The sequence below is a fragment of the Lissotriton vulgaris genome, chromosome 6, assembly GCF_964263255.1.
Source record: "Lissotriton vulgaris chromosome 6, aLisVul1.2, whole genome shotgun sequence".
In the NCBI taxonomy this organism is placed as follows: domain Eukaryota; kingdom Metazoa; phylum Chordata; class Amphibia; order Caudata; family Salamandridae; genus Lissotriton; species Lissotriton vulgaris.
In genome coordinates this window covers 750,121,383-750,193,471 of record NC_141694.1, presented here as the reverse complement: position 1 = coordinate 750,193,471, position 72,089 = coordinate 750,121,383, and positions in this window count along the sequence as shown.

Sequence of the window (72,089 nt, the reverse complement as noted above, 5' to 3'; positions counted from 1 at the left end):
CGGCTTTAATCCCGGGAGAGCTGGGACCCGGAGTGCTCGTAGTGACGCTGTGCAATGAAGCGAAGCACCGTCACGTTCTCGATCGCTCTTTTTATAGCTTCTGTGTAGTGGCGGTTCTCCTAATTTGCATGCGCTTCACGTAGAAGCCAAGATGCAGTTTTACGGTTGTTCCGTGTGAGGATTTCACGCGGAGGATGATTCCTGAATCTACTTGCCAAAGAAAAAAGCATTGCTACATGCACATGCTATATTACTGAATTCGACCTTTCAAGTGTTACATATTGCCAATAACCATTAATTTAAAGGAATTACAATACACATGCCCTCAGTTTACCAAAAAAATTACCTTAGTTGTGTATGTTGAGACAATTGTATATAGGTATATAGGATTTTAACAGGCAACAGCATATGATCCTTTAACACCATGGACCCCATCCCGCTTTATCTATTTTTATTAATTAGGGGGAGGGGATGTGCAGGCACCCATCCCTGAGTCACTACAGGCTATGGGAACCTCCATCTCCTTGGTCCTTTCTTTTTTTTTAAGGGTTGGAAAGTGCACATTCCCCTTCCCCAAGGCTTTATTGCCCTAGAGACCCCATGCCCCATGATCTTTATTTTTCTAAGGGGAGGGGACCATGCTCCCCCTCCCTGGCTCTCTTGAGGCCCTGGGGCAATTTTTTTTATATGGGAGGGCGACATACAGCCCCCCTCTCTAGGTCTTTACAGCCCGGGAACCCCATCCCCCTGGCCTTCCCTTTATTAATAAGGGGAGTGGGTGCGGGGGTGCTCAGCCCCCGTCCCCAAGCCTAAAGTGGCCCCAGGGACCCCACCCCCAGGCCTGATGTGCCTCTGAATGGGTACCCCCGTGTCCACCCCAATATGTTGGGGCTTTGGTGGAAGCTCGAGGGGCCCCTAGGCCCTTACTAGGCTCCCCAGCCAACACAATACTGGGTGCTTGTGGGAGCCGGCATCTGTCCTTTTATTTATTTTTTATTTATTTTTAGAGTTTTATATAGCGCGAACTTGTACCGATTAGGTTATCAGAGCGCTTTACATAGCACCAGTTCCGTTACATGTTATCAAAGCACTTTACATAGAATCAGTTACGTTACATAAGGAACACATTTCTTTTTGTTCTAGTGAATAGGGTTATCTCTTCACACGGGGGAAGGGATACACCTGGCTATACTCCAACAGTCACACAGGCGACTAGTCGTTAAAGCTATATCTCTAAACACAGGGAGGGGATACACATGGATACAATCTAAAAATCACATAGGATACTAGTCAATAGAGTTATCTTCTATCTACACAGGAGGGATATGACTGGAAATACTCTAAGGGTCACATAGGAGTGGTAGAGAGTACAAAGGTCCACTGCAAACACTAGTGATAAGAGTCAACTACATACACATAGGAAGGGAAATGACTGGTTAAACTCTAAGAGACGCATAGGGGTGGTATATGGTGTAAGGACTTCAGCGAATACCAAAGCTTAGCATTACTGCAATAGGTCAAAGATGCAGTCACAGCATAGAGGAAGGGTGGGTGGGATGCAAGGTATGGAGGGAAGGGCTAGAGTCCAGCGAAAACTGTCCGAAAACAGCAGCAAAGTGTCATTCAGGATAGCACGCAAGTCGAGAAGTCCAGGAGAGAAGGTGGGAGCCCAGGAGGCGCATCGCCATCTTGGAGAGCTTGCAATCATCAGAGTTCACCAGAGGCACTGTCCTCACAGCGTACCGGACACAGCCACAGGCAGCAGAAGGTGGTGGATCGGTTCGGGAGACCTGTGCCCAGCAGAAGCAGTCGCTGGCGCTGCGGGTCGCGAGGGCCAGGGTCCCCTCGAGCAAGGCCCCCCCTCGGAAGTTGCTTTACCGAACGCTGTTCGGGGCTGGAGTCGGGTATTGCTGGGCCCAGTCGGCAAAGTTGATGGAGCAAGGACCCACCCTGGGGGACAGCCTGGAATCAGGCGGAGAGATCGGGGCTAGACCAGAGGCCGGGGAGAGGCAGGGGTGAGCCAGAGGAAGCGGCGATCGACATTCTAAAGTCGCCGCCGGCCGCCATCTTAGAGTCAGGCAGGCACTGGGATGATTCCCCCGGTGAGTGTCGCCGTCGCGGTAGGGCTAGATGGTGCCATCTCCCATCAGCAGCCGCCGCTACAGTCCTCTCCTCTGGCCAGGCCGGGGGAGCGCAGGTCTCAATCCTACCTCCCAGCGGCGGCCGCAGTCGGCGGAGTCGAAGGCGAGGTGCCGCCCGCCATCTTGAGTGCCAACGTCCTCTCCTCACACTCATCCGGAGATCGGACCTGTCCGCCTATCTAGGGGCAATCGCCGATGCTCTACAGAAGCCCCACTCGCTCCGCTTCACGTGGGGAAAAAAGGTGCGCACAGAAGAAGGGCCGTAGCAGCCCAGAGCCGGGGTTGAGTAGCTCGTGACCCGGGAGCCGAGAGGATCCACGTCCGCTCGGCTCCCGGCAGCATTTTTCTACTGTTTCCGCATTGCGGGAGGAAAATGTAGTTCCCTGCCTGAGAGAGTCTTGGCAGGGTAGGCCTGCAGTCTTCTGGGCAGCGAAGCACAGAGTCCAAGGGGTGGGCTCCCAAGGACACTGTTAATTATTGTGCTCCGATGGATGGGGTCCTGGTGCTGATATCAGCACAGAAAGGGTGTCGCACAAGCCCCCCCTTCCCTTTTTGGCCTGAGGAGATGGGGAGGGGGTCAGCATGCCCCCTTCCCTTTTTTATCCAATCGGACCAGGGGATGGGATCTCTGGGCACATTTGTGGCTTGGGGGGCCAGATGCCTTCGCCTCTTCAAATTAAACTTGGCCAGGGGGATAGAGTCCTCTGGGCTCGGCATGGCTCAGTGTGGGGGCCCACTCATACCCCCTCATATATATTCAAATTTATAAAATTAAAAGCATCAGAGGGTGTTTTCTTTTTTTTTTAATGTGAAAATCCCGCAGGAATCCTCTGTGATCGCAATCAAAACAATACCCTTGCAGGCATAGAGTGACACATAAATTAATGCCAAAAATGAAGCAGAGAACTCTGGGTGGTTCCCAAGTTTAGGTGGAAGGCAGCTCCTGTATAGATCAACACCAGCGACATTTTAAATTTGCTCACCTCAAATTCCTGATTTTCTTTCTATCAAAGTTTACAAGCACATTGTTTTTCGTTAGGCATGGATTTATAGGAGTTATTTTTATCATTATTGTAATGGGTCTTAATTAACTTGAACAGTAAATTACCTGCCTACTCTGTTTTTCTGCCAATTGACTTTACAGCCCGAGGCCACTGGGGAATGCTCATTGTGTGTTTGTGAAGCGCTTCCAGTTCCTGCTGCATCGGACACTCACACCTGTGCAAACATTTGTAATTGGTTTGTACACACCTACTGAACTGCATGGTGAAAAAACCTACAGGCGGGAACCTGTAATGGCCGAGTTCTCGGTTGTTGCCACGCCTGAACTTTCGAATAACTTGTAAATCCGTGCAGTGGAAACAGTGACGAATTCGTAGTTCAGGGGATTTCGCAATTGACCCGCCCTTTGTATGTAAAGAGAAGAACATATTTCCTTGTATGAATGCCACGTTGTCTGACCTGCGGGCTTCTCACACCTGCATTTGGCTGAATTTGTTTTTTTAAAGTGTGGGTGTGCACTGCATGAGCAAAAGGAACGGTACAATGTGTTAGCAGTTAAGTAAGCCTGTCTGAATAAGGGACCAGTTTGACCTTGAAAACTAGTAGCAAAACATATGATTTAGCATAACAAAATGTACATCTCTGCTGGATTGGGTTTTTGACATTTTCCTGCTTGGAATAAACGAACGAACAACTGTACATTTTGTATGATCATCATCTAACATGTGCCAAGTTTTGTTCGTTTCATGATATCACTATACACGTGATTGGGTGCTTACTGGGAGGCAGATATGGCAACCCTTACGAGAGTGGCTACACAAATTATAACATAAATCCATCAATCAGGTAAGAAAAGCTCAGTTGGTTCGGACACCTGCTGCAGATCTCTGTGCAACGTGCAGATCACAGCCTAGAATCCCTACGCGGTGAACTCAGCCATTTACTTTCTAAGTATTATTAAATGTATACCACCGAGAAGGGTCGAGGCAATCCCTAATATGTAAGCATCGAGAAAAAATGCAGTTTATGTGATACACTGTTGAGATGGACAACATTATTGCCAGTAGCATAGCAAGGATGCCATGGGCAATTGTGCAGGCAAGGAAGATGGCACATTTGACTGCCAAAGTAAATGAAGCAATAAACAGGGTTCAGTTGGGCCCCGTACCACTGCACCTCCTGCACCAATGATGGGAGTAGATGTGGCCTAACGGCTAGGGTGGTCGACCTCAAATCTGGGGAACCGGGTTTGAGTCTCGGCAATGACGCTCAACATCCTGTGATTCTGGGCAATCACGTAATCTTTCCCTGTCTAACAAAAAAAAAACTGAATGTGTCATTGTGTAACGCAACTGGTGCTCATGTAAAGAGCTCTTAATACCTTCGAGTCAAGTTTGTGCTATATAAAACACCGGATTTGTTTTCGTAGCTACGCACCTTATTATTGCGACTTCTGGGGCTAAATGATATGATCCAATAATGTTTGGATATGTAAATAGGAGCATGCCGGGCCATCAAAAAAGGTTGATGGGCTGGGGCAAAGCCAGCCTACAGCCCTGTTTGAATCAGTGACTTTCGGGTTGCAGGTAGATTTCTTTATCTACCATAATTATAATTTCTAGTTGTAAAGTGCAAACATATCAGCCCCGTAAGAGTTTCAAGGCACGGGGGGATGGCGGGGAGATTAACCTCTTAGCCGTGGCGGTAATTCCGCCGCGGCGCTGGTGGGGAGGTGGGGCCGCGCAGCGCCGCCATGATTGTGATGAACCACTCCGTCACAAGCCACAGGCACGCTGTGCTTGTGACGGAGTGGTTCAGTCACGGCCCCGCCCGCTCAATAAAACTACTGCGCAGGCGCGGAATTCCTGCAGCATGGGCGGGGCGGCAGCGCCGTGACGGAACCACTCAGTCACCAGCACAGCGTGTCCGTGGCTCGTGACGGAGTGGTTCCGTCACATGCACAGAAGGGGTTAAGTGAGATATTGCCTAGAGTCACATGATGCTGAGCTAAGCTGAGCTGCCACTGGTGATCGAACCGTGAGCCCCAAGCGCTGCAGGCAGCCACTCTGGTCACTGTGCCACACCTCTCCTATCAACCATCATACCAAACGCACATTAAGACTTTAAGCTATCATGCTAGTTTCCAATTCCGTGTTGCAGGGACGTAAGGCAGGGTCCTGTAGGGCAGAGGGGCCCCAACCCTTTAGGCACCCTCCAACCCTTCAGGGGACCATATTCTGCTCAAGGCCAATGATATCTGTGAGATATGGGAGACTCCAGACCGCTGTTCACATTTTGCAGAGGGAGGGGGGCATCATTTTAAGTTATGCCACTGCTGCATTGGCCTCTTCTTTACAGTAGCGGAGCCAGTGTTTCATGGGCTCTAATGAAAGGAGAGAAATAGGTCCCCTGGATGCTGTTTGAATGATAAAATGCAACAATAATCAGAGTTTAGTGGCCCCCTCTGGCGTCTAGGTTTAGGTGCCACCGCCTCTGCTGCACCAGTGGAAGCTACTCACTGCTTCTTTAGGCACCTGAGGTCAGGTCAGGAATAGGGTAGTGACTTTTTTGTAAGTGACACAAAACCTAGAGTCAAGGGGGCATATTAGCAAGAACCTCCTTAAAATTATTGCCGTTTTAGCTGCAGTTTCCTGCAGCCACGGTCGGTAGTGGAAGTACCTGCCGGGCGGTGACGTAGGAAGGGGGAGGGGCAGGGTGGGTGTAGTAATCCGTCGTGTGTGTCAGCCCGGGCTGGCACTGGGCTGGCACGTCTTTGCGGGCTGGCGAGCATCTAATTGCAGCCGCACCCGAGTACTTAACAGGTCTTTAAAAGACCATTAATTGTAAATGAGGCTTTTGTTGTGTTCACCCATTCTTACAGCCACTCTGTCTGTGGTTGGAAGAATTAGCCCCCCCCCCCCCCCCCCCCCGAAATATTTTTCAGCCCCTCCCGAAATGTGCCTCTAGTTGCCCGCCTGCCTCCACCTTCCACAAATCACAGGGGTCTGAAGACAACAAAGCAGCAGTCGATCCTGTACCTGTTTCATACTCTATCCCAGAATGCGCCATTGATATTTTTGTAGGTGGCCAGGCCCTGCGCCCTCTGTCAGCACGTTAGAAGAGACGTACACGTCGTGCATTGTTTATAAGAAAACCCTACGGTGCTTCTTGAGCCACGCATGACAGGATAGCGCGCTGGACACTGTTGATATGCACGTCAGGTATTCACTTGTGTCATCGCTGGACCGTGCATGTTTACTCACTTGTCTTTCATCAGCCTCAGAGCCCGAGGCGACGGAGCCTCAAGTAGTAAACAGAGAAGCCGAAGCAGCAGCTGGGAGCAGTAAGTCACGCAGTCACTGATGAACCTGTTGCGGACAGCAGACCTGGGATATAATCATGTTTCTCTACTTGTTTTACGTGTTTGGCGACGTGGCGTTTCTAACTCCGCAAGAACAAAGGGGCTTACTTACATGCCCCTTGCGCTGCCAGTACGTCACTTTTTCCCATACTAAATAAGCCCCAAAATATTTAGTACAGGTGTGGAGTGGGAACTAGGAAATGGATGCTTCACATTTTGCCCCTACTTTCAAAGACAGCGTCATGCTGCATCTCTTACGGGTGTCAAAATGGTGTCCTGATATTCTTGAACGCGTTTTAATGTTGCCTCTTTGTGATTGTCTCTTTTTATCTGAATTAAATATTCCCCTTGACATGGCGCATTTCCTAGCAAGTACCATTTACCTCCAATCGAAGAGCGTAGCTTTTTCAAACAAGGGCCCAGATTTACTAACAATTTGCATCAGGTTTGCATCACAACACTGACACACACCCGGTGCAAAGTGCTGTGGTGGGATTTACTTCCCAATGCAAATTATTATTTGCGCTTGGGGGCGACCCTGCAGCGAGGGCCAAGTCCAACTCATGTGTCTATTAGAAATATGCCTTTACCTTCCAGCACCTACTTACTTAAAAAAAATGATTTTGGCAAAGAAAGTTCTGGCAATGTATTAGTTATTATATGTGTAAACACTGACAGTTTAAATAATGCAAGTTAGGATTAAACCAGGAGTAAATCACCCCTACTCACAGAAAACCAACATTTTAAATCACCTTGACAAGATGAACGCTCAGCCCGATGCAGGCCAAGAAGCAGTCATACATAAGCCACATAGGAAGTCGTTGACAGATAAAAGCAAACGCTGCAGCCTTGATTGTCCATTCTTGCTTTAGGTTGTTCTATTTTAGCCTTCAGTACAGGCTTTAGCGCAGCAAAGCTGTGTTTGAAGTGGATGCTGATTTACCATTCTAACTCCAACAATCCAGTATATATTTGGGGCACTCCTAGTAAGGCTACGTGACTTCTTTTACACCATTTCACTCTGGAGATAATTCTAAGGTGCTCAGGTCTGGGCAGTGCGACGTAGGCACGAGGTTCCCTTTGTACATTGACCACCTGTGCAGTCGGTACGCTCTCCCTATCGTGCCGTATTGCTGTGCCTGCACCATAAACCAGTGGCGGAAGGCATGACTCATGCAGGGGGGAGGGGGGAGGGGGGGTGCTGTGGCGTTTGGGGTTGCACAGTACAAAAAAATATGTAATAAAATATACACTTACCTTTCTGCCGGGTCCTGCGTCTCTGCTCCTGCTCTCCTTGTGGGACTCGAGGAACAGGAAGTCAGGGAGAAAAGCCAGGCTCCCCTAACCAATCACAATGCTGCAATGCAGCATTGTGATTGGTTTTGAGCGTCTTGGTTTGGCGCTCAACCAGGAAATGAGGGCCTGAGCACATTCTGCATGCAGGCTTTAATACAGCCTGCATGGAGAACGGGGACAGTGCGCAGGACTGGTTTGGGCGGCGCAAGAGGGCCGACCAAACAGTTATTGCACACTTAGGAGTGGGCAAACCACTCCTCCCCTGCTCCGCAGCCCTGCCCACCCACCCGCCTGAAAAGGAAACATAAAATGATAACAACTCAAACGTATTATCATTTTATATTTCGTTTACTTTGCACTGCTCAAAAGCAGTGGGGCGACGCTCCTCCGCCATAGCAGAGTTGCCGCCACTGCCATAAACTGCTCTCCCCCTGCACCCTACGCTACCTCTGCACATTGTTGTCCCGTCTGCACTCTGCAAGCTGCGTAGTACTCTGTATTCTCCACTTGCTCCCTGTACTCCCCTTTGCTCTCTCTCTTTCTACGTCATGTACCGCTTTATCCCTGCACACATTCCTGGTCTTGCTCTGCTCCCTTTGCTGCTCTCCCTTGCAAACTCCCATTGCATTCCGTCCTGCACATTTTGCTCTCACATGCACCTACCCATTTCCCCCTACACTGTGGGTCCTCCAGCATCTTGCACATTGCTCACCTGCATACCACGATTCACTTCTCTTGGACCGTGCTCTGCCTACACCGTTCTCTGTGCTTCCCTTGTATACAACTCTGTGGTACCCCAGCACTTGAGGCTGGTCAATTCTTGCACCATGTAAGAATTCCCTCCTGCACCTTATGCTGCACTCATTCTGCTTCATGCCGTGTGCTCCTTGTACACCCTGCATTCCCCTCTTGCTTCTCACACTGAACACAGCACTGCATTTCACCTGCTTCTTGCTCTGTGCTTCAAGGCGTGCTGATATATCTGACCAGTCTTCCACTCTGTGCTCCCACACACCGTTTGCAACCCATGCATCCTATGCTTCTGTCCCTATGCATCCTACACTGCTCTCCCTGCACAACTCTCTTATTAAACCTGCACTGTGTTCCCCTTGTAGCCAGTCCTCATCTTCCTCTTGTACTGATCTACCCCTTGTTGCTTTCCCCTTTGCACCCTACAATCCAGTGGCTTAATGCAAAATGATGGTACTCTCTTGCAGAAAGCCACGAAGAACCCCAGCGTCTCAAGACTAATGAATAGACATTCATTAGTCTTGGCCTCAATGGGGCCCCCTGAAGGGTTGAGGCCCCCCCTACACCGCAGGGACATGCATTATGCCCCTGCCATGGACATTTGGGCATGGAGTACCGTTTGCTTGAACCTCTGTCTGCCAGCAAAATTATTCAAGTGTTGCTTTTCTTTTTCTTTCTTCTCGGGAGAGCAAAGTGGCTTTCCCGGGCGTATAAATGTTGCTTATTCCGTGCCATTGTACGCATTCTGCCAGGAATTTAACGGCATGACTTAAGGGATGAGGGGCAGGACCAGACTGGCCGTAGCGGTCATCGGGCATTTGCACGGGAGGCTGGAGGCCGGTTTTCCAGCTGTGGGGGCCGGTTTTGTTCCTGGGGGGCGAATTTGAAGTGATGCTGCATATTGCCCCCCAGTAACAAACACAGCAGTGCTGGGGGTTCGTTTTGTTAAGCAGCAGTCTTTCACGCTTGCCCAGTCCCTGGGGGTGGGGGCCGGCCTACAAAATTGCCAGGGCTGGTTTGGGTTCCCAGTCCAGCCCTGATGAGGGGGCCCGCACCCCAGGGGCTGTGGGGTCCTCCATATATACCCTTGCTGTGAACTACTATGGAACCTGCTCTCCCCAGCAAATTGTGATACTCTACCCATGAACCATTCACTGCTTTCACCCTGCTTTGTTTTCACCTGCACATTGCTCTCTTCTCCTGCAACCTACACGTTGTCCTTTACTTTGCCATCTCCATGTTCAAAACAATTTTTCCTCATGCTTTTTCCTTGTGCACTAACTTCTGATTCCCTGCACACTGTAAGGCCACATGGGGAAATATCTACCACAAAAATATCATGGTACAAAAATATTGTGGTAAAACTATTGAATGTTTACACTTATAATGCACAATACAAAAATGTCGTTGTCCAAAATATTGACATAATAATGGAATATATATATATATATATATATATATATATATATATATATATATATATATATATATATATATATATATATATATATATATATATATATATATATATATATATATATATATATATATATATATATATGTAATTGTATTTAAAATAATTATGTAAATTAAAAATATTTCATAAAGTTCATAAATACATTTTTATATGTCTATATATATATATATATATATATATATATATATATATATATATATATATATATATATATATATATATATATATATATATATATATATATATTACCTACTGGCGGTCGCCAGTAGGTATATATAGTTAGGATTTTTTCCCTATGGGATTTCTGAAAATTCTATGCCTAATAACTTTTGCGTTTGTGGACGGAATTGGGGCGGTTGGACTCACTTTTAGCCCAAACGGCTGAATGGATTTTCACGAAACTTGGCAAAATTGTAGGGACTGTTAGCCCGATGTGCCTTTGCTAGGTCTCAATATATGTGCTTCAGTGGATTTTGAGAAATTAACGTTTAAATCAAGATATATATCTGTAACAGCGCTCCGGGCAGCGATCCGGTTAGCGAACCTTTCGCGTATTGGAACTTTGCGATGCGAAGCTGATTGGCCCTCCGGTGTCTGTCAACATTCTAAACAGTCCGGAGCGGCCGCCATCTTGTCTCTCGGTAGGATCGAGAGACAAGAGGAGGCCAAAACAAAGGGGGAAATTACCATAAGGGGGCATAGTAGATCCTCGTTGACCCCCTAGGTTTTATGTGGAGGTTTTAAAAGGGCCTAGGAGGGTCCAAAAAAAAAAATGAAAAATTTTTTTTTTTGCGTGGTAAGCGCCAAGTTCGCGAACCGGAAAGCGTTCTGGGCAGCGAACTTTATGGATAAAAGAATGAAAGACTTTTCTAATACTGTATGTTAATTGTTTGTTGTTTTTCTTGTTTTTTTTGTTTTCTTTTTTTAAAGTGTTTTTTTTATTTTGATTCTTTTTCATAATTTATTAAACTTTCTAACATTTCAGTGTCTGAAATGTTATTATTTTCTTGAAATATTGTTTGCAATCGGTGAGGTTGCAAAATGTCCTCATTTGCAAGGAGGACATCTACTGCTTGGACACATTGCAGCAGTTCATTATCCAAGCTTTCATCCATAAATTCCAGGTCAATTTGTTCATTTAATTCCTGGCTGCTCTCTTGCAGGTCCATCTCAAAAGAAACTTGCTGCTCGCCTTCCATTTTGCCTGAAATTTGGATTAAAAAAAATATATATTAGTAGAGATAGGGCACTGTTGGGATTAATTTTAGATAGGCAGTTTTTATCAGTGAATTTATCTTTTGGCAGTGTATAGTATGAGAGTGGAAATAGGACTATAAAAAAGTGTATGTGATTTAACCAAGACAAGCCTTACTCCATTCATAACTATAACAGAGAAGTCTATCTAAATACATTACTACTACAGAGGGATAGTGTATATTTAGCAGAAAAAGCCTACTATATTAAGTTATACTGCACAATATATTAAATTATAACTTACCTTCACAAAGAAGTTGAAGTTTTTTGAAGCTATTGAAATAGGAGGTACAACAAGAAGTAGTAGTCAAAATGGCTGTGTTTCCTTCTCTCCCTTTATATATATACAGGTATATAACCAATCAAATGTCAGGTAATAAAAGTAGAAAATGAAAGTAACATTTTCATTGGTTGTCAATTCCAACAATTCAGATGTGTTTTGTGAAGTAATTTACCTCACGGTACTTGGAGAGGTCTACAGGCTAAATGGCTAAATGAAATTTCAATGAAATTTGTGAGAATGGAAGGGATTGTTATGTAGTATGAGCTAATCTATATTTGGTGAGAGTGTCTCTAGTCGTTTTTCTGTAAATTACTTTCCCACCTTTTTTTTGGACCGCTTTCCGGGAAGCGGCCCGGTTAGCGAACCTTAAGCGTCACGGGAGTCCACCATTTTGTGTTTCGGTCGCATTAAGATACAAGATGGAGGGCAAATAATGTTTAGAATGGGTAGAAGGGGTCATGGTAGACTTATCTTGACCCCCTAGGTTTTCTGAGCGTGGCTGAGGAGGCTTATATGTGCGGAAAAAAAAACTTTTTTTTAAAAAATTCCGCGAGGTTAGCGAACCTTAAGCGTCACAGGAGTCCACCATTTTGTGTTTCGGTCACATTAAGATACAAGATGGAGGGCAAATAATGTTTAGAATGGGTAGAAGGGGTCATGGTAGACTTATCTTGACCCCCTAGGTTTTCTGAGCGTGGCTGAGGAGGCTTATATGTGCGGAAAAAAAAACTTTTTTTTAAAAAATTCCGCGAGGTTAGCTTTCGGTTAGCGAACCGGGTAGCGCTCCGGGGAGCGAATTTTGTGGAAAATTAGTGAAAAAAGTTAGAGAAAAATAATAATTGTGAGTGATCAGATGTAGGGTAGCTCTGAGAAGAGCTTTTGGGTTTATGGTACATTTAGGTACTTATAAGTAGGTACCAATGCACAGTCTTAAATTCAGAATGAAAATTCTGTTGCCCTCATCTGAGAAGTGAACTCCATCTCCTCTGTAGATATCTTGCATGTAGTAACGCAAGTTATTGTTGTACAGAGAGCCCATTCCATGGTCTCTCATGTAAGCTGAAACAGATTTGTTTACATGCTTCCTCGCTTTCTCAATTTGTGGACAAAATTGGTTGGACCACCTCCATTTCTGTCTTTGGCATATATTGGAATATACCAAGGCAGTTTGAGGAAAAAGTGCCATTAATTGCTCAAAGGTGTCCTTTAAAAGCATTTCCAGACCTACCCCTGTCAAAGTGCCCAAATCATTACCTCCACAGTGCACTATTAACAGGTCAGGTTTTGGCAAATGCATAAAGGTTTTCACCAATGGTATCAATTGGTGACATTTTAATCCTCTTTGGCCCAACCACTTAATTTCCACATCTTGTAAATTGAGGTTAGGTAAATTTCTGCTCTCAGCATACCTTTGAGCCCAGTGGATGTAACTATGTCCAACAATCCAGACCTTAAACATGGTGGGAGAAGGTTGTTCTGCAGTCAGATGAAGTGTGGTAATGAAAGGGCAGTTGAAACAGTAGGAGTTTCTAAAGAAAAAAAACTGTGGATTTCCAATGCTAATGATTCATTAGCAGTGATTGGTGCATTTCCATTTCTGAAAACAGAAAGTTAGGGTGCATGGATGTGTTCTTTGAAAGATGCAATTTGAATGGTCAAGAAAGAAACATTTAATGAAAGATTGCACTGGATACGCAGGTGCACTGAGAGTTCAGAGTTCAATTGAAACATTGTTGTGTGAATTTGCAAACATGAGAGGTCTTCCAGGAGGTGGTTGCTATGGAAAAAAGGCAGACAGGGCAGAGGGGGGAAGGGTTTAGATTTGAAAAAAGTGAGGGAAGAGGTATGATTGGCTAATATGAGAGATATGTGAAAAGAATATCTGTATTTCTGTGCTTTCAATAGCTGCAGCCTTTGGAGTGCATCCTTTTTCTTCTGCTGAAGACAATTTGGTGTATTTCTTAGACTGTTTTCAAAACTCAAAAAAGATTTGCTAAGGTGAGAAAAGATTTATTTAATTTAGATACAGAATAGTATGATTTAAGGAGAAAATGATGAAGAAAGCTGTGTTTTAAAAACGATTTAAGAAATCAATTTCATTTCTGGATATGTACTGCTAGAGCTTCATAGGTTGTTTTGAGCCATATTTATAAGGTATTTGAGTGTCTAAGATGTTATGTTTTCCTTTTAAAATGTAAAGTGTTCCTCATGGGGCAAGTGTCTTGTAAATATGCTCCCACTTGTGCTTGGCAAATTTAGAGTTTGATTATGGGAGTTACCTAGCCATGTTAATAGTGTCCCAAAAATGGTGCTAGGGAATTGCAGAAAACACTTTCATGTGTCTCGAGGACATTTTTAGTCATTTCTTCATGAATGCAGGTATACAATTGATTTATATGCTGTGTTTAAAAATGAATTTTGAAATTAATTACATTTCAGGATATGTAGTGTTAGAGCTTCATAGGTTGTTTAGGGTCATATTTAGAAGGCATTTTAGTGTCTTTGATGTTATTTTTCCCTTTTTAAATGGAAAGCGTTCCTCATGGGGCCCTTAGCAGTTCTTAGCCATGTTATTTAATAGGAAGTGGATAACATGGCTAAGAGCATTTGCTGGAAAGTGCATGAATATTGCTGACTTTTCTGCGATGTTATTTTTCCCTTTTTAAATGGAAAGTGTTCCTCTTGGGGCAAGTGTCTTGTAAATACGCTCCCACTTGCGCTTGGCAAATTAAGATTTTGATTATGGGAGTTACGTAGCCATGTTAATAGTGTCCCAAAAATGGTGCTAGGGCATTCCAGAAAACACTTTCATGTGTCTCAAGGACATTTCCAGTCATTTCTCCATGAATGCAGGTATACAATTGATTTATATGCTGTGTTTAAAAACGAATTTTGAAATCAATTACATTTCAGGATATGTACTGTTAGAGCTTCATAGGTTGTTTGGGGTCATATTTAGAAGGCATTTTAGTGTCTTTGATGTTATTTTTCCCTTTTTAAATGGAAAGCGTTCCTCATGGGGCCCTGAGCAGTTCTTAGCCATGTTATTTAATAGGAAGTGGATAACATGGCTAAGAGCATGTGCTGGAAAATGCATGAATATCGCTGACTTTTCTGCGATATTCATGCATTGCGGCCGTTTTTTTTCACATTTGCAAGCACTTCTTAGACATGTTATCCAATGGGAGGTGGATAACATGGCTAAGAGCATTTGCTTCAAAGGTTGTTTGGGGTTATACACCATTTTTGGGAAATTATTAACATGCCTATCTAACTCCCATAATCAAATTCTAAATTTGCCAACCGCAGGTGGGAGCATATTTACAATAAATTTGCACCAGGAAGAACGTAAAATAGCATACTAGATACTCAAATGCCTTATAAATATGACCCAAAACATCTTATGAAGCACTAGTAGTGCATATTTCCAGAAATGTATTGGTTTTCATTTAATGATTTACTTCATTGGTAGGCCTTCACATGTTTTTTTATTTTGGTATTTTTCAGTGAAAATCTTATCTGCAACCATGTGTTGGCCTCACCTCAAATAAACAAAACAGGTGATGGACTGAATGTGGATGAATGACAAACATTTACCCCAGTCTAAAGATCAGGGCCTAAACAAATCTTTAGATAGGCTACATCTTATCGTCATCCATACTTAATGATTTAAAATATTAGGGATTGATTTATGAGTGTTGTATGCCTTTTTTGTACCATTGAGTGTCATTTTTGTGATGCAGTGCTGGTGGAAAACATTTGCTATGTTAAATAATTAGTACGGCATTAAGTTTTAGATGACTGTTATTTATTTACTGTTTGCTAATAGTGGTTAATAACATTTTATATTATATTTTTCCACAGATTCAACTGCAGATTCTTTCATAGTTTGGAAAATGCCTTCCAAATGTCGAATACGAAAGGCTAGAAAACGTCAAAGACAGCAGGATGATGTTTTATTGCAGCAGTCCTCTTCCCCAAATACTTCTCAAAACACCAAGAAAGGTCCGGGTAAGAGCACGAAATCATTCTTAAGAAATATTTGTAGTAAAAAAAGTTTTGCTCAAAAAAATGTTTTAGTTCACAAAAAGAAAAGTAATTTAAATGGAAAGGAGAGACCCATCACAAATGTTACTGGTAGAGGAAGAGATAACTCTGTGCATGATAGTAGAAGGAAACAACAGTTTAGGGACATTCGAAGTCGAATGTTCCGTAATAGGATATTAGTTAATTTATTGAAAAGTATTAAAAAGAAAGGCCAACAGAAAGCGGCATTTTATAAGAAGAAGAAAAATGTAGAGAAAATTATTGATCATGCTTTTGAAATTAAGCGAAAGTTGTTTATTTTGGTAATCAATAGAATTAGGAAACTAAGCAAGGTAATTTCTGATTTCAAAACAAAAAGTAGATGGAAGAGAGTAGTAAATCGTACTAACTTTTGTGAAGTTTTTTCCGGAGAATGGATGCATAGTTCAAGTTCTGAGGCATTTTTTAATGAGGAGACTTATTTTCAGGATAATGATTTGGTGCATGCAGTTGACATCAGTGGTCGAGCTTATGAAGTGAAGGATGGTTGTCCAGTTGAAAAAGAACAACTTGTGACAACAGAGACAGAAGAGGCGCTAAGTGATGAGGTTTTAGGAAGACGTCCTAAGGGTCCTGTGTACATTTGGAAGTGTAGTTCTATTTGCAGTGTGCGACAGGTTTCCATCAATTTGCTTTGTGATTTTATACGGACATTTAATAAGAAAAGTTTGAAGCAGAAAATGAAGTTGTTGCAAGATTTAGATCCTTGCAGAGTGAGACAAATGACAGGTTTGCGTGGTCATTCACTGGCTTGTCTTTCCAGGAGAGTATGCCAGAGTGTTTTTCATCATTTCAGGATGCTAGCAGTGCATCATAATAAAGTGAGAAAATTAGTGAGAATGTTGTATTATGCTAAGAGTCCAGCAATTATGCTTAAACAATTATGTGCTGCTCTTTTGCATGGTTCTGAAATAGATGTCAAGAATATTTGTGAAGAAATTGAGTTTTGTTACTTTGGTAGTAAAGATGAGAATGTTCAATGTTGACCCAGAAGTAGAAGGTAATGTTGAAGATAATGTACAGGTTTCCAGTACAGATAATTTTCAGAAGGAAATTGCCACGTTTCAGATGAAATCAAGTGAGAGGCCTAATTTCACTTGTGTATGTTGTCGACGCACTTATTATAAGAATCAGACTAAGTTAGTGGATTTATATGCAAAAACTGAAAGGGAAAATAATAGTGAATGGAAGGATTTTGCCACATACTTGATGGTAGAAAATTGTTTTGATTTGGGAGTGGACCAACGTGTGTGTACTTATTGTTGTAACAAATTAAACCAAAACCAGATGCCTGCTAGGGCAGTTCATAATAATCTGGAATTGGTTGAGATTCCTTCTGAATTGAAGGATTTAAATACTTATGAATCTATTTTGATTCAAAGTATCCATCCCTTTCAGGCTATTGTAAGAATGGAGCCTAAGACAGGGAAGTTGCCTCCAGCAGATTTACAGAGAGGATTAAAGGGAAGAGTTGTTTATTTGCCTCTAGATTTGAAGAAAAACATTAACACAATTGGAATAGAAAAAGTGGAAGAGGAACCTCTGGTTATCTTGGTTAACGGGGTTCCGACAAAGAATAAGAAAATATGGCAAGATTTAGTGGATGTTAGGAAAGTCAAAAAGGCAACAGTGTATTTGAAGAAAAATAATAAGTACTATAAGAATGTATATGTTGCAGAAGAGGAAGTAAGTGATGAAGAGGATAGCGATTTGTGTGCTGGCCAAATTGAGAAAGTAGAGGCCTCTAAAAGTGAAGAAATATATGAACATTATAGTGTTCATCCTTTGCATTCCAAGGAAGTCATGGGGAATGCTATTGAGTTGTTTCAAATGAAACAAGCCAAAGGGAGTCCCATTAGTGTTTGGGAGGAAAGTTTGGAAGCTCGGTGTTTCCCACAGCTATTTCCCACAGGTCAAGGAGGAAGATATGATGAGCGACCTCATCAAATCCCTGCGTCTGAATACCGGACTTTACGATTGTATGCAGAAGATGCTAGGTTTCGGCAATGCATTCCCTATTTGTTTCATCTCCTGTTTGAAAGCGATCTGTCTGGACTGTCATATGCAGTGAACCACATCTTAAAAAGTGGTATACAGATGCAAAACATCTCGGCAAGTGACTTTATGCATAAAGTCAATGTCCAAGACAGTATTTTGGATTCTCACTTAATTAATCTCATGGCGTGTCAGCGTGGTACTAATGAGTACTGGTACCGTCGTCATGGTGATTTAAAATGTATGCTGAGGAACTTAGGAACTCCAACATGGTTCCTCACTCTGAGCTGTGCCGAGTATGGCTGGGAAGACTTACTTGAATTTCTACGAGAGGCAAATGGAAATATTGAAAACATTGAATTCAAGACACCTGGAGAACTGTGTTCTTTGGATCCAGTGAATGTATGCAGGTACTTCAATCATAGATTTGAAGCTATGATGTCTTTCATCACAAATAAAAAGAATCCACCTCTTGGATAGGTGTTGGATTTCTTCTGGAGAAAGGAGTACCAAGCAAGAGGTGCCCCTCATATACATATGTTGTTGTGGAAAACTACAGGAGTTTCAGAAAAAGTGTGAAAACCTGGTTGTTTGATCAATAATCTTTGCGTTCAGATCTGCTCTCTCTCTAGCTGTGCCCTGTGTTTTTGCTGATTTTCGGCGCCGGGAAACCCTTTGTGGGTAGCTGTTGCGCCTTATAAATGCTATAAAATAAATAAATAAATAAATAAATTGTGGATCAAGGATGCACCTAAATTTGGAACAGATCCGGATGACTTAGTGATGAATTTCATAGAACAGTATTCTACGTGTGCTGTTCCAAACGCAACGGAGAAGAAAAGTCTAAGAGAACAAGTTCTACGTTTCCAAAGCCATCGTTGTGGAAAGTACTGTCGTCGTAAATTCAGAAACAAGGACAAGTTCTACACCAAATGTCGTTTCAACTTTCCACGACCGGTGATTTCTAAAGGAAGAGTGAACAGTTTGATGTCTTCTCTGCGACATAATGTGACGAGGAAATCACCCAAGAATACATACAATTTGAAAAGGAATGAAGAGTCCAAGTACATCAATGACTACAACCCAGTGATTTTGTCCATGTGGAATGCCAACATGGATATACAGTTTGTGGCTGACAACTGTATGGCTGTGGCTCGGTATGTGACATCTTACATCACCAAAAAAGAAAAGACCGAACTGAAGGATATGTGGGAGGACATTTCCCATGAAAAGAGCCTCAGCAAGAAGTTGTACAGTTTCAGTCTGAAGATGTTGTCGCATCGAGAAATCGGAGCTTACGAATGTTCTGATCGATTGTCTTCAGCAAGTCTCTATGCCAAATCCAGGAGTCTCGTTTGGGCGAGTCTTGGTCTTGCTGCAACGCGAAATCGAATTCTAAAACCTGTTCGGGAAATTGAGTATTTGGCAGAAAAGGAACCAAACAGTACCGACATTTTGAAGACCAACATGTTGGATACATATTATCCAAATCGAAGCAGTCACCTTGAGAATGTTTGTTTATATGAGGTTCTCCAAAATTATATATTCAAGAGGAACATCAAAGAAGATATTGAGAAAGGAGTGTATGCTGTAATTGGAAGTGAGGGATGCCTGGTCAAGCAAAGAAAATGCCAATTAGTAAACCATCGAAAATTGAGTGGTGAATCTCCAGGAAAAAAGGAGTTTTTCTATTTAGCACTTTTGCAACTTTTCAAGCCTTGGCGTGCAGAAGAGGAACTGCTTGGAGATTTCCTCTGTTACGAAGACTCTTTCAATGCAGCCAAGGAGTCCATAGAATGTCCTGCTTTTTCTAAATATCAAGAAATGCTAACTTTGGAAATTGAGCAGGAAGCAACGATTGCAGCCGAGATTGCCAGAGACAGTTCTCAGGACAGTCAGAGTTCTGTTTCATTGAGTCAAGATCCACTTGGAGGACCTATTATCGAAAATGAAGCTGCCACTGCTATGAATGAAGTAGAAAGAGCCATGGCACATGCTCAGGAGGATTCAGTTAACTTAGAAGACTTGGAAAAACAACTCAACGTTGAGCAGAGGAAAATATATGATGAAGTTACCAAGGAAATTGAGCACGGATTAAGTCATGAGAAGAACAAGTGCTCATGTACATCGTTGAAGCCTATCCGACTGTACGTGAGTGGAGAAGCGGGAACTGGAAAAAGTTTCCTCATTAAAGCAATCTCTTGTTATTTGCAGGAAAGGACTGAGTCATCGCTGTCTTGTGTTGTCACCGCTCCTACTGGACTGGCAGCACATAACATTAAAGGTATTACTTTGCATCGTCTACTGATGCTGCCGGTGGAGCATGACAACAAATTACAATACAACAAGTTATCTGGAGATGCATGCTGTGAAGTTTCAAGAGTCTTGAGGAAAATGAAACTACTTATCATTGACGAAGTAAGCATGGTTTCCAATGTCATGCTTGCCTTTGTGCATTTGAGAATGCAAGAAGTAGTTAAAACTGAATATGATGTGTTATTTGGTGGGAAACACATCATTGTTTTCGGAGATCTTCTGCAGCTGACACCAGTAAAAGGTCAACCTGTGTTCAAAATACTCACGCATGAAGATACCAGGAAGTGCCTAGGGAGCATTGGCAACGTCAATATATGGTTAAACTTCAATTATGCTGAACTGCATCAAAATATGCGTCAGGCAAAGGATGAAGATTACAAGAATATTCTACAAGATATTAGAATTGGAAAAGTGACCGAGCATGGAAAAGAAGCTTTAAATGCACGTTTACTGTCAAATTTATATCCCAAACAAGAGATTGAGCCTGAGAATATTTTTCAGAAAATTACTGAGAAGAAATCTGGGATATGTCTCATGCCAACTCTTGCAGAATGTGCCATCTTCAACAACAAAATGTTGAATTTAGAAAAGCAAGAGATTGTGAAACTTGAAGCTATCGACAAATTAGAGCATATGGGATCAACAATTATTTTGTCAGACAATTTGAAATCAAAATTCGATTCATTAGAGAAGACTATATCTAAGACAGCGGGTTTTGAAAAGACTTTGAATGTGTGTTTAAATTGCCGAATTATTTTGAGAAGGAATTTACATGTAGAAAGAGGTCTGGTAAATGGATCAATGGGTAATGTTGTTGATTTTGAGAAATACAAAAATAGAGATGAAATAGAATTTTTAAGAATTAAATTTGATGGCATTGAGGAAGTACAGCAAATTGGTCGTTGTTCTGCTAGGTTTTTGCTTGTTAAAGACTTATATGTTCGCCGTAAACAGTTTCCTGTTTGCTTGGCATATGCGGTGACAATCCATAAATCGCAAGGTTTAAGTGTAAACTGTGCATTGGTGAATATTGGCAGTTCTGTGTTCAAGGAGGGTATGGCATATGTGGCATTGTCACGAGTTAGAACTTTATCGGGATTGTACTTGATTGACTGTGATGTCACAAACATTTGTGCGGATCTAGATTGTGTTAAGGAATACAATAGGTTAAGAAGAGAGTATGCGCCACATTTGCCTCAATATCCTTTGTTTGAGAAACGTGTGGTAGGCCGGAAACGTAGAAATATCAGTAACAGTAGGGAGGTTGTTGCAAAAAGACTAAAAGTCAATGAACCGAAAGTTGTTAGCAGAAAGAAAGTGGATACTGTTGAAGAGATTGTTGGTTTTCAATTTGAAAACAGTTCTGGTGTCAACTGCTATGCAAATGTAGTTGTTAATGTTCTCTTTTCACTAGAGAGTTTAAAAGAACAGATTGTGTTCAATTCAGAACAAAGTTTATGCTGCTTGTTGAATTCTGTGTTAGAGAAATGTAGCACTGATGGAACAAAAGTAGAAAGTGTGTCTGAAGTTCGTTATCTGTTAGATGAATGTTCAGGTCAAACAGACTTCTCTGAAAATAATCAGCAAGATTGTCAGGAGTTTTTAATGTATATGCTTGATGTATTGCAAGATGAGGGTGTAGATGTAGATCACCTGTTTGGGCTTTCTTATCAATGGCAGCATGACTGCGAGAACTGTATGGTATCAAGTACTACTAGTGTAGACTCAGAAAGATTTATATATTTAACTTTGCCAGACAGTAAATCAGTGTCCTTTAATAAGCTAGTAAAAGCAGCGGATCACAACATGGAGTGTAGCCAATGTAAATGTCATATGATGTCAACATTATTTATACGTAGATATGGCCAGTATGTCATTTTAATGATTCAACGTTGTAGGCCTGATGGATCAAAATTGTCAACTTTAATAAAAAATTTTGTGGCTTCTCAGCTGTCAATATCAGGGAGGACTTTTGTTACTGTAGCAATTATCTATCACGATGGTCCATCAACAACATCAGGACATTATACAGCTTACTTAAAGTCTGGAAACGGCTGGTCATTCTGTAATGATTCCGTTGTAACTTTCAAAAAAAAATTGCCGTTTGACCTTAAAAATTCTTACCTGGTGTTTTTAAAACCAAAATTTTAAGTAGAGGGAATGTAAGTCTGCAATGCTGTCTAGATTAAAAATCCAACTATATAAACCTGATGCAAGTAAGTCTGCTTCATAGTAAGCAGTATCAGTGTCATAGGAAAAGGAGAACATGAGTGACAAAGAAGAGTAAGATATTAGTAGTCCAGGATTGTGAAAATAATCTCAAATATTTTATTTTTGAAAGTTGCGAAAATAGAAAATGTCGGGATTTGATTGGAAGAATTACAAGACTTGCGAATCGCGGCAACATGATTTGGCCTAGTGGAAACATGTGATATAATGAGAGAAGTTTTTTTTCTATGTAACATATTTTACGTATCGATGGAGGTTTTCTTTCAGAAAGTGGCGGGCTGAAAATATTTGTAGCACAACAGAGTGGATGCTGTTTATAGGAGATCGTTCGACGTCATTGAAAGTAAGTTAATTTTAAGGAGTTTTGAAATCAGATTTCTTAGGTTGTATGGGTTTTTTAAACACAGTCATTTTGATTGTGTTTTTTTTTCCCCGCTGTTACATGATGAATACCTTCAAGTCACTGATTTAAGTGAAATTTGATACATTCTGAGAACAGCAAAAAGAAACCATTTAACATGTATAATTAATGTTATGCTTTTTGTCCTTATGATATACATTTAGAAATGTGAGGTACATATGGGTAAGCTGAGTTTTTTAAATATCAATTTTAATGCTTTCAGTGCTGTACTTCTGGGTAGTGTTTTTTTTAAAAAAAGAAAAGAGGGCTCACCTCAAAGAAAGCTCTTGAAAGCACACATCTTATTTGCATCCTAAATCAAGCATTTAAAATGTTAGACACAATTTTATGATGTCTTTACATCTTTTTTGCGCTGCTATTGCATCACTATTGTGAGACATTAGCAGTGCAAAAAAAGCACCATGTTCCAAAATAGGCCTCAGTTCATCAACATCAAGATACAGTTTCTTTAAAATATATATCTTTAGGATTGTGTAGGGGACGTAGAGAAGCAGAGACTTCTGTAAATGTCAAAGTTGTTGAAAAACTGTTTGTTTTTGAACCTTTTCCCTTGTCTTTTCTAATTTTTAAATACATGTTTTAATATTTTTGAAAATGTTTGTTCTTTGTTTTACAGATTGAAAGTATGAAAAAATATTTAAAAAAGGTAACAAGAATTATAAGGTAAATGTTTTCTACTCTTTTTTCCCGCAATGCACTGCTGATGATGTCACTGACAGTATCTCTCATTTACTCTCTATAGCTGTCTTTCTTTTTACATTATTCTCTGTTTACTTCCCTTATACTAACTCTTCTTTTTTTTAAAAAAATATTTTTTTTGGTTCGCTTCCAGTTCGCGAACCGGTCAGCGAACTTGAAGCGAACCAAAAGAAATAGTGCTTGCCAGAGTGATAAACATTCTAGCAATTTTGTTTGAAAGGGGAGGTAGTTCTGAAAAGAACTGTTTTTTTTTGTTTTTGTTGTTTTTTTTTTTTTTTTTTTTGTTTTTGAACATTTTTTGATTTTTTTGTATTTTTAGAACTGTTTTATGTTTTTTTTGTGTTTTTTATGGAGGGGAAACAACAAAAAACAGGCATTGAAAACGGCTCAACTGGAGCAAAAAAAAAATTACTTCTTGGGTGCATTAGGGCATTTATGATTTTCGAATGCCGTATTCATCAGGTTGATGCTCATGTTGCCATAGGACAGCATAGCACCACAGTGTATACAAGTTAACTTCATATGTTGGAAGTTGGGTTGAATGTTTGGCACAGTTTCATGTGCCTCTCTTCCCGTCAAAGACATTGTGGATGTAGATCTGGCCACAGGAGTTGTCGTGGGATTGTCTTGTAGATCCCTTAACTCAGCCCGGCTGTAGTTTAAGGGATGCCACCTGCTCATGTGTCGATGCATCGTATAGTTGCCCATACTGTATTTCTTCTCTGTGCCTCTCGACAATCTGTCATCACAGATGAGGCAGGTGGCATATTTAGCATTCACCTTCTTTGATCCAGGAGGGATGGAGAAAAACTGCCAGATGAAACTTGTTTTTCGTTTTGAAAACCGGGGCAACTCTTGGACAAATTGTGGTTCCTCCCTGTCCTCTTCTTCTTCTTCCTCCTCTTCCTCCTCTCTGGTAGTGATAAATTGACTAGGTGGTCCTCTCTTCTTATGAGGAGGTGGAGGTGGTGGTGGGGGTCCACCAGCTGCAGCAAGTACAGAAGCCATTGTTCAATTCTAGCTAAATGGTCTTTCTCTCACCAAGATGAAAGTCAGAGTGAGGAAATAAGGAGGGGTTTACATGATTTGGGGAAAGCAAAAGTTCTGAACCAATGAAAAGTGTTATTTTTAGGTCACATGACCTAGTCATACATCATTTGGAAACCAAAAGTGAAATGAACCAATGAAAAGTTTGATAAACAAGTCACATGACCTGTTCCGCTTACGTTACGCGGTGCGCGCCGCGTCCCAGATCGCTTCTGGTTCGCGGTCCGGAGCACTTCCGGGAGCGCTAACGCGGCGCGTCATTAGACGCATTACGCGATAACGTGATACGTCGCGCTTCCGCGACGCGTCACAGTTCCGCTAACGTAACGTTGACCGGTTCGCCGACTAGATCGCGGCATCAAGATGAGCTAACGGAAAGCTTCCCGGTTCGCGAACTAGAAGCGAAGAAAAAAAAAATATTAAAAAAAAAATTATCAATAAACATCTAAAAATATTTTGGGATTTAAAAAAGAATACATTTTATAGCTACAGATGTTAGCTTTTAAAAAACCAATGAAATTCACAGAAAAAACCATAGGTTATAGACTATATATAGTTAGAAATTTGCATTTAAAAAACCATTGAAATTCAATGAAAAAACCATAGGTTATAGACCATATATAGTTAGGGATTTGCATTTACAAAACCTTATTTTACTCGCACAAAACCATTGAAATTCCATATATAGTTAGTTGCGCTAACTATATATCGCGCACCCGCAATCCACTGCTGATGATGTCACATATTACATCATTCATGACATGGTCAGTGACATCACTGATGACATCACTGATGACATCTCAAATGACATCACTGATGACATCACTGATGACAACACCCAGTGACTGTATGTTTCTGTAAAGTTGAAATATGTCTTACATATTGAAGAATGAGTGGATGTATAAGTGTCTGGATGAAGGATTTAGTAGGTGCATGACTGACTGTATGAGTGAGTGATTAAATGTGTCTCACTGAGTGCATGGGTTAGTGACTAAACTGTCTTAATTTGTGCATTATTATGTCTGTTGTTCTGTAAACTGCTGCATGTGTTGATAAGTACCTATATGAGTAACTATATGGGATATTCATTGGTTGCCCAAGTATTTGTATGGGAGACTGAGTGTGTGTGTGGGTGGCTGGGAGGTGTGTGAGTCTGTGCATAGATGTGTAAGCAGTTGATTCACTAGGTGTATGAGTTCAAGAGTGCATGTGGAAACAGCTATATGGGCGGTTGACTGTGCATGGGTGTGTTGGTGAGTGAATGGATATCTCAGTGCTACATGTGCAAGTAAATACGTATGTAAAACACAATACATGTGAGAGATGACATATATAAATAACTGTGGATAAGAGACAGTGAATGTGTGAGTGGCTGTATGGATCACTGTGAGCTTGTATCAGGGATTGTATAAGAGAGTAAATATGTCTAAGAATATGTTTGAATAAGTAAGGTGTGTATAACTGTATAGCTGAGGAAATGGAGTGTGATTGATTCTTTCCATGACTGACTAGGTGTGTGAGTAACTCCATGGATGAGTGACAGTCTGTGAGTGTCTGTTTATACTGAGTGTATGTAAGGTTATATTAGAGTCTGAAGAGGTTCATTGTATTATCACATGAGTGATGTCATCAGTGATGTGATCAGTGATGTCAAATGAGATGTCATCAGTGATGTCAAATGAGATGTCATCAGTGATGTCATTTGAGATGTCATCAGTGATGTCATCAGTGATGTCACTGACCATGTCATGAATGATGTAATATGTGACATCATCAGCAGTGGATTGCGGGTGCGCGATATATAGTTAGCGCAACTAACTATATATGGAATTTCAATGGTTTTGTGCGAGTAAAATAAGGTTTTGTAAATGCAAATCCCTAACTATATATGGTCTATAACCTATGGTTTTTTCATTGAATATATATATATATATATATATATATATATATATATATTTTTTTATTACCTACTGGCGGTCGCCAGTAGGTAGTTATAGTTAGGATTGTTTTCCATAGGAAATCCTCAACATTCTATTTGGAATAACTTTGGCCCTGGTGGATGAGTCTTTGCGAATTTCTCAAAGAAGATGGCTAGGTCTGCTGCGCTCCTTCCCTGAAAGTTTGGGGGGGATTGGTCAAGTGGGGGCTGAGATATAAGGGGGGTCCCAAAACGTGTTTTCTCCATGTTATTTTCCGTAGGACCTTTAGACTCGGCTACAGTTCGAACGGGTGAATGAATTTATAAGAAATTTGCCAAAACTGTAGAGTCTTGTTCGCAGATTACGCTTTTTTTGGAATGGTGTCAATCCGTTCAGTAGTTGTTGAGAAAATTAAAGTTAAAGCCAATTATATATCTATAGGCGCGCACACGTGCGCGCACCCAAGCGGCTGCGCGTGAGCGGAATTTTTTTTGGCTGCGTGACGTCTGTTAACGTTCGATTCGAAGGAAATCAAGAAGTTTTGTCCGCCATTTTGTCACTGCGAGTAAATATATTGTTCATTTCAAAGCGTTGAAACATGGAAAGGGGAGAAGGTAGAGATTGTCTTGCTGCGTAGTTTTTCTCGGGGTGTGCAGTAAGGCCCTTAAACGCAAAAAGATATAATTTTTCCCCGAAAAAAATACGGGGTGCGCGCACCCGGTCGCGCACACCTATTTACAAGAGTGTGAAATTGGAGGTAAATCAGAAGTTTGAGTGCTTAGATATAAGGTGGCTCTGAAAAGAGCCCTTGTGTTAATTGAGTGTTTTCTGCATTTATAAGTAAGTACCGATGCAGAGCCTGATGTTGCAGAGGAAGATTCTGTTTCCCTCATTCGTGAAATGAACACCGTCTCTCCTATAGACGTCTTGCATGTGGTATCGCAAGTTGTTATAGAACCCATGCTATAATCTCTGAGGAACGCAGAAACAGATTTATTTACATGTCTCCTTGCTTTCTCAAATTGTGCACAATGTTGATTGGACCAATTCCATTTCTGTCTTTGGCATATATTGGAATATACCAAGGCAGATCGAGGAAAAAGTGTCATCAATTGTCGAAAAGTGTCTTTTAGAAGCATTTCCAAACCTACCCCAGTGATTGTGCCTAGATCGTTCCCACCACAGTGCACAATTATAAGGTCTGGTTCTGGGAGATGCATAAAAGTTTTCACCAATGGAATCAATTGGTGACATTTCAATCCTCTTTTGGAAATCCATGTTATGTGTACATTTGGTAAGCTGAGGTTGCAAATTCGTCTGCTTACTGCATATTTTTCACTCCAGTGAATATAACTGTGTCCTATTAGCCAGACCTTCACTTTCAAGGGATTTGTAGTTGTCCTCCGATCGGTTCTGGAAGTGGAATTGTAGTTAGAAGTTGAAATTCTAAATAAAGAAAAAGGAAGAGGCTGGGTGTGGTTTAAAAATAAAAATGATTGGTTGATTGTAACAAGTGGAGATTGAACAGGTTAATGTTTATGTTAAACGAAAAGTACTATTGGGTGTGAAAAAACAAGACATGTAACAGAGTTGTGGATTGGCAGGTGTTTCTGGAGGGAAAACAGTGTTCTTAGTTTGCTGTAGAACGTTGAGACATGAACTTTTGACCTCTGCCTTCAGCAAGGTGCAGAATGAGGTGTAACCATGGAAACAGCCGGAGATGGCAGTTGGTGATGGGTTCACTCTTTGGTGCCTCTGCATCTGAGTCTGTTCTCTGGTGGCTGGCGGACAACTGTTTGTTATTGTGGAGATGAAAGGGTGATAAGGAGAGAAATACGACATAGCGTCTGGCCTGTAGAAGCGTGGGAGCAGTGATTAACTCTGAGTGAAGCGGAACTGTGTCGGTGCTTAGTAACAGTAAAAAAAAAATGTTAACGGTGGTATAACTGTCTTTACGGTGCGCGACCTACTAAGAAAGAGTTCACGGGCCGTATTTGGCTTGCAGGTTCTAGTATCAGTAAGTGAGGTCGAGAAAAGAAAACATTCAGGACTTTATTTATGAAGGCCTTGCGCTACTGGTGCGTTACTTTTTTCTATTTTAAAAAATGAGGCACTGGCGGCGGAAGGTCTTCATAAATAAGGTCCTCAGTGTCTACAGTTAAGGTTATGTGGAACCCATGAATAGTTTTTCAATATGAAATCATTTCAGTTGAGATTATGGATTAAAAGAGAAACCGTGAATATTTGAAATGTTTATTTCGAAATGTACTATTTTAAAGGCAAATCATTATGTAATATGAGTACAGAAATTGCAAAAAACACAGTAATTGGTATTGTCAGTAGTACATGGAATACAAACGCTATAGTTGAAGAAAAATGAATATAGTTGGAAAAAAACATTGTACACTCTTATAAGGAAGTATATTATATTTTAATAAATGGAAGAAGGTGTCTGGCCTTTCAGTTTAGGAACGATATATGAAAATGCAAGTGGTTATACATCATTACTTTATGAATCAGCTGTCTAACAACACGAAATCATAATGTCCACTGTTAGTAAAGCAAATAGGTCTGTTCTTCAAAAGAAAATATGGAAAATAACGTGAAGAATATAGAAAACCAAAAGGAAATGAGGACGTCAATGGCTTGTTTGAGAGTTATTGAAGCATTGTTTAGGCAAAATAGGTAGTTTCTGCTTGTAACAGGAAATCAGTTTTATCATTTGAAAGTATGTCAGCTATCCAATGGAAAAGAGTAAAGCAGTACTGATAATCTGTTATAATCGGAGCCTCTTTTACCATTAGAGTGCAGGTCGGTGGGTTTTCGATGTAGCTCGCTGTTAGGAAAGAGTTAACCGTCCATTGTGTAGGCAAAGTATGCAGCAAGTGCCTCTAACATGAAATCATTGTTATCATCTGAAAACATGTCAGCCATCCAATTGAGAAGATCAAAGGAGCATTCATGATCTGTCATTATTGGAGCGTCTTTTACCATCATTGGGCAGCTCAGTGGGTTTTCGATGTAGCTCTCTGTTAGGAAATCTTGCGCCGCTGCGAATATATTCCAATGACCCAGAACTCCTTGTATCGCTGCAAAGGCCATAAACCCTCCGTTGTAACAAAGCTGTTCATGATCAAGTAACGGATTCATGAGGTGATTGTAATTCGGTTCAGGAGGTACCAAATTGCAGAGACATAAATCCAGGGCCCACGTGAAATCACAGCTCAGGCAATGAAATACAGGCTGCACACAGGTGAAATACGAATATCGAAATGATAATCGATATGAAGTATTCAAAGTTGAGAGTGGTAAGGTGCCGTAGTACAGAAGCATTCTCTGTCGAAATAGTTCTAAGTGGCCCGGCTCGTTTGCGAAGGCAGGAGGGACATCCATTTTGAATTTCCCAAGATGGTAAAGGAAACGGCGCAGCACCGCTGGTTTTATAGCAACTCCACAGAATTAGGTCGCCGGCTATGCAGTGGAGAGAAGCAGAATGACTTGATACATTTTGTAGGAGTCTAGTCACTTATATATTGCTTAGTGGTTATTAAAAAAGTAGCTTTTTTTGAACTGGAGGATGCGTTAAAAAATAAGGGAGTGATTTGAGGGAGTTGTAAAGCAAGGTCAATTTTTTTTAGATCAATGCTGTTTTCTGTGAATGTTAGCTTAGTGAAAGATATGTGTGTGAGCAGATGCAACGTTCAGTTTTAAATGTGACAATGGCGCTCTTGTTCATGTCTTCCGATTCAAGGTCGGTATTCGCTGCCAAATACAAAGATTAAGAAACGCATGCGTGGGGTACATAGTGTGCATTCTTAAAGGAAAGCAAATGAAGGGTTATTTTTACTGCGTTAGCATTGTCGTTTAAAAAGTTATAGTGATTTCTATTATATGTGAAGAAAGTGTTACTGATGAAGACTGAAAATAAATCCTTATAAATGATACGGACTGGTGTATTTTAGAAAAGGTGTGTAACATTACATGAATTGTGGAAAAAAAATAATGTAATTGAAAGTGTATGGTTTGAAAATGAAAAGTAGAGGTTTATAGTTCATGTTTTGAAAGCAGTTCTAGAGGGTCAGATGAAAGTGTATGGTTTGAAAATGAAAAGTAGAGGTTTATAGTTCACGTTTTGAAAGCAGTTCTAGAAGGTCAGATGCATGATAGATTTATAAAAAATAGAACATGTTTTTAAATAGTATTTTGGAAAAAATATGTGCCTTTATGTACTATTTACATTATCTGCCTGTTGCGTATTCTTTGAGTTTTAGTAATCCTGTGTTTGAGGCTCATGGTGGGTTTAGGCAGGGAGGGTAGGTTGGGGGTTTGTAATAGGGGGTTCGGCTGGGGTGGAGTGCGGAGTTTAGTGAAAAGTGAGGGGGGCGGGGAGTTACGGTGTTTGGTAATGGAGCAGAGTCAGAGGACGCCACATTTGTGTTATGGGGTGCCACAGAAATATGTATTTATTCTCAGAGGTTTATTATATTAAGGATATATATCAGCATGGTGGCTCTTGTCGTTTTGTGGTTCTGTGTATGTTTATAATGCTGGCCCTGTAGTTTTTGTTTATGGACCTTATTGGCTCATGGTGGGTTTAGGCAGGGAGGGTAGGTTGGGGGTTTGTAATAGGGGGTTCGGCTGGGGTGGAGTGCGGAGTTTAGTGAAAAGTGAGGGGGGCGGGGAGTTACGGTGTTTGGTAATGGAGCAGAGTCAGAGGACGCCACATTTGTGTTATGGGGTGCCACAGAAATATGTATTTATTCTCAGAGGTTTATTATATTAAGGATATATATCAGCATGGTGGCTCTTGTCGTTTTGTGGTTCTGTGTATGTTTATAATGCTGGCCCTGTAGTTTTTGTTTATGGACCTTATTACGACACACAGGGGAGCTACGTTGCACAGTTGGAGATCAGAGACTTAGGAAATAAAACTTTATAATTGTAAGGACTGTAAGCGATAGAAATCGCCCGTTCTCGGTGTAAAAAATATCACCGCTATTGGTGGTATTTTCTACGGTGTTAGTACTCGAAGGAGAATAGTAACATATATGTGAAATAAAATTATGTAATAGGCTCAGCATTTCACATTATTTTGGAAAACAAAAGTTGCTTTTACATAGCAATAAGTCTCTTATAATTAAGGGACGGAGTGTATATAGTGCTATTTAGTACTCTGCTATGTGATTGATGTCGAATATTTCATAAGAGGAGGCTTTAAAAGTTTTACGATAAACTGGTTTTCTAGGGAAGTGGGTGGAGTGTTCCGTGTAAATTGCAGAATAGAAACTAGTAAGAACCAATTGGAAGTGTTGTTTTAAAGTCACATGACTGCACATGCGTGTCTCAACGCCTGTACGCGATAGGTGGGTGCGCGCACCCGGTCGCGCACTATACGAAAGCGGCGAGAAAATATCAGCTAATATGCTCTTGAAGCTTGTTTTGGTGGAAAGAGTTAGTTCTGAAAAGAACATTTTTTTTTTTTTTTTTTTTTTGGAAACAAGTGTTTTGATGCTTTTGATTTCTTAAAGTTGCTACGACATTTTTCAGTATGTCATACTATCCAAATAAAGTGAAGAAATTTAACTTTTCTTGGAGCATTTATGACTCTCAATTATTTGTTTAATTAGAGTAAAGCTTTGCTCTCCGTATACAAGAAGTTCTCCACAGTTCGTGCATTTCATGTGCACGTTCGCCAGATATGGTCTCAAGTCCATCTCAGCACTCGATGGAGATACAGGTCGTCCACCGGAAGATGTGTTGATTACTTCTGATGGTAATAGCGTGGCCTCCGTTTTTCTTGTCAAAGGTGGTCGCTCATTTTCATCAGATTCGGTAGATGAATGCGGAACGGTAGCCATTGTACCGAAGTCTTCGGGAAGATGTTCGACGTTGTTGTCTCTTGAGAGTAGAAAAGAAAGTGATGGAAGTGGGTGGAGTGCTGCGTGTAAATTCCAGAATAGAAACTACCAAGAACCAATTAGAAGTGTTGTTTAGAAGTCACATGACTTCACATGGGAGTGTCAGGTCCTGTACGCGATAGAAGGGTGCGCGCACCCGGTCTCGCACTAAAATAAAGCGGCGAAAAAACATCTTATAATATGCTCTTGGAGCATGTTTTGGTGGAAAGAGTTAGTTCTGAAAAAACTTTTTTTTTTTTTTTTTTGGAAACAAGTGTTTTGATGCTTTTGATTTCTTAAAGTTGCTACGATATTTTTCAGTATGTCATACTATCCAAATAAAGTGAAGAAATTTAACTTTTCTTGGAGCATTTATGACTCTCAATTTTGTGTTTAATTAGAGTAAAGCTTTGCTCTCCGTATACCAGAAGTTCTCCACAGTTCGTGCATTTCATGTGCTCGTTCGCCAGATATGGTCTCAAGTCCATCTCAGCACTCGATGGAGATACAGGTCGTCCACCGGAAGATGTGTTGATTACTTCTGATGGTAATAGCGTGGCCTCCGTTTTTCTTGTCAAAGGTGGTCGCTCATTTTCATCAGATTCGGAAGATGAATGCGGAACGGTAGCCATTGTACCGAAGTCTTCGGGAAGATGTTCGACGTTGTTGTCTCTTGAGAGTAGAAAAGAAAGTGATGGAAGTGGGTGGAGTGCTGCGTGTAAATTCCAGAATAGAAACTACCAAAAACCAATTAGAAGTGTTGTTTGGAAGTCACATGACTTCACATGCAAGTGTCAGGTCCTGTACGCGATAGGAGGGTGCGCGCACCCGGTCTCGCACTAAAATAAAGCGGCGAAAAAATATCTTATAATATGCTCTTGGAGCACGTTTTGGTAGAAAGAGTTAGTTCTGAAAAGAACTTTTTTTTTTTTTTTTTTGGGAAAGAAGTGTTAAGATGCTTTCGATTTCTTAAAGTTGCTACTACATTTTTCAGTATGTAATAGTTTGAAAATGAAGTGAAGAAATTTATCTTTTCTTGGGGCATTTGTGACTGTCAATTTTGAGTTTAATAAGAACGAGGCTCTGCTCTCCATACAAAAGAATTTCTCCACACTTGTTGCATTTCATATGCACCTTCGCAAGATATGGTCTCAAGTCCATCTCAGCACTCGATGGAGATACAGGTCGTCCACCAGAAGATGTGCTGGCCACCTCTTATGGTAATAGCGTGGCCAGGGCTCTTGTCGATGCTTTTGCATAATGCTCAGGATGCCTTTGTTTAACATGCCGCTGCATGGTGTGTATAGAAAAGGAATATTTTTTACTTGGATTTCCCCTTGAGAGCTCCGAATTGCATATCGTGCAGGTTACTTTTGGCGCATTCACTTTCTTTTGATCTTCAGGATAAGTGAAAAATTGCCAAATGAAAGATTCCTTTTTTCTTCTTAACGGTTGTCGCTCATTTCCTTCAGATTCGGAAGATGAATGCGGTAGGGCAGCCATTTCAGCAAAGTGTTCCGGAAGATGCTCGACGTTGTTGTCTCTTGAGAGTAGAAAAGATTGTGAGGAAAGTGGGTGGAGTGCTTCGTGTAAATTCCAGAACAGAAACTACTAATAACCAATTGGAAGTTTTGTTTTCAAGTCACATGACTTTACATGCGCTTCTCAGGACGTGTAGGCGGTGACACCATCTAGTTACGAACGTGATTACATACTTAGGAACTAGCATTCAAAAAAACTATGAAATTCACTGAAAAAACCATAGGTTTTACACACGTTATAGTTAGGAAGTAGCATTTGAAAAACCTATGAAATTCACTGAAAAAACCATAGGTTTGACACCAGTTATAGTTAGCTGGAAATTTTACTGACATAAAACCAATGAAATTCCACGTTATAGTTAGTTGGACTCACTATAACTTGCGCGTGTAATGCACTGCTGATGACATTACATATTACATCACTCATGACATGGTCAGTGACATCACTTATGACACCATCCAGTGAATGTGTGTCTTTCTAAAAAAAAAATATGTTTTATATATGTATATGTAAAGGTCGAGGGAAGAATAAATGTTTAAATTATTGTCTTAATGAATGTTTTTTTCAAAAAGAAATGATTGGATAACTGGCTTATTAAGTGTACCTTAGTGAATACATATATTAGCGAGTAATGTTTAAATATTTAAATATATGTATCAGTGTTTCACTTTGTGAATAACTGGCTGCATGGATTGATGAGTACCTACATGTGTAGGTATTTGGGTTCTTAGATGTTTTTTTAGTATCAGTATGAGTGTTTCTATGGTTTTATGGGGGTATTACTAATCACATAGATGTATGAATGACTAACTCTCTCTTTGTATGTGTTTAGAAGACACCATATGTGCAGGACTGTATGGGTGGTTGAGTGTGTATAGTTTTATATGCAAATAAATGGATGTTCAATAGTTTATTTGCATGTGTGAGTATGTGTGTGAGTAACTTTTGGATGATTGTCGGTGTGTAACAGGATGTATAGGTGTATCACTACATATGATGAGTGAGTATATGTATGAGTGACTATATAGAACTGTTGGTGAATGAGAGAATGTGTATATAGATGGTGGAATTACTGAATTGGTTGTTGTAACTGGTATGGGTATCTCCATTTTTTTGAAAATGTTAATTTCTATTTTCCAATATGTGTTTTAAGGGTTACATTTCACTTAAAGGAGGTCTGTCATCAGTGATGTCATAAGTGATGTCACTGACCATGTCATGAGTGATGTAATATGTAATGTCATCAGCAGTGCATTACACGCGCAAGTTATAGTGAGTCCAACTAACTATAACGTGGAATTTCATTGGTTTTATGTCAGTAAAATTTCCAGCTAACTATAACTGGTGTCAAACCTATGGTTTTTTCAGTGAATATATATATATATATATATAAAACATAAGAAATATCAAATAAACCTAAATGTATTAACTTAAAAAATAAAAAAGACAACTTTATAAAAAACATTTATAATTAATTAAAAATGCATTTTAATAATTACATTTCAAATGACAGTAAACGTATTTTTTTCTTTTTTTTGTCCTCATTTGCCGAACTCTCGTTCCATAGAAAGCGCCAACCACCTTGAGTAGCAATTGGCACAGGGCAAAAAACATGATCCTTTCCCAAGCAAAAGTACCAGATTGGCGGGAGAAGCTTTCAGGAATCTTTACTCCATCAAGGCGTCTTTGAGCCTGTTGGACCCAGTTTTTTTCTCTTTGTTGGGCGAAGCCACAAACAGGTTCGAGGAGTATGTCAGCTTAATCATTGGACCCGGGGAAAAAAAAAAACCAGCGGACGTGACGATCGATCTAACTCCACTGGATCAACAAGTTCCAAAAGGTGAGGTTTCGCTTGCTACAGGACCTGGCCAAATCCTCCTTTGAGGTTTCATACAGAGACATTAGCCAACCTGCATGTGATGGTGCGTTCGACTAAACCCAAAATTTGCAGATCTGCCGTCTCGCGAGGAGAATTGCATAGAACAAGAAGGACCTTGCAGGCCCGGTGATGTTTTCATCCAAGCCAAATATTATAAGGGACAGGGTGAATGGTATGATGTTTTAAGGATCGAATCCAAAGTGCCCTTTACTTCGTCCCAGAAGATTTTGATGAGGGGACAATCCAGAAACATGTGAATGTCGGAGGCTGCAGGGTGGTGACACTTGTTACAACCCTGATTGAAATTTGGATAACCTAAGGGGGGAAAGGTATGCGCGATGTAACATAAACAAATGGTTGCACCTCAACCAAGCAGGCTTAACTGTTGTAAACAAGAGAGTGAACGATCTTGTCCATATCTCCTCACGTTGGACACCCAGGACCTCTCCCCACAGTTCGTCCGGGAGAGTGAGCTCCCCGTCTACCTCCTCTAAAATAGTCCAATACCAAAAGGCTACCTCTTTACCCCCCACTTGCCTCTCTACCAGTTGTTGTTCCAAAAAGCTACTCCTTCCAACTGGGGCCTTTTTCCTAATCGGCTCCCTGGACCAGCTGACAAGTTGTATATATTTGAATTTGGATAAGGCTGGACCAACCCTCCCGTATAAATCCTCCCAATTAACCAGTGATCCTTCTACTAGCAAATCCCCCCATGTTAGGATTCCTGCCTCCTTTATGGGCACTGCAAGCCTATCCTTTAAGCAGATCGGAAGCCCTGGGGAGTCCCAGATTGGGGCAAGAGCTGAATAGTAAGCTAACCCTACTCTTCTTTTGATTTGTGCCCAAGCCTTCGCCAAGGATTGTAAAGTCTTCAACCTCACCTTCTTGAAGTATCTCTGATCTCCGAATTTGAATAAAAATCCATCAAGCGACAATTTCGCCCCAGTTAACATAGCCTTAAACACGTTCCCTTTTGCGGAGCCTGATGGAGTTTTCAACAGCATCCTTGAATGAGACAACAGGAATGCCCAAGCATAATATTCTAGATCTAGCAGTGCGAGTCCTCCCTTTTCCCTCCTCCTCCTTAATTTCTTCAATGCCAGCCTTTTGACTTGTAGCACCAAATAAAGGAATTGATTTCCTGTTGACATTTATACAGTTGTTTTGAGTCGAAGGCTACTGGGATGGAGTTGAAAAGAAAAGTAAACTTGGGAAGAATGGACATCAAGATCAAGAATTGATTACACCCTCTTCAGTTATTGTCTCAAAGACGCATAGAAGGAGTTAGTCTATATCCCCTCGCACATGTCTCATCATTCAGCTATCCTTTTCACTTTAAATCTTTTTCAGCGGTCTAAACACCCTTCCTGGTCTTTTGACCAAACGATCCTGCTGGAGGAAGAGGAGACAGGTTTTCTTATGGCAGAGTCAGCCTCTTTTTTAGAAATTAATGTGAATTCAGCCAAGACAGTGATTGTGTGGGAAGCTTTCAAAGCCTACTTAAGAGGGTGCATAACCAACCACGCCTTTTATAGAGCGAAGGTTTATAGAGAAGCGATCTCAAATATAGAAAGGGAATTGACTCTCGTGGATTGGGGGAGTGACTTCGTCACTGGATCTTCAGTCGACCAAGAGAGGCGGGCGGAATTAAAACTACATTTGGAAAACCTACTCCAAGAAAGGGTGGCTAAGAAGTGGGAGGCAAGTAAGCTTTCACACTTCGAGTATGGTGAAGCAGCAGGCAAGATTCTGGCATGGAAAGTCAACTCAGACCAAGCCAAAAATTACATCAGGGAAATAAAAGTGGAAGGGGAGATTACAACTAGGACCTCAAACCCAGGAATTGGAAGTGCTTTTCAGGAATTTTTTTGGAATATCTACAAGGAGGAGATTATTAAGTATGGGGGAAATTATCGAATTCGCAATCTGCAAAATCGGCGCATTCGTGCCAATTTACGGATTTTTGTTTTTTTGTGTGTTCGCAGGGTTTTTTGCGTGTTTGCAGGGCTTTTTGCATGCTCGTGGGCCGCTTGCATGGCGAAGTTACTCATGCGGTTGTGTATGGGCGCAGCACCCTCGGGTTCACCACTGCCACCCTCTGGTTCATCACTGCCACCCTCTGGTTCACCACTGCACCCTCTGGTTCACCTTTGCCACCCTCTGGTTCACCCCTGCCACCCTCTGGTTCAACACTGCCACCCTCTGGTTCAGCATTGACACTCTCTGGTTCACCCCTGCCACCCTCTGGTTCAGCACTGTCACCCTCTGGTTTACCATTGCCACCCTCTGGTTCACGACTTTCATCCTCTGGTTCATCACAGCACTTCTGGTTCACCACTGCCACCCTCTGGTTAACCACTGTCACCCTCTGGTTCACCACTGCCACCCTCTGGTTCACCACTGTCATCCTCTGGTTCACCCCTGCCACCCTCTGGTTCAGCACTGTCACCCTCTGGTTCACCACTGCCGCCCTCTGGTTCACGACTGCCACCCTCTGGTTCATCACAGCACCTCTCGTTCAGCACTGCCACCCTCTGGTTCATCACTGCCACTCTCTGGTTCACCACTGCCACCCTCTAGTTCACCCATGCCACCCTCTGGTTCACCACTGCCACCCTCTGGTTCACCCCTGCCACCATCTGGTTCATCACTGCCACCATCTGGTTCATCACTGCCACCCTCTGGTTCAACCCTGCCACCCTCTGGTTCAGCACTGCCACCCAATGGTTGAGCACTGTCACCCTCTAGTTCACCCCTGTCACCCTCTGGTTCATCACTGTCACCCTCTGGTTCATCACTGCCACCCTCTGGTTCACCACTGCCACCCTCTACCGAGACCTTTTTTGTGACACTGCGGCAGCACAAAAGATGCGCCATGGTGCTGGGTATTAACAACGTGACGATTCTGAGAGATGCGTCACGTTGTAAAGCCCTGCGCCATCAGGAGGCGTTCCGGCGCAGGGGAGGGCGTTCCTGCACAGGAACGCCTCCTAGAAGTGGCTGAGGGAAATCTACAAGATTTCACTCAGTCACTTTTAGGCCAATGCTGCGTCAAAACAATGCACCTGCTTGAAGCAGGTGCAAGGCTTGATGCAGCATTGGGGAGATAGGGCCCCCAGAGCATTGCTGGAACTGCGTCGCAAACGCGACGCAGCTCCAGCAATGCGCTGCTTTTACGGCACAGATGTGTGACGCATCTATGCCGTTTTTGCCACATGGTGCGCCACATTGTAAATGCGGCACACCATGGGTGGCGGAGCTGCGGCGCACAATAACTGGTGCATCCCTGGGGATGCACCAGTTATTGTAAATCTGCCCCTATACATTTAGCCAACGAGGGAGCACTTACTGATTAGACAGTAGAAAGTACTCCAGTTGAGTAGAGGTATTGCACAAAAAGGTCGCATCTTCGTGGACAAACACGCAGGGCGGGATTCATTCTGCCCCCTGCTAGACTCGTTTTTTGTGCTCTTCTGCCCTCTGTTACACTCGTTTTTGTGCCTTTCTGCCCCGTTAGACTCGTTTTTTGTGCCCTTCTGCCCTCTGTTAGACTCGTTTTTCCCTTGTTTTTCTGCCCTTCTGTCCTCTGTTAGACTGGTTTTTTGTGCCCTTCTGCCCTCTGTTAGACTCGTTTTTCCCTTGTTTTTCTGCCCTTTGTTAGACTGCTTTTTGTGCCTTTCTGCCCTCTGCATCACCACATCATCACTCAGCGCTACCCCAGCATCACTCAGCACCACCACATTATCACTCAGCACCACCACATTATCACTCAGCGCCACCACAGCATCACTCAGCGCCACCACATTATCACTGAGCACCATCACAGCACCACTCAGCACCACCACAGCATCACTCAGCGCCACCACAGCACCACTCAGCGCCACCACAGCATCACTCAGCACCACCACAGCATCACTCAGCATCACCACAGCACCACTCAGCACCACCACAGCATCACCCAGCACCACCACAGCATCACTCAGCACCACCACAGCACCCCCACAGCATCACTCAGCACCACCACAGCACTACTCAGCACCACCCCAGCATCACTCAGCACCATCCCAGTATCACTCAGCACCACCACAGCACCACTCAGCATCATCACAGCATCACTCAGCACCACCACTGCACCACTCAGTATCAATCTGCACAACCATTCAACAACAACTGGTTCAAATATGTTCTCTCAATGTTTCAAACTTTATTACAAATGTCACAAAAAGATGTTAATATTTCACTTCTGTTCTTGGATTTTCGTCACAATAAAATACACTGAACATAATCTTCACAAAAAAGTTTAAGCTATTGCCATTATAAATTAAAATCACTTTTATTTAAGTATTAATTATTTAAAAAAATTAAAAGCCATTGTAATTTGTAATATCAGTACAGCTAAGTCATGTAAATACAAAATATGTTACATTACAAATGCTATAGGTGTCACATTTGCGAAAGTTATAACTTTTGGCATTGTAAATGACAAAGCTATTAATTTAGCTATTTTCAAAACCAACACATAAATACAAAAAATTGTCATTTACAAGACCAATAGCTCAAACTTTCCTAATGCGAGACCTATTGCTTTGCAAATGCTTGTTTTTATATCTGTCAGTGCTTCCTGTTGAGGTTTAATTTTCGTGACAGGCGCCTCATTGCCTACTTGTAACTATACTCTGACCCTGCTTCAAGGGTCAGAGCAGGGTCAGAGAATAGTTACAAGTAGGCAACGAGGCGCCAGGAAGCACTTACAGGCTTACAGCAGCAGGTGCCCAAGTTGAAGTTAATTTCTTTGTAACCCTTTTGTAAAAGGTTACAAAAAATTAGCTTCAACTTTTGCACCTGCTGCTGTAACCCTGTAAGTGCTTGGCTGAAAATACGTCCCCGCTGAATCGCGGATTTTACCGCGATTTCGCGCGATTCGCCGAAATCGCGGAAAATCTGCAAATTCCGCAAGCGGAACGAATTTTCAGCCCCTGCTTAGTCCTAGGCACTTGGGCCATATTTGATTAAGGTCCATGCTTGAGCGGTTGCCTAGGAGCATGAGTTCTGTTTTGACTCCGTTGAGTCTGAGACAGGAGTGCTCCATCCAAGAGGCAACTTTCTCCAGACGTGTTTCGAAGTCAGAAGGGAAGTTGCAGGACAGTTAAGAGTTATGACCAGCTGTGTGTCATCCGCATAGTTGACGATCTTAATCCTGTGAGGCAAAACACTCTTATGGAACCAACTGCCTCTTGCCTTAAGACAATGTCAGGACCATCGAAAATTCAGGAAAGCCTTGAAAACAGCTCTGTTCCTAGACTAGCCCACAGCCATTACTTCTGTTGCATCTTCCGAGCGCTGAGATACCCTCCAGAGGGTGATTCAAGCGCTATATAAGACTGTAAATCAAATCAAACCAAATCAAAATGATATCGGCGAGTGGCCGAATATACACGTTAAATAGTGTCTGGCTTGACGAGGATCCCTGCGGGACTTCACAGCTGAGCTCTTGTTTCCTGTATATAGCGCCCCCTGAAAAAAACCTGAAAGGTTCTGTTATCTAGGTACAATTGTATCCAGGAGATCGCCTCATCCCGGATCCCTAGCCTCCTGAGTCTCTCCACTAAGATGGTAAAATTAACTGTGTTGAAGGCAGATCTTAGATCAAGGAGGATGATGGCGACTGCTCCTCCTTGATCTAGGATTTCTTTAGAGTCCTCGACCACAGCAAGAAGAGCTGTCTCGGTTCCATGTTTAGGACGGAACCCAGTCTGGGTGGTATGCATGAGGTCATGGGTTTCCAGGAAGTTTGAGAGAAGAGAGTTCACATGTCTTTCTAAAATTTTTACAATGGCCGGCAGCAGCAAAATTGGGCGATAGTTGCCTAAGTCCTCTGGGTATAGGCTAGGTTTTTTCAGTAAGGCCTTGACCATAGCACGTTTCCATGGACCCGGGACTGGTCCTGTAGAAATGGATAGATTTATAATTTTCAGAATAGTAGGAAGAATCACGCTTCCCACTTTATGTAGGAAACATGGGGGGGCTAGATCTAGAGAGGAATCTGTAATTTGTAAAAAAAATTCTGTCACCTTCTGCAGATCCATGGCTGCGAATTCCTTAAGCACGCGTTCTGGATGTTAAAAGGGCTTGTCCATGGATGAAATGTCACTGGGGCGGTGAAGGCTAGGGAAGGTGGTATAAAGCTTTTTAATTTTTCCCTGAAAAAAATCTGCTAGTGCATTACACCGTTCAGGGGACGCCTCAAGGGCTGGTTCCTTTTCTGGAAGCTCTAAAAGATCCTTTGCAGCGCTAAAGATTTCCCTGGGAGTATTGGTGGCAGAGGAGATGATGCCTTCGTAGTAACTAGCCTGCGCTACTTTTATTTCCTTTTGATAAGCTTTTTTAGCTTCCCTATATTTTATTTTGCTCAGGTCCTGATAATCTTTCCTTTATTTCCTCTCCAATCATTTGCATGTCTGTTTAAGTACTCGCATTTCAGAGGAGTACCATGGAGTCTTTTTCTCGCTGGTTTTATGGCTAAGTTTAACTGGGGCAACCATGTCAAGCGAGGACTCAATCCAACGAGTAACATTTTCCGAAGCTTCTGTGAGATTTAGGTTGGTTTTAGGTTTAAGATCATCAAGAGCTGTGATCCAGGAGTCCACAGGAAATTTAGCCCAAGGGCTTACTTTCCTTTTGACGGTTTCATTGTTAGAGGGTCGCACTAAAGGGGTTATACGGAAAGGGATCAGCAAATGGTCCGACCAGGGGATGTGCATAGGATCGTTTACCAACATTTCGGTGTGGTTACTAAAGATGGGGTCTAAAGTATGGCCTTTCTTGTTTGTGGGACCTATAACTTTTTGAGAAAATTGAATAGCTTATTGGGATCATCATTATGTTAGTTGAAGTCCCCCATAAGGGTGGTATTGGGGGATGTGCCCACTAGTGAAGCTGCCACCCCGAGGAATGGCTTTGAGAAATTGACCCCATCCTCCTGGGCTACGGTAAATGAGGATTCCGGAAAAGGAGTGGGTGGGGGTTAGTCCGATGTTAAAGAAAAGACTTTCTCAGTCCACAATAATTTTGGGTTCAACCCTACATTTAAGAGAGTTTTTATGGATTATGGCAATGCTTCCACCTTTCTTTTTATCACGTTCCGCTGAATAGTAAAGCCCGCAGGCAGAGTTTGTACCAGATCAGGTTCAGAAGCATTATGTAGCCATGTTTCAGTCAAAAATAGTGCGTATGGGTCCTCATCTTCGAGGAGCATCTTAATCTCCAGGGAGTGTTTTGGTAGAGATCTGCAGTTGAGGAGTGTTAGACCTGGCATCACTGGCTTGAGTCTCTCCTCCATTTTTTCTGTTTGCCTCCACTGTTTTACGATGTTTTTGCTGGTATATGGCTTTGGGCACTGTGCCACTGCTAATCAGTGCCACAGTGCAAGTGCTCCCTATGTTAAATTACTGTATTGATTGAATTCCATGTTTGGCTTATTTGGTTTACTATCAGTCCCTAGTCTAGTGCACCAGGAGTGCCAGGGCTTGTAAATACAAATGCTGCTCGTGGGCTTGCAGCACATGTTGTGCCACCCACACCTAGTAAAAAGTATGTCTGAAGGTCTGCCATTGCTAGACCTACGTGCAGTCTGGTACTGTCACGCTGACTGCGCAAGTACACCTACTTGCCAGTCTCTAAACCTTCCCTTAACTTCATGTTAGTCACCCCTATGGTAGGCCCACGGGCAGGGTGCATTGTAAGTATAAGGTAGGACAAGCCTGACCAAGTTGGCATGTCCTAATAGTGAATTACAGCCGTATTCGTTTTTCACTAATGCGAGGTAACCTGCTCTCCATTAGTTAGAATGGGCCACCAGGATTATTAATGCTATGATCCTAGCTGGCTCGTGGAGCATGGTGCAATGTCGAGTTTGGTATCCCTGAACTCGGGGTTTAATAACGCATCCGTTTGTGTGGATGGTTTTTGGACTCTGGGTTTGAAAATAGCACTTTTAGGAAGTGGCTATTTTCTTGTCTAAATATTTCTGGTTTCTGCTGGTTTGGTGTGTGTGTGACAGGAGCTGGGTGGCTCCAGAGATCTGATGAGTCAGTGTGGGAGGAGTGGGACATTTGCGTTGAGAGTAGGAGGAGAGTAGTTCTTGATAGCCTGCCCTGCCTGATACAATGCTGGCTCCACCTCCTGCCAGGCGACTGATGGCTCTGTGCCTGCCATGGACGATCCTAGCCCCACCTCCTACCAGGAGGCCGATAGCTCTGCTCCTGCCGGTGACAATGCTGGCTCCACCTCCTGCTGGGCGTCTGAGGACCCAGCCCTGCTCAGTGAATAGGCCAGGTGCTTCTGCCTGGCGCCACCCACAACGGACCCAGGATGTTGGGAAATCCCCCTGCATGGACAAAGGGATCAAAGCCAAAAAGGGGTATAAGAGAAGGACCCCTGAACCAAGACTTTAGATCACTTCTGACAAGGAAACCTGAACCAAGGACAAGAAGCCTGCTGATCCAAGGACTTGCCTACCCCTTCTGCCAGTGTGCTGTTTGCTGGGGGGAATCCTGCAGTGCTTTTTTATTTTTGCCAAGGAACCAGGAGAGAGGAACTGTGTGTGTACTCTCAAACTTTGCTAAGAAAATCTCCAAGGGCTGGAAGAGTGCCAGCCTCCTGTTGAAGTCACAGGGCTAAAGGACTTCATCTGGTTAAAGTGCTATTTGCTGGAACCTGTGAATCCAGCACCTCTGAAAGAATCCAGCAATCTCGACGCCGACGGACGTCGCCGAATCCAGCTCGACATCGTGAGTACGGCTCCAGTGTCCCGCTTCCTCGACGCCGGCCGCCGGGCTCGATCGACGCCAGCAGCAACGCCAGTGAGTAGTGAGTTCGGCTCCAGCTCCAAGGGACCTCATGTCTGCACCGCTGCTGATCGCACCGACTTCGAAGCCCTCTCGACGCCGTGAGCGCCGCTCACAGTTGCAACAGCATCATCGACATCGACGACTACTGAAGCCTGATCGACACCGACCACGCCACGCCGGATTGCTCGACGCCGCTGATCATCGTGTGCTTCATTTTCCTAAGGTACTGTGTTGTTGGGGGTCCGTGTGACTCCGGGCTCGACGTAGCGCTCCTCGCGGTCGACGACGAACCTTGGGATTAACTTTACCTCGACGTCGTGTGACTCCCGTGTGGGTTACATTGTTGCTAAGAACTGTGTTTCCAAGAAGAAGAGTTGCTTTTGATACTAAAGACTTTGTGCTAAGAAGAAACTACACTTGAACTATTATTTTCCCTTCCAAGAGTATTTAATAAGATTATGGTATATTTTCGTCGTTATTTGGTCTTGCGCTAAGCCTTATTTAAAATTACTTATTTTTATAATACTACGGTGTCGTGTCCATTTGTAGTGTATTCACTTTATTACTGTATGTGGTCATAAATGCTTAACACACAGCCTCTGAGATAAGCCTGTCTGCTCTGCCAAGCTACCAAGGGGGTGAGCAGGGGTTATCAAAGTGTGTGATCCCCTTGCCCTGACTAGAAAAGGTGTGTCCCTATTTGTCAGAAGTGCATACCTCTGCCAACTAGAGACAGCCGGTTCTAAGATTGGAAGCAGCGGTGAGGATTTGAACCTTGCATTTATGACCCATGTGCAGTGATTAGTGTGCGCTACATAGTGAAAGCAGACCATAGCGCAGCCACAATCTAATTTGGAAGGATTCCATTTTTGTTCTCCGCTTTTCTGAAACTTGATTTTTGGAACACTGCCAGTTTTGACCATGAGTGACACCGGAGTCACTGCCCCTGTTGTTGTCGTGGAGGAATTCGATAGAAGTAAAATCGAAGATTACAGCCGAAAGCAATTAGACCATTATTGCAAGCAGTTCCAAGTTCCTACCAAGAGCTGCAGAAACAAACCAGAAGTTGTCAAAGCATTGCAAGCCTGGTTGGAGTCCAGAGATCCCACTGATCCGGTGGTGGTACCGCCAGTGGAAGGGGCTGAGGAGGTGCCAGTGAATGGACCTGTGTCCTCTCCCGGTAGCAGTGTTTCCTCCAAAGGTCTTTCCCCCGAAGAAAGAGAAGAAAGGGCGAAGGAGCGTGCATACAACATGGAGATGGCAAGGCTTAAGATAAATGGGCAGTTGGAGTTAGAAAATGCAAGAGGTAGGAGAGAAGCTGATTTGGAGACCAAAAGGTTGGATTTTGAGAGAGAGAAGTTAGCTTTGGAGCGTGATACCAAGTTGAGGGAATTGGACATCCAAGCTAAGAAATTAGAATTGAATCCCTCTGGTGGCAGCATCCCATCTGGGCCTGCAGAAAGTAGGTTTTATTTTCCCAAAGATGTGATAAAAGATTATCATAAGAATGAAGATATTGGTCAATGGTTTAAAGCATATGAGTTAGCATTGTTGGCCCACCGGGTCCCTGAGAAGGATTGGGGAGCGGGGTTGTGGGGTCGCTTTATGAATGAGGGAAGAGATACCCTGTTAGACATGCCTGCTGAGGATAGGATGTCGTATGCACATATGAAAGATGCTTTAATGTTGCGGTATGGCCTAACCCCCGAGAAGTACAGACAAGCTTTTAGAGAATGTAAGAAGTTGCCTGGTACGACGTGGGTTGAATATGTGTCTTATTTTTGCAGAGCCATGGATGGTTGGGTAAAGGGCAGCAAAGTGGAAAGTTATGACGCTCTTTATGATTTGTTTGCTTGGGAGCATTTGTCTAATAACTGTTTTCCGGAGCTGCACCAGCACCTTATCGATAGCAAGATATCTAACCCTAGAAAACTTGCTGAGGAGGCGGACCGCTGGGTCAGTACCAGGGTCCACAAGGGTCCAGGGGGAGACTCAGCCAAAGGTGGGCAGGGTCCCCAGCAGAAGAGTGGGGGGGACAAGGGTAAACAGAAGGAGTCCCAGAAAGGGACCCAAAGTAATCCCCAAGGGAACCAAGGGAAGGGTTCCCAGCCTCCCCCTGAGAAGAAGCCAGGGGCCCGACGGGTAAACCTGTTCATAGGGGCCCCCTGACCTGCTATGTTTGTGGGCAGGTGGGACACCGGTATTATGACCCCCATTGTGTCCCATGAAGAATTCGAATGCACCGCCGTGTGCACCCCCCGTCAGTTGGCGAGTGTAGCCCTGGGAGGGGAGGAGATGGTTGTCCCTGGTGGGAGGGGTCCCGCAGAAATGTCCCTGGTCTCACTAGGAGACATGCAAATGGTCCCTCCACCCCCTCTGCCTAGTAACACTAGTAAATATAGGCAGTGGGTGACCATTAATGGCCATAGAGTGGAAGCTCTCAGAGACACCGGAGCTAGTGTGACAGCTGTCAAGTGTCACTTGGTGTCCAGAGAGCAGGTGGTTCCCCACGCATTCTACCCCGTGATAGCTGCCGACCACTCCCAGAAAGAGTGTGAGGTAGCTCAAGTTTCCTTTGAATGGGGGGGAGTTTCAGGTACTCTTCAAGTTGCTGTAAGGCCCGCCATGCCTGTTGATTGTCTCCTGGGCAATGATTTGGAAGACTCCCCTTGGGCTAAGGTGGAGACGCATTTGAAAATGTTGGGTGTGCAACCACTCGTTCGATGACAGCCAGTAAGGGTGTTGATGGGGTCCCGGAGCCTGAAAGTACGGCCCAGGACCCAGCTGTGAAGAGAAGAGGCAGGAGGCGTGGGAAACCGGCCCCCGTAGTTCCCGTGGTCCAGGAGGAGGTAGACCCTGAGGGGGATGCCCTGGAGCCCACAGGGGAACAAATTGCTGAACTGGGAGACCTGCCCGAGCTGACCCATTGGCAGCAGGATGGTGGTCCCTCCAGGGGAGAATTTTGTGCCGAACAGAAAGTGTGCCCTTCTCTTGTGGGTATGAGGCAGCAGGCCTCCGCCCAAACCTCAGGTGATCAGTCAGGGTCGCATTTTGTGTACTGGGAGAACGGCCTCCTGTATAGCGAGCCTAAGGCTGCTGAGCCTGGGTCAGCCCGTGTGCTGGTGGTACCCCAGCGCTTCAGAGCCTTCCTACTGGGTTTGGCTCATGACGTTCCATTAGCTGGACATCTGGGGCAGGACAAGACCTATGACAGGCTTGTCACCCATTTTTATTGGCCTCAGATGCGCAGGGATGTAGACATCCATTGTAAGACTTGTCACACTTGCCAGGCAAGTGGGAAAAGCGGAAGGAAGTGGAAGGCTCCCCTCCAACCTTTTCCAGTGGTCAGTACCCCCTTTGACCGGGTGGGGATTGACATTGTTGGGCCCCTGGACCCCAAGACAGCCCTGGGCAACAGGTTTATCCTGGTCTTGGTGGACCATGCCACACGGTACCCGGAAGCCATCCCTCTCCGAACAGTGACGGCCCCCGTGGTGGGACGGGCACTGATGGGTGTTTTCTCCCGAATGGGGTTCCCCAGAGAGGTGGTGTCAGACCGGGGCACCAACTTCATTTCCAATTACATGAAGTCTCTGTGGAAGGAGTGTGGGGTAACCTACAAGTTCACCACTCCTTACCACCCTCAAGGAAATGGGCTGGTTGAGAGATTCAACCTGACCTTTAAAGGCATGATCATGGGTCTTGAAGAACCAATGAGGCGGAAATGGGACGTCCTCTTGCCATGCCTGTTGTTTGCTTACCGAGAGGTGCCGCAAAAGTCTCTAGGGTTCAGCCCCTTTGAGCTTTTGTATGGTCACCCGGTAAGAGGACCTTTGAGTCTGGTCAAAGAAGGCTGGGAGCAATCTCCCAGGAAACCTCCCCAGGATGTATACAGTTACATGCTGGCCTTTAGGAACCAGACTCGGCGCTTCAGAGATCTTGCTCAGGCAAATCTGGAGGCCAGCCAGGAGGAGATGAAGCGTTGGTACGACCGGAATGCCACTCTGGTAGAGCTTCAGCCTGGTCAAGAAGTTTGGGTCATGTCCCCTGTGGAACCTTGTGCGTTCAAGGACAGGTGGACTGGACCGTTTAAGGTTGTGGAGAAGAAGAGCGATGTCACCTACTTGGTGGACTTGAAATCTCCCAGGAACCCCTTGAGGGTCCTGCATGTCAACCGTTTGAAGCCCCACTTAGAAAGGTCCGAAGTGGGCATGCTCCTAGCTACAGATGCTGGAATGGAGGAGGAGAGTGAGCCTCTTCCTGACCTCCTGTGTGCAAAAGAGCAAGATGGGTCAGTGGATGGTGTGGTCCTCTCTGACACCCTGACCCTTGAACAGCAGCAAGATTGTCGCCAACTGTTGGGACAATTCCCTGATCTGTTTTCCTTGGTTCCGGGTGTCACTCATTGGTGTGTCCATGATGTTGACACCGGAGACAGCCCTCCTGTGAAGCACAAGGCTTACAGGGTGACTGACAAGGTCAGAGCGTACATTAAGGAGGAGGTCTCCAAAATGTTTGCCTTAGGGGTGGTTGAGTCCTCTAGCAGTCCTTGGGCCAGCCCAGTGGTCTTGGTCCCGAAGGCTGCAGCGCCTGGTGCTTCACCGGAACTCCGGTTCTGTGTGGATTACCGAGGACTCAATTCAGTCACGAAGACTGACGCGCACCCCATCCCCAGAGCTGATGAGCTCATAGATCGGTTGGGGGCTGCACCGTACCTTAGTACATTTGATCTGAAGTCTGGGTACTGGCAGATCGCCTTAATTGATGGGGCAAAAGAGAGGTCAGCATTCTCCACACCAGATGGGCTCTACCAGTTCCGGGTGATGCCCTTTGGGATGAAGAATGCCCCTGCCACCTTCCAGAGGTTGGTCAACCAGGTCTTGGCTGGACTGGAGGATTTCAGTGCCGCTTACCTGGACGACCTTGCAGTGTTCAGCGCCATCTGGGAGGAACACTTGCGCCACCTCCAGGAAGTGTTGTTGGCCCTGCGCAGAGCAGGCCTCACAATCAAAGCCAGTAAGTGCCAGATTGGGCAGGGTTCTGTGGTGTACTTGGGGCACCAAGTAGGGAGCGGCAAGGTTGCCTCCCTGCAACCCAAGATTGATACCATCCTGGATTGGGCGCCGCCCAAAACCCAAACTCAGGTGAGAGCCTTCTTAGGTCTCACGGGTTACTACAGGAGGTTTGTCAAGGATTACGGTAACATTGTGCACCCCTTGACTTCGCTGACTTCCAGGAAGCAGCCACGAAATGTGATCTGGACTGACGCCTGTCAAACGGCCTTTGACACCCTGAAAACTGCAATGTGTACAGCACCTATACTCCAGGCACCCGACTTTTCTAAAGAATTTGTTGTCCAGACGGACGCTTCAGAGCATGGCGTGGGGGCTGTTCTAGCTCAGGTGAATGAAGAGGGCCGAGACTTTTTTTTTTTTTTTTTAAACCTTTTTTATTAACATTGTGCATCATAGAGTCATGACAGTAATAACATCAATAATCCTGTACAGTATCGATCATGGTACATTCAGCGGGCAAACATCATTTACACCGGGCAAGGGACAGCATAGACAAATTCCAACATTGTTCCGGAACCATTAGCCACTGTGCCTGTAGCCATACCCCGCCATCCTAGCTGTGCAAATAGCCGAGGGGGGGGGGCCTCCCCACCCACGCATTTAGGCATCCCCCCGGCAAGGGAGAGAGGGATCCGCGATGTCACCAGCCCTCAGCTTCCCCATCCCCGCTCAGTGACCCAACCTCGGCGCCCGGGGTAGCAATGCATCACGTGTGTGCCTAGTGTGTGTGGCCTCGCTCCGCATGCCAGGGAGCCACTCATGGGAGGGTAATGACGGGTGGACGTCTGCTGGTTAAGGGCCAGGTCTATCGCGTGGAATGCAAGTCAGTGAATGCTGTGTGGTGTGCACCTAAACGCTCATGGACCAGGTACCGGCCCCTCTCCACCAGAGGAGTCACTGTCGGCAGCCTGGGATAGCCAATAGGCCTGTAGGGGGGACCAGAAGTCACTGGGCCTACATCGGGCAGGCATCAGATCCGCATAAACGCCGTATTGGTCTTGGCAATATTTGAGGTCGTCCAACCATGCCTTAAACTTTGGTGCCCTCCCTCTCCCCCATCTGCACGCAATTCTCCGTTTAGCAAGAAGGAGTGCGAGATCGACAAACTTGCGATCCGATTTGGGAACGTGTTTGGTATATCCCAGCAGCATCACCATTGGCTCAAGGGCAAGAGGGCCATCGATCATCACCTGGAGCGCAGCATGAACCTGCTCCCAGTATTCCCGAATTACTCCACACTCCCAGGCCAAGTGGAGGAAACCTGCGCTCTCAGCACGGCACCTCGCACATCTGTCGTCATCCGATAGTCGAAATCGCAGCTTCCGAGCTGGGGTATAATAATACCGCTGCACAAATTTATAGTGGATAATTTTCAGTCTACAACTAGAGGAAATTCTCGCGGTAACCGAGCAGCAGTATCTCCACTGTTCATCCGTGAGTGCTGCGGGTAGGTCAGAGTCCCAGGCAGCACGCGCCTTGGACGGAACAGGGGGGCGTTGCTCTCGAATGGCCGAATATAGCTTCGACACCAAGTGTCTACCGTCCGAAACGAGCATGACGTGTAGCGGCAGGACCGTGCCCGGTTCCTCCGGGTAGCCAGGAAGTATCTCCTTCATACCCTGCCGGAGCCTGATGTAATAAAACACCTCCATAGGCGTTGGGGGATCAGCACAGAAGAACTGTTCCTTAGTGCGGAACTGCTTCTCATGAAATAGGTCCCCCCAGGTATGAAGTCGGATGCGGTTGCACATGGAATGAAACCCATTTTCTGTTAGGAGCGATAACTTCGGGTGATAGGAGAGGGGCATCGCCGGTGAGTATAGCATGGGGGCTTCCAGTAATCTAGTCACTCTTCGCCAGGCGTCCATGGTACAGGTAACAGTGGTGGCAGGCGTCTCAACGTCGCCAGGCGAGCCCAGCAGCATGCCCTTAAGCGGCAGCGGGTGAACTATCCAATCCTCTGCCGCCACCTGAGGCATAAAGGGAGTGGGGTGGACCCAATAGTAAGCGTGTTGAGCCTGAGCACTGAGGTAGTATACCTCCAAGTCGGGCACGTCAAACCCGCCCCTGTCATACGGCTGCGTCAATACTTTCCAGCTGAGGCGCGGTTGTTTCCCGCCCCAAAATAGGCGAAGCAGTTCAGACCGAAGCCTCTTAAAAAAGTAGGCCCCCGGGTAGTAGGGTATATTTTGAAAAAGGTATAGGAAGCGTGGGAGGACAACCATTTTTATCAGGGATGCTCTCCCCGCCATCGACAGCGGGAGGGCCAACCAGCGAGTTACCGTATCGGCTAATTTGGAGATGGCCACCCCATAGTTCAGTCGGATCGTGTCCTCCTTAGCGAGCGACACAACAATTCCCAGGTATTTCAAGTCCGTGCTACACCACTCCAACGGGTAATCAAGCGGGAACCGGTGCACCGAGGGCGTGAGGGGGAAGAACTGCGATTTCTTCCAATTAATGTGCACGCCGGAGACTCCACCAAATAATACAAATTCTCTCAATAGGGGGTTGAGGTGTTCCTGCGGGCGTCGCACATACAAGGTAACGTCATCCGCATAGAGGGATATACCAATCTGTCTCTGGTTGCAATTAAAGGCGCTGTCCTTATGCAACTGCCGAATCCTGCAAGCCAGTGGCTCAATAGCTAGGGCAAAAAGCAGGGGCGACAAGGGGCATCCCTGCCGAGTCCCTCTCGTGATTGGCATCTGTGATGACAGCACGCCATTGACGATGACCCTAGCAACTGGAGAGGTATAAAGCAATGTCACCCAGGCAATGAAGATCCGGGGGAAGCCCATCCTGCCTAATATGGCCAGGAGATAGCCCCACTCCACCGAATCAAACGCCTTGGTGGCGTCCAGGAACACGGCAGCGACCGGCAGATCCGGCGAGATAGTAGGTATGAGGGAGAACAAAGTGCGGAGGTTGTGGGACGTAGCTCTCCCCGGGACGAACCCAGACTGATCTGGCAACACCAGTGTAGTCATAAGTAGTGATAATCTAGTCGCGAGCACCTTTGCTAGAATCTTTGCATCGCAGTTGAGCAGCGATAAGGGCCTGTAGGCGTCTGTATCTTTTGGGTCCTTCCCTGGCTTTAGCAGTGAAGTGATCGCCACCTCCCTCATAGAGCCCGGTAGTATCCCCTCCTCCAACGACTCCTCAAACACCTCCTTCAGCACTGGCGCCATTATGTCTATGTAACATTTATAAAATTCGGCCGGCAGGCCATCCAGCCACGAGGCCTTGCCGTTGCTCAGTGACATGATCGCTTCTCGGATTTCGTCAATCTCGAAGGGACATCCCAGGAAAGCCCTATCACTATCACTCAGCCAACATAGTGCGATGTCATCGAGGAACCCTCCGAGGTCAACCTCTCCAGCCTGTTGTGTGGTATACAGCTGTTTATAATGCTGCAGGAAGGTGTCCTGTATTCCCTTAGTGTCCTGACAGGTTCTGCCCTCACCATCAGTGATTTCCAGTATGTGCGTGGCAAATCGCTGGTGCCTAGTGAGTGCCGCCAACACCTTTCCCGGCCTATCCCCTTCGCAATATCGACGAGCAGTCCAGTACTTGCCACGAAACTTGGCTTCCCTGGCCGCCTCCTCCTCAAATTTGGATAACTTGGCCCTGAATGCGATCGCCAGGTCAGGGGAAGGGTTTCCAACCATCTCCGCCTCCAGCGCTTTAAGCTCCGCCTCAATACTCGTCAGCGTGCGCACTATTTCCCTCAACACGCCGCAGCTTTTAGAGATTGTGACACCGCGCACAGTGGCCTTAAAAGCCTCCCAGATCGTTTCGACCTTGGCAACAGATCCCTTGTTTCTAGGGAAGAAAGCCTCGATTTCCTCCCCGAGTTCTTGTTTGAAAACCGGATCAAGTAGAGCCGAGGGGAACAGCCGCCACGGCGGGCGTACCCGTGCATATCCAGGCACATCCAGGACAGCCAGCACAGGACAGTGATCCGAGTATGTGCGAGGCAGGTGTCGCACCACGGTGACGCCACCAGCCAGACCCCGTGAGATGAAACAGTAGTCAATCCTGGCCCATGAGCGCGCATGAGTGGTAAAGTGGGTGCCCTCCCTGGTCCCTGGGTGTAAGTGTCTCCAGCTGTCAAGCAAGCCCGCCTCCGTCAGTATGCCCCTCAGCGCTTCTCTAGCTTTCGTGTTGTATTGACCGCTACCATCTGACCTGTCCATCCCCGGGTGTAGGGAGAGATTAAAGTCCCCTCCCCAGACTACGTGTGTGGCCTCGATCTCAAGTGCATGACCCCATAGTGACAAGAAGAACCCAGGTGTGTCGACGTTTGGTGCGTAACAGTTGATGAGCATCACTACATCAGTGCCCAGTCTACCCCAAAGGATCACGTATCTCCCTTCGCTATCTGTTCGAGTCCCCAGCCTCTGGAACGTCAACCGCTTATTAATCAAGATGGCAGTGCCCCTGGAGTAGGTGGAATAGGAGGAAAACTCTCTCACCGTCGCCCACCTGTTCGCAAACCGAGGGGTGCATCGCGGGTTGAGGTGAGTTTCCTGGAGCATAGCTATTTGCACCTGGTGCCTATCTAAGTACCCCAGCACATTCCTACATTTCCGCGGGTCATTAAGGCCCCTGACATTCCAGGATATTATAGACACATTATTCAAAGTATGGTCACCCATGCTCATCGTCACAACACCGTAAACAACGATTGCAAAGAGTCCCGGCACACTGTGGTGCCGCATCCTGTACCAAATACCACATCTCACAGTACCGTCGTGTTACCTGATCATTCACGCTGACACATCTCACACGTCCAGAATCAGCGCGCTTGCCATGACTACCATCCGCACAAACATTCATTCCCTCAACTTTCCCCACCCCAACATGTGAACATCCCTCCTCACTCCGCTCACAGCAACAGAACCCCCATGCCCCATATCCTCCCCCATCCCACTGAAGCAACCCAAACTTGCCAGTATTACGGTCCCTCCCCCCCTCCCAAACCCCATACTCAATAACCATAGTACAACCATGTGGGGAATCCCCTCCTGGGGGCATCAGAGGTGCACGTTCGCTCACCCCAACACTCCCCTCCCCTCCCGCATATACCATATGGGGAAGACAGAGAAGAAGGGGTGGTGCCTGGCCCATAGTAGTCCCGCAGATATGAGCCACAACAAAGGACCAACAGTTTCGGACCCACAACACTCCAATTGTAGAAAACAACAACAACTTCAACGGCCCCGTCCCTTCACAACTGCCACCTACAAGGTCACATGCAGTACCATCAGTGCCTGCTCCTCAAGCACCAGTCATTCAAAGGAGTAGTGCGCACCAGCTGGGTCAGCAGTCTGCTGGGGGTCCATGGCGCAGAAAGGCAGATACCCAAATCAAATGGCGATGGCATCGTCAGCAGAGCCCAGCCCACAATCCAGCAGTGCTAAAGGGTGCGAGTGGCATAAACATCATGAGGGCGCCGCCACAAGTCATTCATCCTGTTCAGCAGGATTCCCTCCCGCTACATCCTCTCCCTCGTTCCGTCTGTCTCTCCTGTCAGTGCGAAGCCGTTTAACATAATCCTCAGCGTGTTGCGGGTTCGTGAAGAAGTGTTGTTTGCCCTGATGGGTCACCCGGAGCCTGGCCGGGTACAAAAGTGCGTAGTCAACCTGCAAGTCCCTCAATTTCTTCTTCACGTCCAGGAACTTTCTCCTCTGGTCCTGTACCATGGGCGTGAAGTCCGGGTAGAGTGAAAACTGCACGCCATCACAAGACAAATTCCGATGTGTGCGGGCGGCTCGAAGAGCGACGTCCCTATCGCGGTAGTTGAGTAACCGGGCGATGATAGGCCGCGGTGGTGCTCCTGGCTTGGGGACCGGGCCCAGGGACCGGTGTGCTCTCTCAACTATGAATTGGCTCGAGAAGGCCTCCTTGCCCACAGCCGTTTTCAGGATATGTTCGACATAGTCCTCCATGCGCCCTGTGTTGGTGGACTCCGGAACCCCCGTGACGCGGATGTTGTTGCGTCTACTTCTCGCCTCCAACTCCTCGTTCTTCGCTGCTATCACTCTGAGGATGTTGTCCATGCGGTCGAGGCGTGTGTCGTGCGTCGCGGCAGTGTCCTCAGCAGTGGAGATGCGTCGCTCCGCCTCTGACAACCGTTCCACCTTATCCACGACAGTCGCGAAGCCCTGCCGCATTTCCTCTATGATCAGGCGCAATTCAGGCGTCATGACCGCAGGAGGGGCCTCGGCACTTGGCTGTCCCGAGGTGCTCCCGGCGCCCGTCGCACCACGCGTTGGTTTCTTCGAAGTTGCAGGTTCGAAGGACAGTTTAGGTTGCTTAGCGTCGTTCTTACCCATGGTGACCCAGCTGTTGGCACCCAGTGGCGGCAAAAGGGTGGCGGGCTCGCCAGTCCCCTGGAGCTGAGCTGTCTTGAAGTGCGTGTCCCAACGTGAGCACCCAGATATAAACCTGGCAGCGGCTTATCAAGGGGGTACAGGCGACCCCCCCCAGTCTTGGGATCCGATTCTGTTCAAAGCACTAGCGCCCGCAGCTGAGCTGTCTTGAAGTGCGTGTCCCAACGTGAGCACCCAGATATAATCCTGGCAGCGGCTTATCAATGGGGTACAGGCGACACCCCCCAGTCTTGGGATCCGATTCTGTACAAAGCACTAGCGCCCGCAGGTGTGTCGTAACCCCCTGGGGTCCAGCACTGCCGCCCGCCAATGCCGGTGCACCTCAGGCAAAGGAGATCAGTGAAGGCGAGCCCAGTGCATGAATGTCACATCAACAAGCATCGGTGAGGCTCCGCCAGTAGTGCCTGCAATCGCCGGTGGCACCACCGGCCTCTGGGAGTGGGCGCAGCTATTGTCCCGCCTCGGTCCGGGGAGAGCCCTCCAGGCGAAGGGATGTGCCCTCGGGGACTTTCGCCGCAGCTTCCGCCGGGATTAGGGGCGCAGACCGGCGCCGCAGCAAGGGAGCCGACACAGTGAGCAGCCCTCCCCCTCGTTGCAGCGTTCACAGGGGGGGGGCAAGACTCACCTCCGCCCGTCCACGCTGGGCGTCAAGCAGGGCTCCCGCAGGTCCAGCCGGGTTGCGCGGCGCCGAGGCCTGGCCGCCTCGTGTAGAGCAGCGGTCTGTAGTGGCACAGCTCCCGGTCCCGGTCAGCGGCCCGCTGCAGCAACGCACCTCGGCGCACCTTCAAATCGCCACAACTCGGGTCCCGAACATCGGATCCTCCCCAGATTCGGACCGGAGCTGCAGTTCGGATATATCCAGCAGCGGTGCAATCCTCAGGCACCCATCTGCGGGGAAAGCGGAGCAAAGTAGGATTATGCTGGCCAGGCAGCCAGAGCCTCACAGAGGTGCGGCCATCAGCTAGTGCGCCCTCTAGCGCCCCACCTGAAGAGGGCCGAGACTTGCCTGTAGCCTTCATCAGCCGGAGGTTACTTCCCAGGGAAACGAGGTGGAGTGCGATAGAGCGAGAAGCATTTGCTGTGGTCTGGGCGCTGAAGAAGCTAAGACCCTACCTGTTTGGGACTCACTTCCAGGTTCAGACAGACAACAGGCCCCTCAGATGGTTGGTGCAGATGAGGTGTGAGAATTCCAAACTGTTGAGGTGGTCCATTTCCCTACAGGGGATGGACTTCACGGTGGAACACCGCCCTGGTACAGATCACGCCAATGCTGATGGTCTGTCCAGATTTTTCCGCCTTAGTGATGAGGACTCCCTAGGTCAAGGGTAGTTATCCCCACATTTCAGCTGGAGGGGACACGTGTTAGACCTGGCATCATTGGCTTGAGTCTCTCCTCCATTTTTTCTGTTTGCCTCCACTGTTTTACGATCTTTTTGCTGGTATATGGCTTTGGGCACTGTGCCACTGCTAATCAGTGCCACAGTGCAAGTGCTCCCTATGTTAAATTACTGTATTGATTGAATTCCATGTTTGGCTTATTTGGTTTACTGTCAGTCCCTAGTCTAGTGCACCAGGAGTGCCAGGGCTTGTAAATACAAATGCTGCTCGTGGGCTTGCAACAAGGGGGGGTGAGGGACAGAGTCTCTGAATTAAGCAGAAAGCTCTCACCCAGTCAAGAGATCAGGGCTAGATCCAACACCGTTTTTTAGCTCACTGCACCATCCCAGTTTCAGAACCTGGCTGTATGCAAATTAGTCTGTTCCTGTCCCAGTGCATGATGGGAACAGGGTAAACCAAACTACAAAAGCCAATTCTTACACTGGGAAGGAAACAAGCTCCCGGGGACCGGTTTCTGGCATTGCAGCCGTCTTCGGCCCGGTTTGCTTGAATCCTGATGGTGCAATGAGCAAGGGTCTCACATCTGAGAATACCCTTCCACGCTTAGGGTGGACAAAAATATTTACAACAAGGGGGGGTGAGGGACAGAGTCTCTGAATTAAGCAGAAAGCTCTCACCCAGTCAAGAGATCAGGGCTAGATCCAACACCGTTTTTTAGCTCACTGCACCATCCCAGTTTCAGAACCTGGCTGTATGCAAATTAGTCTGTTCCTGTCCCAGTGCATGATGGGAACAGGGTAAACCAAACTACAAAAGCCAATTCTTACACTGGGAAGGAAACAAGCTCCCGGGGACAGCACATGTTGTGCCACCCACAAGAGCGGCCTTGTAAAAAGTATGTCTGAAGGTCTGCCATTGCTAGACCTACGTGCAGTCTGGTACTGTCACGCTGACTGCGCAAGTACACCTACTTGCCAGTCTCTAAACCTTCCCTTAACTTCATGTTAGTCACCCCTATGGTAGGCCCACGGGCAGGGTGCATTGTAAGTATAAGGTAGGACAAACCTGACCAAGTTGGCATGTCCTAATAGTGAATTACAGCCGTATTCGTTTTTCACTACTGCGAGGTAACCTGCTCTCCATTAGTTAGAATGGGCCGCCAGGATTATTAATGCTATGATCCTAGCTGGCTCGGGGAGCATGGTGCAATGTCAAGTTTGGTATCCCTGAACTCGGGGTTTAATAACGCATCCGTTTGTGTGGATGGTTTTTGGACTCTGGGTTTGAAAATAGCACTTTTAGGAAGTGGCTATTTTCTTGTCTAACTATTTCTGGTTTCTGCTGGTTTGGTGTGTGTGTGACAGGAGCTGGGTGGCTCCAGAGATCTGATGAGTCAGTGTGGGATGTGGGACATTTGCGTTGAGAGTAGGGGGAGAGTAGTTCTTGATAGCCTGCCCTGCCTGATACAATACTGGCTCCACCTCCTGCCAGGCGACTGATGGCTCTGTGCCTGCCATGGACGATCCTAGCCCCACCTCCTACCAGGAGGCCGATAGCTCTGCTCCTGCCGGTGACAATGCTGGCTCCACCTCCTGCTGGGCGTCTGAGGACCCAGCCCTGCTCAGTAAATAGGCCAGGTGCTTCTGCCTGGCTCCACCCACAACGGACCCAGGATGTTGGGAAATCCCCCTGCATGGACAAAGGGATCAACGCCAAAAGGGGTATAAGAGAAGGACCCCTGAACCAAGACTTTAGATCACTTCTGACAAGGAAACCTGAACCAAGGACAAGAAGCCTGCTGATCCAAGGACTTGCCTACCCCTTCTGCCAGTGTGCTGTTTGCTGGGGGGAATCCTGCAGTGCTTCTTTATTTTTGCCAAGGAACCAGGAGAGAGGAACTGTGTGTGTACTCTCAAACTTTGCTAAGAAAATCTCCAAGGGCTGGAAGAGTGCCAGCCTCCTGTTGAAGTCACAGGGCTAAAGGACTTCATCTGCTTAAAGTGCTATTTGCTGGAACCTGTGAATCCAGCACCTCTGAAAGAATCCAGCAATCTCTACGCCGATGGACGTCGCCGAATCCAGCTCGACATCGTGAGTACGGCTCCAGTGTCCCGCTTCCTCGACGCCGGCCGCCGGGCTCGATCGACGCCAGCAGCAACGGCAGTGAGTAGTGAGTTCGGCTCCAGCTCCAAGGGACCTCATGTCTGCACCGCTGCTGATCGCACCGACTTCGAAGCCCTCTCGACGCCGTGAGCGCCGCTCACAGTTGCAACAGCATCATCGACATCAACGACTACTGAGGCCTGATCGACACCGACGACGCGACGCCGGATTGCTCGACGCCGCTGATCATCGTGTGCTTCATTTTCCTAAGGTACTGTGTTGTTGGGGGTCCGTGTGACTCCGGGCTCGACGTAGCGCTCCTCGTGGTCGACGCCGAACCTTGGGATTAACTTTACCTCGACGTCGTGTGACTCCCGTGTGGGTTACATTGTTGCTAAGAACTGTGTTTCCAAGAAGAAGAGTTGCTTTTGATACTAAAGACTTTGTGCTAAGAAGAAACTACACTTGAATTATTATTTTCCCTTCCAAGAGTATTTATTAAGCTTATGGTATATTTTTGTCGTTATTTGGTCTTGTGCTAAGCCTTATATAAAAATACTTATTTTTATAATACTACGGTGTCGTGTCCATTTGTAGTGTATTCACTTTATTACTGTATGTGGTCATAAATGCTTAACACACAGCCTCTGAGATAAGCCTGTCTGCTCTGCCAAGCTACCAAGGGGGTGAGCAGGGGTTATCAAAGTGTGTGATCCCCTTGCCCTGACTAGAAAAGGTGTGTCCCTATTTGTCAGAAGTGCATACCTCTGCCAACTAGAGACAGCCGGTTCTAAGATTGGAAGCAGCGGTGAGGATTTGAACCTTGCATTTATGACCCATGTGCAGTGATTAGTGTGCGCTGCATTGTGAAAGCAGACCATAGCGCAGCCACAATCTAATTTGGAAGGATTCCATTTTTGTTCTCCGCTTTTCTGAAACTTGATTTTTTGAACACTGCCAGTTTTGACCATGAGTGACACCGGAGTCACTGCCCCTGTTGTTGTCGTGGAGGAATTCTATAGAAGTAAAATCGAAGATTACAGCCGAAAGCAATTAGACCATTATTGCAAGCAGTTCCAAGTTCCTACCAAGAGCTGCAGAAACAAACCAGAAGTTGTCAAAGCATTGCAAGTCTGGTTCGAGTCCAGAGATCCCACTGATCCGGTGGTGGTACCGCCAGTGGAAGGGGCTGAGGAGGTGCCAGTGAATGGACCTGTGTCCTCTCCCGGTAGCAGTGTTTCCTCCAAAGGTCTTTCCCCCGAAGAAAGAGAAGAAAGGGCGAAGGAGCGTGCATACAACATGGAGATGGCAAGGCGTAAGATAAATGGGCAGTTGGAGTTAGAAAATGCAAGAGGTAGGAGAGAAGCTGATTTGGAGACCAAAAGGTTGGATTTTGAGAGAGAGAAGTTAGCTTTGGAGCGTGATACCAAGTTGAGGGAATTGGACATCCAAGCTAAGAAATTAGAATTGAATCCCTCTGGTGGCAGCATCCCATCTGGGCCTGCAGAAAGTAGGTTTTATTTTCCCAAAGATGTGATAAAAGATTATCATAAGAATGAAGATATTGGTCAATGGATTAAAGCATATGAGTTAGCATTGTTGGCCCACCGGGTCCCTGAGAAGGATTGGGGAGCGGGGTTGTGGGGTCGCTTTGTGAATGAGGGAAGAGATATCCTGTTAGACATGCCTGCTGAGGATAGGATGTTGTATGCTCATATGAAAGATGCTTTAATGTTGCGGTATGGCCTAACCCCCGAGAAGTACAGACAAGCTTTTAGAGAATGTAAGAAGTTGCCTGGTACGACGTGGGTTGAATATGTGTCTTATTTTTGCAGAGCCATGGATGGTTGGGTAAAGGGCAGCAAAGTGGAAAGTTATGACGCTCTTTATGATTTGTTTGCTTGGGAGCATTTGTCTAATAACTGTTTTCCGGAGCTGCACCAGCACCTTATCTATAGCAAGATATCTAACCCTAGAAAACTTGCTGAGGAGGCGGACCGCTGGGTCAGTACCAGGGTCCACAAGGGTCCAGGGGGAGACTCAGCCAAAGGTGGGCAGGGTCCCCAGCAGAAGAGTGGGGGGGACAAGGGTAAACAGAAGGAGTCCCAGAAAGGGCCCCAAAGTAATCCCCAAGGGAACCAAGGGAAGGGTTCCCAGCCTCCCCCTGAGAAGAAGCCAGGGGCCCCGACGGGTAAACCTGTTCATAGGGGCCCCCTGACCTGCTATGTTTGTGGGCAGGTGGGACACCGGTATTATGACCCCCAGTGTCCCATGAAGAATTCGAATGCACCGCCGCGTGCACCCCCGTCAGTTGGCGAGTGTAGCCCTGGGAGGGGAGGAGATGGTTGTCCCTGGTGGGAGGGGTCCCGCAGAAATGTCCCTGGTCTCGCTAGGAGACATGAAAATGGTCCCTCCACCCCCTCTGCCTAGTAACAATAGTAAATATAGGCAGTGGGTGACCATTAATGGCCATAGAGTGGAAGCTCTCAGAGACACCGGAGCGAGTGTGACAGCTGTCAAGTGTCACTTGGTGTCCAGAGAGCAGGTGGTTCCCCACGCATTCTACCCCGTGATAGCTGCCGACAACTCCCAGAAAGAGTGTGAGGTAGCTCAAGTTTCCTTTGAATGGGGGGGAGTTTCAGGTACTCTTCAAGTTGCTGTAAGGCCCGCCATGGCTGTTGATTGTCTCCTGGGGAATGATTTGGAAGACTCCCCTTGGGCTAAGGTGGAGGGGGAGACTCATTTGAAAATGTTTGGTGTGCAACCACTCGTTCGATGACAGCCAGTAAGGGTGTTGATGGGGTCCCGGAGCCTGAAAGTACGGCCCAGGACCCAGCTGTGAAGAGAAGAGGCAGGAGGCGCGGGAAACCGGCCCCCGTAGTTCCCGTGGTCCAGGAGGAGGTAGACCCTGAGGGGGATGCCCTGGAGCCCACAGGGGAACAAATTGCTGAACTGGGAGACCTGCCCGAGCTGACCCATTGGCAGCAGGATGGTGGTCCCTCCAGGGGAGAATTTTGTGCCAAACAGAAAGTGTGCCCTTCTCTTGTGGGTATGAGGCAGCAGGCCTCCGCCCAAACCTCAGGTGATCAGTCAGGGTCGCATTTTGTATACTGGGAGAACGGCCTCCTGTATAGCGAGCCTAAGGCTGCTGAGCCTGGGTCAGCCCGTGTGCTGGTGGTACCCCAGCGCTTCAGAGCCTTCCTACTGGGTTTGGCTCATGACGTTCCATTAGCTGGACATCTGGGGCAGGACAAGACCTATGACAGGCTTGTCACCCATTTTTATTGGCCTCAGATGCGCAGGGATGTAGACATCCATTGTAAGACTTGTCATACTTGCCAGGCAAGTGGGAAAAGCGGAAGGAAGCGGAAGGCTCCCCTCCAACCTTTTCCAGTGGTCAGTACCCCCTTTGACCGGGTGGGGATTGACATTGTTGGGCCCCTGACCCCAAGACAGCCCTGGGCAACAGGTTTATCCTGGTCTTGGTGGACCATGCCACACGGTACCCGGAAGCCATCCCTCTCCGAACAGTGACGGCCCCCGTGGTGGGACGGGCACTGATGGGTGTTTTCTCCCGAATGGGGTTCCCCAGAGAGGTGGTGTCAGACCAGGGCACCAACTTCATTTCCAATTACATGAAGTCTCTGTGGAAGGAGTGTGGGGTAACCTACAAGTTCACCACTCCTTACCACCCTCAAGGAAATGGGCTGGTTGAGAGATTCAACCGGACCTTTAAAGGCATGATCATGGGTCTTGAAGAACCAATGAGGCGGAAATGGGACGTCCTCTTGCCATGCTTGTTGTTTGCTTACCGAGAGGTGCCGCAAAAGTCTCTAGGGTTCAGCCCCTTTGAGCTTTTGTATGGTCACCCGGTAAGAGGACCTTTGAGTCTGGTCAAAGAAGGCTGGGAGCAATCTCCCAGGAAACCTCCCCAGGATGTATACAGTTACATGCTGGCCTTTAGGAACCAGACTCGGCGCTTCAGAGATCTTGCTCAGGCAAATCTGGAGGCCAGCCAGGAGGAGATGAAGCGTTGGTACGACCGGAATGCCACCCTGGTAGAGCTTCAGCCTGGTCAAGAAGTTTGGGTCATGTCCCCTGTGGAACCTTGTGCGCTCAAGGACAGGTGGACTGGACCGTTTAAGGTTGTGGAGAAGAAGAGCGATGTCACCTACTTGGTGGACTTGAAATCTCCCAGGAACCCCTTGAGGGTCCTGCATGTCAACCGTTTGAAGCCCCACTTAGAAAGGTCCGAAGTGGGCATGCTCCTAGCTACAGATGCTGGAATGGAGGAGGAGAGTGAGCCTCTTCCTGACCTCCTGTGTGCAAAAGAGCAAGATGGGTCAGTGGATGGTGTGGTCCTCTCTGACACCCTGACCCTTGAACAGCAGCAAGATTGTCGCCAACTGTTGGGACAATTCCCTGATCTGTTTTCCTTGGTTCCGGGTGTCACTCATTGGTGTGTCCATGATGTTGACACCGGAGACAGCCCTCCTGTGAAGCACAAGGCTTACAGGGTGACTGACAAGGTCAGAGCGTACATTAAGGAGGAGGTCTCCAAAATGTTTGCCTTAGGGGTGGTTGAGTCCTCTAGCAGTCCTTGGGCCAGCCCAGTGGTCTTGGTCCCGAAGGCTGCAGCGCCTGGTGCTTCACCGGAACTCCGGTTCTGTGTGGATTACCGAGGACTCAATTCAGTCACGAAGACTGACGCGCACCCCATCCCCAGAGCTGATGAGCTCATAGATCGGTTGGGGGCTGCACAGTACCTTAGTACGTTTGATCTTAAGTCTGGGTACTGGCAGATCGCCTTAACTGATGGGGCAAAAGAGAGGTCAGCATTCTCCACACCAGATGGGCTCTACCAGTTCCGGGTGATGCCCTTTGGGATGAAGAATGCCCCTGCCACCTTCCAGAGGTTGGTCAACCAGGTCTTGGCTGGACTGGAGGATTTCAGTGCCGCTTACCTGGACGACCTCGCAGTGTTCAGCGCCATCTGGGAGGAACACTTGCGCCACCTCCAGGAAGTGTTGTTGGCCCTGCGCAGAGCAGGCCTCACAATCAAAGCCAGTAAGTGCCAGATTGGGCAGGGTTCTGTGGTGTACTTGGGGCACCAAGTAGGGAGCGGCAAGGTTGCCCCCCTGCAACCCAAGATTGATACCATCCTGGATTGGGCGCCGCCCAAAACCCAAACTCAGGTGAGAGCCTTCTTAGGTCTCACGGGTTACTACAGGAGGTTTGTCAAGGATTACGGTAACATTGTGCACCCCTTGACTTCGCTGACTTCCAGGAAGCAGCCACAAAATGTGATCTGGACTGACGCCTGTCGAACGGCCTTTGACACCCTGAAAACTGCAATGTGTACAGCACCTATACTCCAGGCACCCGACTTTTCTAAAGAATTTGTTGTCCAGACGGACGCTTCAGAGCATGGCGTGGGGGCTGTTCTAGCTCAGGTGAATGAAGAGGGCCGAGACTTGCCTGTAGCCTTCATCAGCCGGAGGTTACTTCCCAGGGAAACGAGGTGGAGTGCGATAGAGCGAGAAGCATTTGCTGTGGTCTGGGCGCTGAAGAAGCTAAGACGCTACCTGTTTGGGACTCACTTCCGGGTTCAGACAGACCACAGGCCCCTCAGATGGTTGATGCAGATGAGGTGTGAGAATTTCAAACTGTTGAGGTGGTCCATTTCCCTACAGGGGATGGACTTCATGGTGGAACACCGCCCTGGTACAGATCACGCCAATGCTGATGGTCTGTCCAGATTTTTCCGCCCTAGTGATGAGGACTCCCTAGGTCAAGGGTAGTTCTCCCCACATTTCAGCTGGAGGGGACACGTGTTAGACCTGGCATCATTGGCTTGAGTCTCTCCTCCATTTTTTCTGTTTGCCTCCACTGTTTTACGATCTTTTTGCTGGTATATGGCTTTGGGCACTGTGACACTGCTAATCAGTGCCACAGTGCAAGTGCTCCCTATGTTAAATTACTGTATTGATTGAATTCCATGTTTGGCTTATTTGGTTTACTATCAGTCCCTAGTCTAGTGCACCAGGAGTGCCAGGGCTTGTAAATACAAATGCTGCTCGTGGGCTTGCAGCACATGTTGTGCCACCCACAAGAGCGGCCTAGTAAAAAGTATGTCTGAAGGTCTGCCATTGCTAGACCTACGTGCAGTCTGGTACTGTCACGCTGACTGCGCAAGTACACCTACTTGCCAGTCTCTAAACCTTCCCTTAACTTCATGTTAGTCACCCCTATGGTAGGCCCACGGGCAGGGTGCATTGTAAGTATAAGGTAGGACAAGCCTGACCAAGTTGGCATGTCCTAATAGTGAATTACAGCCGTATTCGTTTTTCACTATTGCGAGGTAACCTGCTCTCCATTAGTTAGAATGGGCCGCCAGGATTATTAATGCTATGATCCTAGCTGGCTCGGGGAGCATGGTGCAATGTCGAGTTTGGTATCCCTGAACTCGGGGTTTAATAACGCATCCGTTTGTGTGGATGGTTTTTGGACTCTGGGTTTGAAAATAGCATTTTTAGGAAGTGGCTATTTTCTTGTATAACTATTTCTGGTTTCTGCTGGTTTGGTGTGTGTGTGACAGGAGCTGGGTGGCTCCAGAGATCTGATGAGTCAGTGTGGGATGTGGGACATTTGCGTTGAGAGTAGGGGGAGAGTAGTTCTTGATAGGCTGCCCTGCCTAATACAATGCTGGCTCCACCTCCTGCCAGGCGACTGATGGCTCCGTGCCTGCCATGGACGATCCTAACCCCACCTCCTACCAGGAGGCCGATAGCTCTGCTCCTGCCAGTGACAATGCTGGCTCCACCTCCTGCTGGGCGTCTGAGGACCCAGCCCTGCTCAGTGAATAGGCCAGGTGCTTCTGCCTGGCTCCACCCACAACGGACCCAGGATGTTGGGAAATCCCCCTGCATGGACAAAGGGATCAAAGCCAAAAAAGGGGTATAAGAGAAGGACCCCTGAACCAAGACTTCAGATCACTTCTGACAAGGAAACCTGAACCAAGGACAAGAAGCCTGCTGATCCAAGGACTTTCCTACCCCTTCTGCCAGTGTGCTGTTTGCTGGGGGGAATCCTGCAGTGCTTCTTTATTTTTGCCAAGGAACCAGGAGAGAGGAACTGTGTGTGTACTCTCAAACTTTGCTAAGAAAATCTCCAAGGGCTGGAAGAGTGCCAGCCTCCTGTTGAAGTCACAGGGCTAAAGGACTTCATCTGCTTAAAGTGCTATTTGCTGGAACCTGTGAATCCAGCACCTCTGAAAGAATCCAGCAATCTCGACGCCGACGGACGTCGCCGAATCCAGCTCGACATCGTGAGTACGGCTCCAGTGTCCCGCTTCCTCGACGCCGGCCGCCGGGCTCGATCGACGCCAGCAGCAACGCCAGTGAGTAGTGAGTTCGGCTCCAGCTCCAGGGGACCTCGTGTCTGCACCGCTGCTGATTGTACCGACTTCGAAGCCCTCTCGACGCCGTAAGCGCCGCTCACAGTTGCAACAGCATCATCGACATCGACGACTACTGAGGCCTGATCGACACCGACGCCGCAACGCCGCATTGCTCGACGCCGCTGATCATCATGTGCTTCATTTTCCTAAGGTACTGTGTTGTTGGGGGCCGTGTGACTCCGGGATCGACGTAGCGCTCCTCGCGGTCGACGCCGAACCTTGGGATTAACTTTACCTCGACGTCGTGTGACTCCCGTGTGGGTTACATTGTTGCTAAGGACTGTGTTTCCAAGAAGAAGAGTTGCTTTTGATACTAAAGACTTTGTGCTAAGAAGAAACTACGCTTGAACTATTATTTTCCCTTCCAAGAGTATTTATTAAGATTATGGTATATTTTTGTCGTTATTTGGTCTTGTGCTAAGCCTTATATAAAAATACTTATTTTTATAATACTACGGTGTCATGTCCATTTGTAGTGTATTCACTTTATTACTGTATGTGGTCATAAATGCTTAACACACAGCCTCTGAGATTAGTTGTCTGCTCTGCCAAGCTACCAAGGGGGCGAGCAGGGGTTATCAAAGGTGGTGATCCCCTTGCCCTGACTAGAAAAGGTGTGTCCCTATTTGTCAGAAGTGCATACCTCTGCCAACTAGAGACAGCCGGTTCTAACAAGGAGGAACATTTTAAATGTATGATGATGTTGAACTTTAAGGGGAATTTCAAGATGTGAACGAAAGGTAAAGGTGCACTGCGTGCACCAGGGTTCCTAACTAAGTGGGAGCTTTATATGTTGACAGGTCCTAATATTAGGTTTCCTTAACCCTAATAGTTCCTAGCGTGAATAGACAAATCTACCGACGGATGTAGAAGCAAGTCCTTTCACACCTGGCCCCGTCCGAGCGCAGACGGGCTTACCTTAGGCACGGCAGCGGCACGCCAGCGGCGCGTACGCGCTACCATGCAGCTTATATGTAGGGAAACCCGCAAACTCATTCAGAGCTCTGCCTCAAACCCGCCTCTTCTCCTTCCACTCAAACGGCAGGCTGCGTTGGAACAGGGAGCGAGAGAAGACAAGCGTCAACAGGCTCAAGTGAATACATTATTCTAAAAATAGTATCATTTTTAATATCTTTTAATTAAATGCTACCCTCCCAACAATCAAATACACTTCACAACCAGAAATTAAAATGTATTAAATATTAAATAATGTAAAACTTGACTAAACAAGTAAACAAACAAATAACAATTAAAAAAATAAAATAGTAGTAATGGTTAAAAAAATGCACTACCAACCCAAACCCTTAATAATTCCCTGAAATGAAAATGTAATAATAATTTCAAAATGTATTAGCGTGTTACAAATAAATATTGAATACAAAAATATAAAATTATTAAAGTAAAAGTAGTTACTATATAATTTCAAAACTACAAGAGACACAATCACCTAATGAATCCAACAAAAATTATGCATTGCAATATTATTTAAAATCATTTAAAATAACTTTCATAGTAACATAACGAATGAAATAAAAGGAGTATACAATACAATAAAACAACATAAAAAGAAATTAAATAATGAACTGAATTTGAAACTTCAATATTACATTAATCCACAACAATTTTGTAGCTATGATAATCACAATATTGATATTATGTTCAAGCAAATCTTTGAGTCAATACTTACGGGAGACACCAACATGAGTGTCAAGCCTTCAGTCCCATAATAACAGAGCTCTTTAACAGCTTGCTGTCGAAGCAAAAGTCTGAACATGGTTGAGACATGCTTGGATAACTTAGTTATTAAAAGAAAACTTGTATGTGTTTTCCCAAACCAACGAGTTACAGCCCCATTGCCAAAACGCTATTCTCATGAAAATGATAATGGTCACAAGGCATTTCGCTACATATTTGGAAGAGAATGATCTCTTGGGGTAGTCACAACCATGCATTAGTCCCCACTGAAGCACTCAAGCAAAACTTTTGGACATCAGATGAAGGCAAATAGAAACTGCAGATGGTGGAAAGCAGAACTGCTACCTCTGCTCGACACCTCAGCTGCACTTGATACCACCGAATATAGAATCTTGATTAACTTCATGCAACAAAGAGCAGGTATATCCTCTTCATCCTTCAGATGTTTGAGCCCGGGCTTGCAGGCCTAACATCTCAGATGTTCCTCAGTAGGGCGTCTGTTCTAGTCATGGATTCGGAACCATCTCCCTTATCCCACATTTTGTTTGGTACCTGCAGAAAGCCCCTACATGATCTTTTTGCCGCACTGTTGAAGGGTTCCATATATCTATGCTGATAACACTTAGCTATTGTTCCCCGAGTAGAGTGTTTAAGGCAGATTTCTCATGCATTGTCCAGCTTGAGGAAGATGATGCAGTTATAGATCAATTACACTAAAAAGTCTTGTGCCCTAGGTTTTTGCAGGTCAGAGTCAATACCAGCATATCAGTCTGAACCTATGTAGGCTCCGTTGACTCACTGTGGAGTACTGAGTCATATCTAGGGCTTGCACCACAAGCAGATTGGTAGGTTGGTGTAGGTACTTGAAACTCTGGAAAGCCTGACTGAGAATTAATAAGACATGCAGGCCATTTAGGACCTTAGACAAAGAGTCGCTGGAGTCTATAGCTTTAAAAAGGTGTGCTTGTTGTGATAATTACTGCAGATTACAGGACTGTAATGGTGAAATCCTGTTCCTCAGTTCAAAAAAAACTGAAAACCTACCTCTTCTAAATAACTCTAGGTGCTGTTTTGTGTTTCTGCTGTAGAATGACATAGAAGTTGATATTTATAACTGCTATAGTACTTCAATGATCAGAAGAGGGATACTTGTTGGGACATACTCCTGAGGTGCTTTACTAATTGCATAGGTTGCGGAGTTGCTCCGTGCTGACTTAGCCAGATGAATTTTGAGACTGTTAACTGCTGGTACTCCTACTCTATGGATTTCAGTTGTAGAGCCGAGCAACACTTATAGCACTATTTCATCCGGTGGAGTAAGGGGTTCCAACAGATGCTTATATTATTGTGCTGAGATGGATATGCAGTTGGTAATTGTCTTTGTATAGTAATAAAGATGGTGCTTTGATAACCTTTGGACCCAAGTTTACATATAGACATTGAACATCAGAAGTGATATAGGACAGAAACTCCATATTAGACCTGTTTCTGAGATGAAGAGGATAAGCTCATTCTGAGTTGCTTGCTTAATTCTGGTTGACAAGAATAATTGTATCAATGTGCTGGCCAGATTGGTGAATACGGTTGCTCCCGACAAATTGAGCGGTTGCTACAGTAACATGACAAGGTACCATATTATATATTGCTGTTAGGTTGAGAAGGATTAGGATTTCTGATTCACCTGCATCAATGAAGTCTCTAACATCAGCAAGCACAGTCTCAGTTCTCCCTTATTTACAGCCTGATATTCTGTCATGGAGGATGTTGTTTACTACTATGAATACTTGTTGTGACATATAAACTCTCCGTGTTTGATCTTATTGATTAAATGTAGAACTAAGGTATGTCTAATTGTGCTGGGCCCTTTGAGTTTGCCGATGGCTTCCTAAGTGAAGAAGTTATAATTACTTGTTTTAAGGCTTTAGGCAATATTTCCTGATAAAGAAAAGCAAAATGATTCCCTTTTCTCCACTCACCCATTGATGGCATGTTTTTCTTTTTTTATAAAATGTATCTCCCAGTTCTAGGTCTGCTTGAACCTGTGGTCATTGCAGGCTTAGGGTCTTATTAGAGTTTGGCACTCTGTAGACCGCCGTATCAGCTGTGGTGATCCAACAGCAGTGAGCTCAGCGGTCCGACCATCATGGGTGGATTGGGTTTCCGAAGACCGATGCCTGGGTTGGATATATCGGCACTGGCATGTGTATGTTTTTTGGCATGAGTTTTTTGCAGCTACAATGCTTATTTATTTGGCAGAAACACACACTAATTATCATCACACATCATTGATTGTTTGGCTGTTTTATTTTTTGCATGTCTATATATGTGCACAGGGAGGATAGGTGATGAGTAGCGCTTTGATCCATGATTTAACTTGTTGTGAATAAGATGTCATAGCAAATCTTTAACTGGTTGCTGTTGACACTGATGGAATGTTTTTACTATAGTGACCCCTGAGGAAGGGCAGACATGGCCGGAATCATTGGGTTCCATTTTAAGGACTGCACTAGGAAAAACTGTGTTGAAGTGTGTTTCAAGGAAAGCCTGATCGACATCTGACCTTGAATCATGCCTAGGAAAGGAGGGCACCTGGATGGACCAATCATACCATAAGCTTAACGGGGAGCCCCTTCCAAATATTTTTATGCAGACGACATCCTTTTGTACTTATGTGATTTGACAGCCAAGAATACCCCCTTCCTGATATTTTTGCCACCTTCGAGCATTTCTCGGGCCTGACTAGAAACCCAGGAAAGCCTGTGGGGTACTTCTTTCAAGAAACACCATACCCTAACAATCTACGGTTCAGCGACTATGCATTACCAGTAGCCCCCACCACCTTTAAATACTTAGGCATTGAAGTTTATAGAACACAGGCGGATCAAATCGAGAGTAACATAGTGCGGGCTATAAAAGCCCTTCGTGCCAGTTTGGCCTTCTGGTCCTCTCTGCCATTGTCAGTGATGGGGCGTATTGCCATCTGAAAGATGGTGATGCTCCCTCGTCTATTATATTATTTTGTGAACTTACCTGTCATAGTCCCGCAGGCTATTTTCAAAACACTGAATACTATGTTGGTGGGCCTAATCTGGGGAACTGGTTGTAGGAGAGTGAGCCTACGGAAACTTCAACTAGAGACCCAGAGTGGCGGCCTGGGGGTTCCGGACTTCAGGGCATACTACTACGCCAGCCAGCTCCAATGGCTATCTTACTGGACCAGGGGAGGAATCTACAGGAAGACTGCATTACAGAGCTGGAGGAAGGCGTTGTCATATACCTCCATGGCGACCCCCTATTCGATGAAAATCCCCCTCTTGGGCACCCCCACACCGCAGGGTAGGCTTACGAAGGCCAGGATACATGATTGGGTGGAGGCGGGAGTAGAGGACGTTGTGGCGTTCTTTGGTGACAGTAACTTGCTTGATCACAACTCCTTTCTTCAGGCTAAAGGGGACCAACATTTTTGTATCTACTACACGCTATGGTTTCCCATTACATAAAGAACACATGGGCCCCACAACGCAGTGAACCCTCACAACATAAATTGGTACATCTCTTCTACTATATGGGGAATGGCG